A 51,949-nucleotide genomic window follows, 5' to 3' on the forward strand; every position below is an offset into this window, starting at 1 on the left:
AGAGTGGGGTAGAAAATCTTATGGGTGGATGGATCCAACACTAATGATGTGTTATTTAAAAAAAAAAAAAGAAAAGAAAAGAAAGGGAATATAGGGACACATGTGAAAAAATGATAGTGGAGTAGAAAATTTTACAGTGGATGGATCTAACCCTGATGTTGTGTTATTTGTGTATGTATCAGCATGCCGCCCCGCCGTGCACGTGTGGCACCTCGCCGCCTGATCGAGACTATCGGGAGTGATCCAGCCACTTTTCATCCGACTGAGAGAGTCCAGGAGGATGAGGCTGATCAGACAGTACTGGATGGACCAGATCATGGCCAGGAGAGCAGGATGGGAGGTCCGACCCAGGTGATGGAGCTGATCAGAGAGGTTGTTGGGTTAGTCCGACAGCAGAGGGGACCACAGCAGCTATTTCCCTCTGCTAGTTCTTCAGATCAGGGGAGGAGTATAGCAGAGTTCAGGAAGTTAGCTCCTCCGGCCTTCAAGGGAACTACCGATCCCCAAGAGGCCGAATGTTGGATAGATGAGATGGAGAAGGCCTTCAGGGCCATGGGTTGTACTGAGGAGGAGAAGATCAGATTTGCCACCTATATGCTTCAGGACCGGGCTCATCATTGGTGGGAGTCTGTAGAGAGGACCATGATGCAGGATGCAGGATCTGTGACCTGGCCGGGATTCCGCATGGCCTTCTACTCCAAGTATTTCCCTTCCAGTCGTATCAGGGAGCTGGAGAGGGAGTTTCTGAGCCTCTCTCAAGGGAGTATGACTGTGGAGGACTATGAGGCTGAGTTTGATCGGTTGTCCCATTTTGCACCATCTCTTGTCCAAGACCCTAAATCTAGGATGAGTAGATTTGAGGAAGGACTGAGGCCTCGCCTACGTCAGGGTTTAGCTGCTGTTCACTCGACTGATTATGATGACCTAGTTGACAGAGCTAAAAATATGGAGATCATCTGGAAGGAGACACAGGATGCTCAGAAAGGGAAGTCGAAGAGGACCAGGGACTTTGATTCTGACGGTGAGCGGCATCTGCGCCGACCTATGCAGTTCCGTCCAGGAGCAGGGCAGCGAGTTCCATATGGGAGGACTGCATCGGATTGCAGGGGGATATCAGGAGTGTGCTTCAAGTGTGGCCAGACTGGACATAGAGCTGTTGAGTGTCGTCAGACACGACCTGGTATTGGAGCATGTTTCAGGTGTGGTCAGCAGGGCCACCGGATAGCTGAGTGCCCTCAGACTCAGACTTTTTCTGGAGTTTGTTTTGGGTGTGGTCAGCCGGGTCACAGGATTTCCAGTTGTCCTCGTACTAGATCCGCACAGAGGCCACCGACTTCTGTAGCTCCTCAACGACAGACTTCCTTCACTCCAGTACAGGCTACCCAGTCAGCTGTCCCCAGGCAGCAAAGGGGAGGAGGATCTCATACCCAGGGACGAGTTTATGCACTGACCCAGCAGGATGCTCAGGCATCCAACACTGTAGTGACAGGTACACTGTTGGTATCTTCCACTTATGCTTATGTGTTATTTGATTCTGGTGCTACGCATTCTTTTATCTCATCTTCATATGTGCATAAGTGCGATTTACACTACTCTTCCTTAGAGAGGGAATTATGTATTAGTACTCCAGCTGGGGGTACGATGACAGTTAGTCAGATCTGCATTTCCTGTCCAGTACTAGTTGAGGGTAGAGATTTGAGAGCTAATTTGATTGTTATGAATTTACGTGACTTTGATGTAATCCTGGGTATGGATTGGTTGGCTGCATACCACGCTACCATAGACTGTTTTCTGAAGAGGGTGACTTTCCGGATCCCGGGTACTGATGAGTTCAGTTTTATGGGTGATGACTGGGGTGTCTCTTCTCAGGTAGTGTCTGCTATGCAGGGCATAAGATCTCTTAGAAAGGAGTTTCCCATCTTTATGGCCGCAATTGCAGATTCTGAGCAGTCTGAACAGAGAATTGAGGATATACCAGTAGTCAGTGAGTACCCTGATGTCTTTCCTGATGATCTGCCTGGCTTACCTCCTGATAGAGATGTCGAGTTTGCTATTGATATAATCCCTGGTACTGCACCTTTGTCTAAAGCTCCTTATAGAATGGCCCCTGCTGAACTAAAGGAGCTGAAGGACCAATTACAGGAGCTATTGGATCTAGGTTTCATTCGACCTAGTGTCTCTCCTTGGGGTGCTCCAGTATTATTTGTCAGAAATAAAGATGGTAGCATGAGACTGTGTATTGATTACCGGGAAATTAATAAAGTGACTATTAAGAATAGGTACCCTCTACCCCGGATTGATGATTTATTTGACCAGCTTCAGGGTGCTCAGGTATTTTCCAAGATTGATCTTCGATCTGGATATCATCAGCTGAGGATAAAAGAGTCTGACATAGCCAAGACTGCCTTCCGTACCAGGTATGGACACTATGAGTTCCTTGTGATGCCTTTTGGTTTGACTAATGCACCAGCAGCGTTTATGGACCTGATGAACAGAGTATTTAAGCCTTTGCTGGATAAATTTGTCATAATATTTATTGATGATATTCTGATATATTCAAGGAGTCAGGCAGAGCATGAGCATCACTTGAAGATTGTTTTGGAGACTCTGAGGCAGAATCAGTTGTATGGTAAATTAAAGAAATGTGAATTTTGGTTGGACAGGGTGATGTTTTTGGGGCATGTTATCTCTAAGGATGGAATTATGGTTGACCCAAAGAAGATTGAAGCTGTGGTTGATTGGAGCAGACCGAGTAATGTGTCTGAGATTCGCAGCTTCCTTGGACTAGCCGGTTATTACAGAAGGTTTGTGGAGGGCTTCTCTAGTATTGCCGGACCCCTGACTCGACTCACTCGCAAAGGAGTGAAGTTTGAATGGTCGGATCAGTGTGAGAAGAGCTTCAAGGAATTGAAACACCGTCTAGTATCAGCACCTATTCTGACCCTACCAGTCACCGGTACTGATTTTACCATTTACAGTGATGCTTCCAAGAAGGGTTTGGGTTGTGTATTAATGCAGAATGGAAAAGTTATTGCTTATGCCTCCCGACAGCTCAAGCCCTATGAAGAGAATTATCCCACTCATGATCTTGAACTTGCAGCTGTAGTGTTTGCCTTAAAGATCTAGAGACATTATTTGTATGGAGAGACATGCCAGGTATTCACTGATCACAAAAGTCTGAAATATCTCTTCACTCAGAAAGAGCTGAACATGAGACAGAGAAGGTGGCTGGAATTGCTGAAGGATTATGATTTATCTATACATTATCACCCTGGGAAGGCAAATGTGGTAGCAGATGCTCTAAGTAGAAAATCTTCAGAAAATGTTGCAGCCTTGATTACTACTCAGAGAAATATTTTGGAGGATCTGAGGAGGGCAGAAATAGAGGTATATCTGCAGGATACTACCTTGAAGTTGGCAAACTTGCGAGTCCAGCCTACACTCATTGACAGAATTAAGGCAGCGCAAGTGGATGACTCTCGGCTCCAGAAGATCAAGAAAGATGTTGAGTCTGGATCTCAGCCTGATTTTCATATACATGAGGATGGCTCATTGAGGTTCATGGGCAGAGTTTGTATTCTAGATGATCCTAGACTGAAGAAGGAAATTTTGGAGGAGGCTCACAGTACGGGATATACAGTGCATCCTGGTAGTACAAAAATGTATAGGGATCTGAAAGTTGTGTTCTGGTGGAACAATATGAAGAGAGAGATTGCCCAGTTTGTATCTCAATGCTTAACTTGTCAGCAAGTTAAGATTGAGCATCAGAGACCAGCTGGTATGCTTCAGCCCCTGCCGATCCCAGAGTGGAAGTGGGAGCATATTACTATGGATTTTGTGTCAGGGTTACCTCGTACCCTCAGAGGTAATGATTCAGTCTGGGTGATTGTAGACAGATTGACCAAATCAGCACATTTCCTAGCATTTAAGACTGGGATGACACTAGAGAGATTTGCAGAGTTGTACATTGAGCAGATCGTGCGGCTGCATGGAGTTCCAGTATCTATAGTGTCTGACAGAGACTTCCGATTTGTGGCTCATTTCTGGGGCAGTTTGCACAAAGCTTTGGGGACCACTCTTAGCTTCAGTACAGCTTTTCATCCACAGACAGATGGGCAGTCCGAGAGGACCATTCAGATTCTAGAGGATATGCTGAGAGCCTGTTCTATTGATATGAGGGGTTCTTGGGATCATCATTTGTCGTTGGTAGAGTTTGCTTATAATAATAGCTACCAGGCAAGTATTCAGATGGCTCCTTATGAGGCGTTGTATGGTAGGAAGTGTAGATCACCTATCTGTTGGGATGATGTGGGGGAGAGGAAAATTCTGGGTCCAGAAATTATTCAGCAGACAGTGGAGAAGGTTCAGCTGATCAGAGAACGACTTCGGGCAGCTCAGAGCAGACAGAAGAGTTATGCTGATATCAGGAGGCGAGATCTGGAATTCCAAATCGGAGATCATGTTTTTCTCAGAGTGTCCCCTTCTAAAGGGGTAATGCGATTTGGAGTTCGGGGTAAGCTCAGCCCGAGATATGTGGGACCATTCGAGATTCTCGAGAGAGTTGGAGCTGTTGCTTATAAGCTGGCACTTCCACCTGCTTTATCGGGGGTTCATTCTGTTTTCCATGTCTCTATGTTGAGAAGGTATATTGCTGATCCAAGTCATGTGATTGAAGTAGCACCTTTACAGCTCCGTGCAGATCTTTCTTATGTTGAGCAGCCTATCCGTATAGTGGATAGGAAGGACCAAGTTTTGAGGAGGCGCACGATTCCTTATGTAAAGGTGCAGTGGAGCAATCACAGTGAGAGAGAAGCTACTTGGAAGCTGGAGGAGGAGATGAGAGAGAAGTTTCCTGTCTTGTTCTCGGATTGAGGTATGTTTTAATTTCGAGGACGAAATTTTTTTTTAGTTGGTTAGAGTGTGAAGACTCGAATTGGGCCCGTTCTAGGGCCCAACAGACTGAAGTCAGCAAGGGGTGCCGACTTCAGCTGGGTCATCGTGGGGGTGACCACGATGACCACGCCGGCCGAACGGCCAGCGAAATCACCGCACCACCCCCTCTTCCCCTCTCTCCCTCTCTCTCTCTCCCTCTTTCTCTCCTCTGAGAGCCTCATCCGAGCCCTATCCCTCCCCACCCCTCTAAAAATTTAAGCTTTTTCCTCTTCCGCCGGAGCCACTGTCGTCGCCGGAGCCGCCATCGCCGCCGGAGAACCCACTCGTCGAAGACCGGAGGTGAGCAAAACAACATAGATCTATTTTTTTTATGAATTTAAAGGAGAGAAACGATGGGAAATCAGTGGGTTTTACTTCCCCTGTTTTGGGGAATTTTCTTTGTGAGATTCGGCCGGCCGACGGCGGCCGGCCGGGGTCAATCCGGCCGAGATGAGTTCGGCCGGAGGTGGCGAACGGGGGTCGGGCTTCCTAGCCCCGACCTCCCTCTCTTTCTTCCTTTTCTTCTTCTCCTTCTTCTCTTCTTCTTCCCGTCTTTCGCCGCCCGTGAAGGTGGGATGGCCGACGGCGGCTGGCCGAGCGCCGCCGCCGAGGGCCACGGTCGGCCGCCGAGGGCCGACCGGAGCCACCAGCCACCCCCCCTTCTTCCTTTCCCTCTTCTTCTTCTTCTTCTTCTTCTCTTCCTTCTTTCTTCTTCTCTTCTTCTTCTTCTTCTTCTTTATTCGGCCTGGGTGTTTTTCCTCGCTTTGAAATCCGTGCTTTATTTGGAAACCAGATCTTGAACCGGGTTTATATTGTGAACCGGTTCCACCTATTTCATGAATGGATTTTGTTATGGTCTGATCAGACCTGGTTTGGTTTGGGCTAGAGAACTGTTCTTGGGCTGAGTTGGGCCTGATTGGATCTGTGGGCTGGTTTGGATTGGGCCCGAAATCTGATCTGAACCTGTTATCTGGTTTGGTTCAATTGGGCCTAATCTGTGTTGGGCCACAATTGACTTGGGTTTAAAGGGTTCTGATTTTAGAGTCTATGTTTGATCTTAGGGGCCCATTCTTGGATCATGAACTTAGGAGTTTAAGGGTGTGAAAAATTGTTTAAATTATGTTTCTTAGTTAATGAAATAATTAATATTTATGTTTAACCAGGGGTTCGTGAATTTGTGGCAGGAATTTTTAAGCGATCCCAGGTAGGTGACCTATTGCTTTAAAGTAGAATTTTAACATGTATCTTGCATATATGGATGTTATGATTTATTATTGGCATTATGTATTAGAATTAAAATTAAGTATTTAATTTCATAAACTGTTATGTACTTTACTATTGGGAGTATGATCATGACTTGATTTGGAAAGTTGATTATTGATTTTTAAAATCAGCGTGACTATAGTCTAGGCCCCGCCAATGGGATGATACGTTGGCCCTGTCGACTTGTACTGAGGAACTAGTTCCGACACCGCGACCACCGGTGATAGAATAGTGGCGGCACAGGGGTGCGTTTTGCTCTTCAGAGCGGCTCAGTGGAGCGTGAGTTTGGCACCAGGGGGTGCGGCACAGTGGTGCGTTGGCTCAGTGGAGCGGCTCTTCGGAGAGTTGTATTGGCACTTCGGTGTAACCATGCCACTGGGTGATGTGGCCGTAGTCATGCGGTGGAGTTATTTTGAGTCTCGGATCGGGTTTACGGATTGTCGTGTGAATTTTTGGATTCATGAGTTTTAGCTGCTTTTTATATGCATCATGACATGTTATATGACGACTTTATTGCATGATGTTGCCTACTGAGCTGTTAGCTCACTCCTACTATTTACATTTTTTACAGGTGATGATATGTGACTATGGGGATTACGGGGTGGAGTGATCATGATGTAGTTAGCTAGTAGATATTGACTTTTTCTTTTGACTTATGTATATATGGACATTTGAATTGAAAGTTGGAATTTATCTTTGTTTAGCTATTGATGTGGAATCTGATTCATCTGCCTTGCGTGCCTGCGGGGTCCGCCCTGCAGGTGCGCGGCGTCTGCTCGCGCCCCGGGCCCCGGGTTCGGGGCGTGACATATAGATAACCTTAAAAGATTGCAGGATACTAATGATCCTCCTTATGTCCTCTAGAATAGTGTAGAAATCCTCAACATAGATTTCCTGATCAATTAACTAGCTGATAACCATCCAAGAGTCCTTACTAAGAATTATATTGGAGGCCTTTAGTATAATGACTGCATAAACCAAATCCTCCCGGGCTCCCTTCATCTCCACAAGAGGGACCACAATATCATATAGATGGCATTAAGGTTGACAGTATTATCCCGAATCGTTCGATTTGAGATGTATCGAGCCGTATCAAAAGCCATCCGATACGATTCCGACTTTTGGATCAAGAAACCAGCGAGGGAAAGGGAGAGGAAGAAAGAAAGAGAGAAAAATAGAGAGAGAAAGGAGGAAAAGGGAGAGGGAGAAAGGGAGAGAGTGAAAGGGAGATGGTAGCGGAGACTTAAAGAGACAGAGGGAGGGGGAGAGAGAGCTTTCGAAGCCCTCTCTCCTCCTCATTGCCCGAATATAGCCTTTATTGTGAATAGGGATGCAAATGGGTCGGGTCGGGTCGGGTCCTAAGTGACCCCAACCCGACCCGATTTTTTTTTCGGGTCCTAATTTTGGACTTGACCTGACCCGGTTGAAGATCGAGTCGCATCGGGTCAGGTCGGGTCCGGATCAGGTCTGGGTCCGAGTCGGATCGGGTTTGGGTCCGAGTCGGATCGGGTTCGGATCCAAATCGGGTCCATTTTCTTTGTGCTTTTGGGAAAGAATTTAGGCAAATCTAATTTGGTCATACCACAATTATGAGGTGCTGGGTGACCCATAAACTTGAAGGACTTGCAATTGACCTCCAGTCAGAGCAAATGACCCGTGACTTACTAACTAACTCGGTCTACAAGCCAAATTTCATATCACACTTTTTTATCTATATGACTGATTGGACGGAACTTGGTGTCTCGCAACTCCCCTCTCACGAGGGCAAAAAAAATCCCAGACCTTCCAAAATCCAATTCCATTGCAGAAAACTGGCACATGACCCATATTCAGTTCAGTGTTCCCTCACTTTCTCCCTTCAAAACTTAAAAGAAACAAAAACCAAAAAATAGAAGGAAAAAAAATAAAACCAGCTACCGAGACACCAGAGTTATCAACAGTGTAATAGATCGAGAGAGAATCCCGATGGGCCGAGGTTCCTTTGGATTCTATGAACCTATGCTTGTTGCTATCCTTCCACGCTCGAACCTGGCCTACTCCCCTTAGGGCTCTCTCTCTCTCTCTCTCTCTCTCTCTCTCTCTGGGTTCATTTGGATCGGGTCGGATCCATTCGGTAAACCCAGATCTGATACAAAAAATGATTCGGGTTCAATTTTCGGACCCGACCCGGACCCACGGATCCTAAAATTTGGATCGGATCGGGTCTATGCGGGTCGGGTCAGGTCAGAATGCGGGTCGACCCGACCCATTTGTAGCCTTAATTGTGAAACGAAATAGAGGCTTCGGCCCATATAGAGAGTGCCAACTTTTCCTATTACTTTTTTTAAAAAAATAAGTATTTTTGAAGAGATGGGTTAGTTGTCCTTAAAGAAAGAATTTTGATTCAAAAGTAAGTTGTAATACTTTTATTATTTACAAAAGTTTTATATTCTCTCCAGTATAATTTTCCTACAAGTGTTCTGTTGATTTTCAACTGGGTCCAAACTTTTCATGGCCTTGCATGAGGAAAGAGTCTCCGGAAGGCCGCCATGAGCCCATTCCACGGGAGACTGAGGAATCGACTTATAAACGTCGGCTATAGTATTTAATTTTTTTAAAAAAAATTGTTTAAAATTATACCCTTTCTTTTTTCACCTCTATTGTGAAGTTCAGGAACTTGCCGCTCCCCAAAATACTTCTTGTACTGCCAGGCAATTATCAACCCCTTCTGCAGCACAAGAAACCACACTACAAGGCCAATCAACTAGCCACTTTAAAATAAAAATAAAAAAAAGGAGAAAGATCGCAACTTTGTCCTTTGCATCAGGAGAAGAACTGGGAGAGAAGAAAAGACTGTGAGCGGAGAGAATACTGTCGAGGTCCGGGATGCCGGAGGAGATGAAGGCGGCGCCGCTGGGGCCGAGCTTGACGCCGGGAACGGGAGGCGAGGCTGGGGCGGCGGAGGGGGAGGAGGGATTGCGAGAGAAGCTACTGCTGGTTCGTATGGGCCGGGGATTTGGGTCTTTGGCCGTCGCTATGCTTTCTCGGTGGTTTCTTCTTCATGCTTTTGGTCCTTTTTTAACAGAACGGAGTTCACCGTGAGGGCATTGCAGGCAGCGAAACAGATCCCGTAGCTTGCCAGGGCGGGGTGGCATCAGGCTCGTTTTTAGGGAAATAGATCCCGCAGTTTTTTCTTTAAAGAAAAAAAAAAAGAAGAAAAAGTGAAAGTAAAAGAGAATAAATAAGAAAAGGAGAAGGAGAAGCAGGATTTGTACCATTCTTGGAGGGCTTGGAATCTTCAAGGATTCCAGTTCGAGTGGCCATGGCTGCTTTTCCCTAGATCACATGAGAAGTGGTGAGAGTGGAGGGTTTCAGGAGAGGGAAGACATTAGGAGGCGGTGGATTGATGTCGGCGCTAGAGGGAGGAGGAGAGGAGAGAAGATGAGGAGTTTACAAAAACTAGGGCATCAATCGAGAGGGGGCTGAGCGTCGTCGATTTCGAAGCTTTTCCGACGCTTTTTAGAAGCGTCGGTAAAGTTTGATGCTGAACCAAAATTTTCCGACGCTTCTTTCTAGCGTCGGAAAAAAAGCGTCGGAAAATCTTCCTTTTTTTATAGTGTATGAAATTAATTTTGATTTCAACATCAATGGAATTGTTCCCAAGATCAAGCAACTGAAGCGTCGACCAAGTTTAAAATGAAATTGCTAATGGAATGATAAAATTGTTTGGGTGTGGCCATGGAAGTTATCACGGATGACACTCCTGAGAATCCATTGAAAGATATATCCAGGTGGACTAGACCCAAAATGTTTCTAATTCCCACATCAAGCTCTCCTAAGAAGGTGTAGCGGCTCGAATCCAGGACCTCTAGCTGCAATAGATGGAACGGTCTTTTAGGTATAGGACCTTGAAATTAGTTAGGGAAAGGAAATAAGATAAGTTTGCTGCTCCAAACCTTGAAGAGGCAATGGTGAATCCTGGGCTTATGGCTCAAGCCAAGCCGTGGGCGGTGCCCTCCCTCTTCGAGAAACAAGGGCCGCGAGCGGGAGGCCCAGACGTGAAGAGTTGGATCAACTGTATGCTTGGTGGGGCGTTCTTGTAAAGAGGCCGCAAGCATCAATTACTTCTTGTTGGAATCCTTGCGTTGGGACAATTATCTCCTTGATGGAGCCTTGATCTTTAATTACCTTTTTTTTTTAAGGCTTTATAATAAATATAGCTCCTAATGTCTGCAGTTAAATATATCTCTCAATTGAGTAGATACTTCTCAATCAGATCCCAAATAACTGAATTTAAGTGTCTAGCAATATAGAAAACTACCCAGTTCGCTATATTGTTCACATTTCTGTAAATATAGATAGCCTTAAAAGATTGCAGGACGATAATGATCCTCCTTATGTCCTCCAACATAGTATGGAAATCCTCAACATAAATTTGCTGATCAACTAACCAGCTGATAACCATCCAAGAGTCCCTACCAAGAATTACATTGGAGGCAATGACTGCATAAACCAAATCCTCCCAAGCTCCCCTCATCTTCGCAAGAGGGACTACAATATCATATAGATTGCATCAAGGTCGACGGTATTGTCCCGAATAGTCCGAATTGAGGTGTATCGAACTGTATCAAAAGCAGGGCCGGCTCAGGCCTTAGGCGACTGAGGCGGTCGCCTAAGGCCCCCGACCCATGGAAGGCCCCCGACCCATGGAACCACAGCATAGTTTTTTTTTTTTTTTTTTTTTTTTTTTTTTTTTTTTTTTTTTTTTTAAGCCGGGATGGAAGTCTGGAACTCCTTGAGTCCTTGACACCCACCCATGACCCAGCGGACCGTAGCCTTCTGCGGCTCTGCCTTTCCCTTTCCCATCCGTCTCCGGTCTCCGATGGGCGATGGCTAGAGCCTAGAGTGACACTGTGACAGTCGTAGCTGGGCGCTGGGCAGTGGGCGAGGCGACGGCTACCAGAGCACCAGTACCGGGCTGCAACGGGTTATGGGTATTTCCTCCCTCCTTCGGACCTTCTCTCCCCCCTTCTCAGTTCTCCCAAATCCCAATCCCCCGTTCTCCAGTTTTCGGCAGACTCGCACCGTCGCACGCTCGCAGTCGCAGCACCGCTCCATCTGTCCTCGTCGACTCCAACGACTCGTCGTCCTCGGCTCCTCCGAGGCTCCGACCTCCGGCCTCCGGGCTCCGGGCCTCCGGCCTCCTCGCCTCCTCGGCTAGTCGGCTCCTCTCTAAAGTCCACCGTCCTCGGTGGCTCGGTGGCTCGGTCCTCCTCCTCCCATCCTCCGGCTCCAAGAAGGCAGAACCCGCCGGCCGGATCTCCTCTCCAGACTCCAGCTCTTGGACCGCCGGCTGGATCTCCTCTCCTGGCCGACGCCCGACGTCGCCGTCCTCGGCTCCTCACTCCTCAGTCCTCCAACCTTCGGGCTTTAGCCGACGGAAGACCCGGTGAGTGGCTAGCCGCCGGCCGGATCTCCTCTGAGAGGAGACTGAGGAGTCCTCTCCAGATTCCAGCTCTCCTCGTCGTCCTCGGATCCTCCGATCTTCGGGCTCCGCCGCTCCGGCCTCCTCCGCTCCTCGGCACTCGGCAGTCGGCAGCTCGGCTCACTCCAAGCCCACCGTCCACTGTGAGTCTGTGTCTCTGTGAGTCTGTCTCTGTGACACACTGACACTGCGTCACAGTGGACGCCGTCACTGCCCAGCCCACCGTCCTCTGTCAGTCCGTTGGACCGTGAGCATCCAATTTCCCACTGAAATTACTGAATCACTGTCACTGATCCCAATTCCCGGTGAGAATCTAATCCACCGTCCTCCTCTGTTAGCTCCTAAGCTAGTTTACTTTACTAATTAATCTTTTGATCCAATTAATTTTTATTTAGTCATGTTAAATTGATTTTTTTTTGGATCCAAATGTAGGTTGGTTGTGACTTCGGCGGTTTGGCCTCTTCTCGCCGTCGAGTTCGGCACTATTCGGCTTCTTCTCGACACAATTAAGTTCGGCACTACTTGTCGGACCCGAGTTTGTTTTTCTTGACACAATCAAGTTTTTTATATTTTGATTTATTTGTGGTGTTTTTTTAATTGCTTAGTTTGATAATATTATTTATAGATTAAAATGTCTAATAGAAAATATGACTGTGGGTATGAAAAACTCAAAAAAAAAAGAAAAATCGAAAAACTCATTCAATCTCAAAAAGGAGCTCTAGATAGATTTGTTGTTACAAACAAACAAAACACCACATCAAATTCAACTCAGGAATTAGCAACAGAACAGACATCCGAAATGGAGTTAAAAAATGAGATTACTAGTGAAACAATATCTAATGAAGAGCACAATGAAGAATCAGATGGAGATAAGATAAACAAGGAAAAAGATTGTGAAACTAGTTCTATTTCTACAAATTATTATGATCCTGGTCAATGGAAAAATATTGATGCAAAATTTAGAGATCTAATGGTGGAAAGAGGTCCAATTAGAGATTATGATTTTCATTTTCCTAAGGATGAAAATAATAGACACTTCTCTACGATATATTACATTCGTAAGTTACCTAATGGTGAAAAATATGATAGAAGATGGTTAGTGTATTCGAAAGATTTGGATAGAGTATATTATTTTTGTTGTAAATTATTTAATTCAAAGCCTAGCATGAGTCAATTAGTCAATGAAGGAAGTAGAGATTGAAAAAATCTAGGTCTCAAGCTTAAAAGTCATGAAACAACTAATGAACATATCATTAGCATGAATAGGTGGATTGATTTAGAAGTGAGATTGTTAAAAAATAATACAATTGATAAAAGTCTTCAAGAACAAATAAACCAAGAGAAGGATCATTGGAAAAAAGTTCTATTGAGAATTATTGCTGTCGTAAAAAATCTTGCAAAAAATAATTTAGCATTTCGAGGAAAGAATGAAAAGATCTATCAAAGTAATAACGGAAATTTTCTAAGTTTTATTGAAACGATTGCAGAATTTGATCCAGTAATGCAAGAACATATTCGACGCATTCAACATGGTGAAATTCACAATCATTATTTAGGTCATAATATTCAAAATGAATTGATTCAATTATTAGCATCTGAAATTAAAGCTATAATAATTAAAAAGATTAAAGAAGCAAAATACTTTTCTGTAATACTTGATTGCACTCCTGATGCAAGCCATCAGGAACAAATGACCCTAGTTTTAAGATGTACAGATACTTCAACAAGTCCAGTAAAAGTAGAAGAATATTTTTTAGAATTTTTAGAAGTAGATGATACATCTGGAAAGGGTCTTTTTAATGAACTTATAAATATAATAGAAAAACATAAACTTGAGGTTAATGATATAAGAGGACAAGGGTATGACAACGGATCTAATATGAAAGAAAAACATCAAGGTGTACAAAGGAGATTATTAGATATAAATCTTAGAGCGTTTTACACACCATGTGGATGTCATAACTTAAATTTAGTGTTATGTGATATTGCTAACTCATGTCCTAAGGCTATATCTTTTTTTGGAGTGATACAACGAATTTATACCTTATTTTCTTCTTCTACAAAACGATGGAAAATTTTATAAAATAATATATCCACATTAACTCTTAAACCCTTGTCACAAACACGTTGGGAAAGTCGTATTGAAAGTGTCAAAGCAATTAAAAACCAAGCTCCTAAAATAAGAGATGCCTTAGTTCAATTAGCGGAAACTAGTAAAGATCCTAAAACAAAGAGTGAAGCCACATGTTTAGCTACATATGAGATTGAAAATTTTGAATTTTTATTAGGCATGAATATTTGGTACGATATATTGTTTGCTGTTAACTCAGTTAGTAAGATTTTACAATCTGAAGACATGCATATTGATGTTGCTATAGATCAATTAAAAGGTCTTCTTTCTTATTTAAAAAGTTATAGGGGAAATGGATTCATGAATGCTTTGAATTCATCTAAAGAAATTGCAAATGAAATGGAAATAGAACCTATATTTCGTGAAAAACGTGTGATCCGTAGAAAAAAATATTTTGATGAAAATAATGATGATGAGATAACAAGATCAGCTGAAGAATCTTTTAGAATTGATTACTTTTTATATATAGTAGATCAAGCTTTTTCAATTCAAAATAGATTTGAACAATTTACCATATATGAAAATATTTTTGGTTTTTTGTTTAATTTTAGAAAGTTAAAATCTTTGAATGAAGATGATTTGAAAAAGTGTTGTCTTAATCTTGAAAACTTTTTAAAGCATGGTGAATATTCTGATATTGATGGTATTGATCTGTTTTCAGAGTTAAAAATTTTAAAAGAATTTTTACAAACAGAAACTAGTACCCCTATTGATATTTTAAGTTTTATAAAAAAACAGATTCTTTTCCAAATGCATGCATTGCATATAGAATATTATTAACAATACCTGTAACAGTTGCTTCTGCTGAAAGAAGTTTTTCAAAATTAAAATTGATAAAATCTTATTTGCGATCAACTATGTCACAAGAAAGATTAAATGGATTAGCTATATTATCGATTGAAAATAGTATTTTAATGGATCTTGAGTATAAAAGTTTAATTAGTAATTTTGCTTCTCAAAAAGCTAGACGAATTATTTTTAAATAAAAATTTTAAAATATTTTTATATTTATTAAAAAAAATTTATTATTTAAATAATAATAAAAAAGGCCTCTTTTAATGAGTTCGCCTTAGGCCCCCAAATGTATTGGGCTGCCCCTGATCAAAAGCCATCCGAAATGATTCCGACCTTTGGATCGAGAAACCAGGGAGGGAGAGGGAGAGGAAGAAAGAAAGAGAGAAAAATAGAGAGAATAGCAGAAAGCAACAGCAGGCCCAGACAAAAGGCAAAAACCAAAAACTGAAAACAGGTCGGAGGGAATGAGCACAGAAAGCAACAGCAAAAACAAGCGGCTTAGGAAGTAACAGCAGCTACATATTAATGTATGTTTACGTAAGCCTTCATAAGATCTAACTAATATTTGTGGACCATTCTCTATGACTTTAGACCCGGCCAAGTGTCTGCCTCGCTGCAGTCATTTTTTTAACAATATCTCCCGTATGCATTCGTTCTTTGGGCAATTTGCTGGAACATTGTAGCCCAATGTTGATCACTGAAACTAAGCACTCTTGTATCCTGTCTTGTTTAGCGCACCTTTGTTGTATGTCATCGATAATTTCATACTCTTCCTCTCGTATCAACTGCGGATCTACGATGTTCATAATTTGAGTAGGAAAAGCCATCTCAACAAATCGCTGAAGATCTAGACTCTCATTGAAAGCTTCATCAGTGGGTCTCCTTCCCGTAAACATGTCCAAGAGAAGTATTCCATAGCTGTACACATCTCCTTGAGTCGATACTTGGCTTCCCAAACCGTACTCTGATATATGTTTGCACAAAGACAACGGCAAAAACATAGTTAAACATTCAAGATAAATCACTCCACAAACAAAACAAAGAAGTGGATCATTTCTCTATGCCACCGAAAGATTATATTAGAAGCATAAATTCAAATCAAAAGGTAGAAATATGTTGTACTATAATGAATGAACCAGATTAGCCTATCTGTCTTTAGCTGCTCATTATTAGTCTATATTAGCCTACGTAGGAAGAAACTGAGAAGTAGAAACATTTGTGCATGGATTCTCACCTGGAGCGATGTATCCAACCGATCCTTTTATCGCCGCCAAGCTTGTAGATATGGAGAATGAGTTAGTAGATTCAGAGAGAAACTTCGCCAGCCCGAAGTCACTCACACGGGCGGTCATGTCCCCGTCCAGAAGAATGTTGCTTGGCTTGAGATCACAATGCACGATTGGCACTGGGCTGTGATGATGAAGGTAATCCAGTGCAGAAGCCACGTCGATGGCTATGCTCACTCTCTGTTCTAAAATCAAATTCCTCGTCGCGCATTGCTCATTTACTTCCGGATGCAGCCATCGTTCCAAGCTACCATTCTCCATAAATTCAAGAACCAGTGCTTTGAAATCATTACCTCTAAAATCAACACTAGAGCATGCAGTTATGATTTTGACCAGGTTCCGGTGTCGGATTCTTCTCAAGGCCTCACATTCAGCAATGAAACTCCTTGAAGCTCCCTGCTGCTGAAGGTTCAGTATCTTTACGGCAACCATCTTTATATGATCCCAATCCATGACCCCTTTATATACAGAACCGAAACTCCCAACACCAATCAGATTTGCTGAAGAGAACCCATCAGTTGCTCTGACCAATTCGGCATAAGAGACTCTAACATGTTCTGTCCTCATGGCCGCCATGGACGAACATCTCGTTCTTGTCTTTCGAGTCCGGTAAAGTAACACGAAGAAGAGAATCAGAGTCACACCTAGAACTCCACTGGAAACTGCGATGATCACCACCAAAATAGCAGCTTTGTGTTTTTTCCCATGGGGTTGGGTAGAGGGGCAGGGTGGCAGGTGCAGTTCATGGATTCCACCACAGATCTTTCGATTTCCAATAAGTGAAAATGCGCTCATATTTGTGAAGACCCCACCTAGCGGAACCTCGCCTTCAAGGTTGTTGAAAGAGAGATTCAGAAACTGGAGGGAGTGAAACATTTGGAGATATTCTGGTATATGCCCCGACAGTTTGTTGCTTGAGAGGTCCAGAAATTGAAGGCCCTTTAGATTGCCCAACGATGTCGGGATGATCCCCTCAAAAAAATTACCACTCATGTTAAGGTTTACGAGGACCACGCATTTGCCAATGCTATCAGGGATTTCGCCATACAATCTGTTGTCAGAAACATCGAGGATATTGACATTTATCAGGTTGCCAATTTCTGAAGGTAAGAACCCTTGTAATGTGTTGTGTGATACGTCTAAGAGTTCGGATAGAGAAGACAGGCTAAGAATCTCCATGGGTATAGGGCCTGTAAGCTGATTGTAGGAGAGTTCTAAATACTGCAAGTTCTTGCAGTTTCCAAGGTGGGTTGGAATGCTTCCGCTCAATATGTTTGCTCCCAGAGAGAACCACACTACAAGAAAATACATATTCAGCAACTATGATTCTAGTCGCCGAATAACCATATTTAGTCGCCGAAACCTTTTCGCGACTAGCATACCCTTCGTCGCCGAACCCTAGTCACTGAAAGATTTTGGCGACCAATATTGTGTAGTCACCTAAGGTACACCAACAACGACCAATGTTTGGTTGCCGAAGAAAATTTTCAGCGACCAAATCTGTTGTCGCTAATTTCAACGTCGACCAAATAGTTGGTCGTGGAAGGTTTATCTTCCGCTACCAAAAAAATAGTCACTGAATGTCTATCTTCCCCCACCAATAGTTTGATCGCAGAATGTATTGGAATGCATTGGCAACAAACATTTTTTGGTGGCAGAAAGTATTAACCTGTATTTAATTAACAATTCAAATTATAAGCTTAATATTTATTTTTGGGCTCGTTCCAAATCCTGTACAACCAACACAGTCTATCCAATATCCATATTGCACAATACATTTGCTCATCCAAATAGAAATATATACAATGTTCGAGAATCCATAATCATTCATTATAAATATCATTATCTATAAGTCTAAAGTCAAGCATACCTATTAACCATACATCACAATGTTTCATCCATACCATATGTTAAGGTGATAATCATCACCAAACACATCAAAATGTAAATTAAAAATTCCAAAATATCTGATCTTGCTATTCATCCAAACAACCATCATGTAGACAAAAATATTCTTATACCAAAAACTGGATTCTGCTTGTAGACAACTCCACCATGATCATCTGAACAAAAGCTATCCATGTACCAAAAACTAGATTTCACATGCTCAAAACTCCATCATGTATCTGAGAAAGCAAAAACGAAAACACAATCAATAACCACATGTGAAAAATAAGAAACTAAAATTCAAATATAAATTCACAATGACATTTCGCTTAATTTGGTCAAAATCTCTAAATAACCTACGTAATATAAATGAGAATACATACCAACGAGTATTTGTACCACCAGTTGAATACATGGCCCCATCATGATGGATAGATGACTTGTGCGTTTGGATCTTTTCCTTTAAGATCTCTGTCACCAAACTTGTAAGATGTGCAATTTGCTTATGTTCTTCCTCTCGCTCTTTTCTTTCCTCCTCATGCTCTTTCTTCTCCTACTCCAATTGCCTCCGCAGCTCCTCACGCTCCATCTTCATCTCTTCCATCTCAGCTTTAAGTTTCTGCAACTCCCCAACATGATCTTGTGACACACGACTAGGTGTGGAAGAAGATGAAGAGGGCTTCGGCCCAACCCCAAATCCAAGAATGTATCTCTTCCTTTTTCCAAGTGCCTGCTTAGACATCTCCTCTAATGTTAATTGCACACCAGATTGGGAAGATTCTTCTCGCAAGCTCGATATTTTTGACTGTCAATGCAAAGGTAACAACAGAATTAAATGTATATAACCTTGCAAAAGTAGAAACTAATTTAAATAATTATTGAGATTTTAGATACCTACTCCAAAAAACAAACCAAATTCAGTAGTTAAAGATTAGCAACAGCCACATACCAATAAAATGTAGATTACACCAAGTTGTGATTCAAAAGTCAATTGTGTGGGTGTAAAGGAATTATACCATTTGCAGATCACGACCACCAGAAGTGCTTTCCACAAGATGCGGACGGGCACGAACATCATATATGATAGGTCTCTCAAACCAAGGGGTAATTAAATGAGTCCCTTCAGGGTAAACCTGCATATAATCTCTATTTAGATATTGTATCCAAAATTATAAACACAAAGTCCACTACAACCATTCAGTGTCAACCAGGGGATAATAAAATTCACTTATTGATGGTGACTTTTCACTTCTAGGAGAGCAATAAAGATAAATTTTGCAGCTCCACTAAAAAAACAGATACAGACTGAATGATTTTATGGTATATTTATGATGCGATGATATTCAACTGAATGCTCATATAGCACATTTTTTGTGCAAAGCTCATCATGCACAGAAAATTTATCCAATTCATCTCTTTCAAAAATGGTTTTTGATAATTTACAAACAAAGAGGCATATTTAAGAGTGGAAAAGATAAAGCAAGGGTTCACCATTGGAAACCTGAAGCTCTGCACCCATCACAACACGGCCACTGCTCAGTATCTCTCCCTCCTGCCACATCCCACAGTTTTCAATTATCAGGAAGCTGCAATCGACAATATAATGAATCCACCACAACTAAAAAATTCCAAAGAAGAAATCAAATACATCAGAAGAAGAAAAAAAATCAACTATTTCTGCCCAGTCCCCGAGGCAACTGCAGTGAGATTGCAATAAGAACCTCAATCCCCCCAAATTATCAAAATCTTGCCTTATAAACAAACAAATCAAGAACCGAACCAAGATTACCTCAGGTTCGGGAGACAAGGCGTTCTCATCGTGGGCGTAATCCACTATGACCAGCGACCCTCTCCTCATCCTCTGCACATCCACAGGATCGGAAAAAGAAGTCGGTGGCGCCACCGGCGGAGGTGGAGAAGGAGAAGTCAAGGGAAAGGGCGAAGACTGCTGAAACAGACGGAACGGCGGCGGCGTAGGGCTCCGGGCGACAGGGCACTTTAGGGTTTTGTAATCTGCGCCTTCGTCGGGAAAGAGAGGAGATCGAGCACCTAGGGAGGGAGAACAGCTCTCTATGGCAGGATACGAGGACGGGGAGATACCGTTGTTCTTCAATCCGCCATCGGCGTCGGCGCGGCCCCCGGCTCCGGCGTGGGCCTCGGGCTCCTGTTTGTCGTCGTCCTCCTCCTCATCGTTGTACATGGAGAGAAGAGCGATGCCTCCGGCCTCCGCCGCCATGATCGCTGCTTCGAGATCGCGGCGTTTCGACAGGACCTCGTGGTGGTAGACGGAGGGCGGGCGGCAGATGGGCGACAAGAAGAGAGCCGCTGCAAGTTCTGAAAAACGATATGGATGCGCCCTGATCCAAAGAGTGCAAATCTTGGGCCGACCGGTTGAAATTCCTGGGGATCCTGGGCTCGGCCCACTTTCATCTTTTTCCCGCCGTAGAGATTTCTATTGTCATGTTTTTGTTTTTCCCATTAGCAATCAGGACTTCACATGGCTTTTAGATTTCTTGGAAAAAAGAGTATATCTCCAAATCATTTAAATTTAAAATTAGAAAATGGATTTGTTAAAAGATATGGATTTCTTCGAATCAAGAGAGTATGTCCAAACCATTTAAATCTAAAATTAGAAAACGGATTTGTAGTATTCAAAATTAATAATAATTTGTATAGTTGGCAAAGAAAAAGATAGAAAATTGAACATACTATTTGATATTTATTGACAAATATTATTCGTAAAATATTTTTCATAGAATGTTTTATGAAAAACTAAAGGTATTTTACTTCGTAAATTTGATGGACAAAAATCTAATCTCGATTTAGAATATTATATAAACTAGCTTTTGACTTTCTGGTATATCAAATACACATTATAGTTGCATGAATCATAGGTTTGGATCAACTAAAGAACCAAGCTAGATCGAAACTGATGTTTACAAGGAGATCAAAGTATTTAAATCATGCTACTTAGCTTGTATCTAGCTTGTATCTTGTTCAAACTGAAAAAAAACATGGCAAGTTCAATTTATGTTGGCAAAAAAAAGCTGAGAGTACCAATTTAAAACTAATAACTCTGCTAGCGGCTCATTGGATTTGGGACCAAAACCTTTGGCTTTGATATTCTGCATCCAGGTTGGGTTTTGAATTTTCTTCTCTTTTTTTTTGAAGTTAGAAATTAGCATCTTACAGGGGCTAGTACAACATCTTTCGGTTTTACGGAAACCTTCCACTACCAAAAGTTTGGTCACTAAAAAACTCAAACTTTCTGCCCAATTTTTTCATCGAAAAAAGACGCCATTTGTAAAAGTTTTTCTGGACTAAATTTTTTTTAGTTGCTGGAGGTGAACCTTTAAGGACCAAAATTTAGTCGCCAAAAGTTTTACCTCCAGCCCACGCGAAATATTGGACTTGTGCCAACTTGGTATTGCGTTTCTGCGACCAAATATGCATTTAGTCGGTGTAGGACAATTATTCAGTAACTAACAAGAATGTGGGTCGCAGATAGCCTTATTTTCAGCGACCAAACTTTAGTCGCCAAACGTTTTACCTCCACCCCGCCAACTTGATTTTTGATTTTCCGCGACCAAATATGCATTTAGTCGGCGTAGGACAGTTATTCAGTAACTAACAAGAATGTGGGTCGCAGATAGCCTTATTTTCAGCGACCAAACTTTAGTCGCCAAACGTTTTACCTCCACCCCGCCAACTTGGTTTTGATTTTCCGCGACCAAATATGCATTTAGTCGGTGTAGGACAATCATTCAGTAACCAACAAAGATGTTGGTCGCAAATAGCTTTATTTGCAGCGACCACTATTCATTTAGTCGCCAAAAGTGTTCGCTGAAAGTGTATTTTCTTGTAGTGCCAATTCAATCGACTAATGTTTCCCATTGAAGGAGGAATTTGGCCGGAGAAATTGTTGTAAGACATATCCAGTAAATGCAGTGCATTAAGATTTCCAAGAGAGGCAGCAATGTTACCAGTGAGAAGGTTTGCATTCATGTAAAGTACAGCCAGGTTTTTCAGATTCCCTATATCTGAAGGCAGGCTTCCAGATATCTGGTTTTGCGAAAAATCGAGGATCTGGATATCTGTGGAGAGGTTGGAAATGGAATTGGGTAAGACACCAGAGAGGTTATTGTTGGCGATCGCAAGTAATCTCAATTTGCTGCAGTTGGTTAGAGCAGTGAGGAAGCTCCAATCGTCGGCCTCCTTGGCTGCTAGTTGGTTCCCGGAAAGTTCCAGGACCGACAGGTTCTGTAAGGTTCCAAGGTTACGAGGGATTTTTCCATGGAGATTGTTCATTTCGAACTGTATGCTAAGCAGTCCAGAAGCATTGGATAATGAAGAAGGGATAAGTCCGGTGAAGTGATTGCCAATCATCTCCAGATTTAAGAGGTGGGGAAGAGTACTACCTATGTTAGATGGGATGGTCCCTCCGAGACTGTTGAGCCCCACACTCAAGACAAGGATGCTTGAGAGATTGTAGAGACAGGGAGGAATCATGCCTGATAATTGGTTGGCTTCTACATCGAAGACAGCAAGGGAGGGCAGACGGCATAAGGAAGATGGAATGCCCCCCGACAGAGCGTTGCTTTGAAGATTAAAAATGGTGACGGAGGTCAGGTTCGCTACCCAAGGTGGGATGCCGCCCGTAATCATGTTTTGCGACAGGTCGAGGTTGTCCAAAGAGGAGAGGTTGGCCAAAGATGTTGGCATGGCTCCCGTAAGACTATTCGTTTTGAGGACCAAGTCAATGAGCCGAGGAAGTGATCCCAACTCATGGGGCACTTGTCCGCTGAGGAGGTTGTCACCCAAGTGAATCCAACTCAGATGTCTGCAGTTACCAACACTGGATGGAATTTGTCCTTGTAGAGAATTTACGCTTAGGTTGAGAAGTCGCAGTCGATGCAAATGGCCGAGCTCTTGAGGGATGGATCCGTTGAGTTTGTTCTCTTGGAGACTCAGTCTTCTGAGGAAGGTGAGGTTGGCTACGGATGGTGATATGGTTCCGGCAAGGCCAAGGGAGTGTAAGTCCAAAGCAATGACCCTTTCAGGGTGCCGACTACCACAGGTGACGCCTTGCCACCGGCAGAAATGAAGCGACTTGTTGTCCTAAGAGGACAGAGCCCCATATGGATCATCATATATACTGGACCTGAATGAAATGAGAGCCAAGTGGTCGCTTACGCTTTTGTTGTTGTTGCCCGCCAAGGAGGTAGTAGTGCTGGTGGTGACAGCAGGAGATTGGGGATATGAGAGCACGAAAGGACACAAGAGTAGAAGTGTTGCACGCATGAGAGAGGACCACCAAGAGCATTCCCTCTGTGAGTTGGATAGATATCCCATGAGCGCTACTTGGAAGTCGAGAGGAAAACAATGAACAATATAGCTTGGCGGAGGCTTTGGATGACCTTCCAAGAGCATGCAGGCTTTATAGCTAGTCGGATTTCTTGGCTGGGTGATATCTGGAGGAGTCTCCATTTAGTGCCGACTCTTGGGTGGTGGGTCTCAAGAGAAGAAACTAAGGTTTGTTTGGTTGGGTACGTTAGATTATGAGATAATCTGACAATTTCTAAAAATTATTTATCCATAATGTGTGGGAGCTGATAAGCCCTTAAGAGATCGAAGCTGGTTTTCTTTCAAGACTTGTTACCCATTCGTCGAGTATCAACATCAGGCTGACTGGTATTGACTGGAAAGTTGGAGCACCCGAAACAAGCGTGTGGAAGGCGTTTTTTTCATTGTTCCGCCGCTGAACAAGACTCGGTACTTCCCTTCCGGGCCACATCGCAGAAGAATTCCTGAACTACTGTTTGCGGGCGGGCAGCGGTGCAACATGAGTGCAAATCTTAGTTGCCTGGGAAGTGAAGGGATGTTAATCTTCTTGATTAAGATATGCATGTCTTGCACGGAGGACTGCCTCAGTCATAGCAGAAAAGATTGAAGGAAGACTGAAACAAATGGAGAATGATCTAGATGCGGACTTGATCAAGTCTGAGAAGGACATTAGCGTTGTCGTCTTGGACACGCGTCGGAGTCAGATTTGTCATTTTCAACAATTTGACCGGCTGATATTATTATTTTAACGTTCTATACGCTGTGAAACCTCAAAAGGACGCTATCCCCTTCCCTACGTTTCAACGATTTGAGCCGTTGATATCGGTCTCACACAACGACGACTGCCCGCACGAAATTCACACGTGGCAACGGTCTAGAACGTTGAACAGTCAGCTGAACCCACTCGCAAACACCCGGAAATTGTTGCTTTTCATGTGGTGCAACAATACTCGTAATGCTTTCCCAATATGAATTCTGTAAGTGTATTGTGCATTACAGAGTATAGATATTTCTACACTGCTCACAATTAAACCATGATAGGAGGAGTTATTGGAAGCTAGCACTCGATCTCCCTATCAAGATAATTTGCAAGATCCAAATAATACAAGAATTTCTTGTTGGTGCAGCTTTCCAAAAGTCAAAAGCAAATTCAACTTCAATCCTACTAAAGGCTTTTCTATAGGTGAGATTCCCACTAAAAGAGTTCGATCCCCATTGATATCTAGTGGTACTTTCTTCTACAACTCAAATTGCAATGATCATTTTGGGCAAGAATTTCCTGTCCAGTTATATTACACTTAAAACCATTAGACGCATATCTTGCATTTGAGAACTTTAAGTATAAGCCTCTAAGTACGTAGAACAAAGACCCTAGCCTTCTTCTTGTTCTTCTTCTTCCTCCTCCTCCCCTTCTCTTTTTTCTGCGTCTCTATAACCTCTTCTTCCTTCTTCCTCTTTTGTTTTTCCTTCTTCTCCTCTTTCCCTGCAGTTGTGCTGCATCAATATGCCTTGTTATGACAAATGCAAAGCTTCTCTTCTATGTGCCCTACTATGGGACACTCCAAACTATAGTAGATATCATGAAATTTCCTTGGGACCATGACTTCAAAGATTCTTGTAACAGCAGTTCAATTATGTTGGGAGATGATCCACAGGACTGTTTAATATGCTGCAATACTTCCATCCAATATTAAATACTGACGGAATTTTTTGTATATGGAATAAGCATGAAATTTTTACTGTCAAGGACACATATGCTATTCTGATAAATGGGGCCAACTGATCTCCTGTTGCATCTTTTGCTTGGAAAACATATCCTTAGAAATTGGGTTATCCTTAGAAAAACTCCATACAGTTGATAAACTTTGAAACAAAAAATTGTTTGGCCCTTCCATCTTTGTGCTTTGCAAAAAATGATGATGAATTTTTGGATCGTTTGTTTCTTAATTGCCCTTTCTCAGCCAGCATCTGGAAACAGTTTTAATGTTGGCTCAACTTACCCAGTTTACCATGCAAGGTTTTAGCCTATGGACAACTTGGAGACAGCAAATTATCAAGAAAAAGATGGGCGAATTAGTTGGGATACCTGAGGATCCCTGGGCTAGTGTGGAAGGAGAAAATTTGTAGAGAAGCATCCAAATTAGCTTACCTGAGGATCCTAGGGCCACCACTTTACCTAGGGTAGAATACCGATATGTTACTTGATTTGGTGCGACGTGCCTTAACTGTTAAGTAACAATTGGCAGCATGCTAACAAAATTCCTCAGCCACAAGGGGTTAGAACCTTTGGGAGCAAATTTTATAATGGTAAGAACCCATTTAGTAACTTTGTATTCCATCCTCCGGTATCTTCTCTCCTTGATAGTTCATTATTAGAAAGAGGGTAGTCAAGTTCCAGCACTCCCAAAATGCTCCCAATTTTTCTATGATATTGAAAAAATTATACTTTGAAAGTGAGACATGGGAGAGGGCCAGTAGGTTTTTGAAGGAGCTTGTTGGAATTTAGCCATAAAGGTTATTTTCAACTGGGTCCAAACTTTTCATGGCCTTGCATGAGGAAAGAGTCTCCGGAAGACCGCCATGAGCCCATTCCACGAGAGACTGAGGAATTGGAGATGAACCAATTCTGTGAAATTAATTTTGATTTCACCATCAATGGAATTGTTCCCAAGATCAAGCAACTGAAGCGTCGACCAAGATTAGAATGAAATTGGTAATGGAATGATAAAATTGTTTGGGTGTGGCCATGGAAGTTATCAAGGATGACTCCTGAGAATCCATTGAAAGATATATCCAGGTGGACTAGACCCAAAATGTTTCTAATTCCCACATCAAGCTCTCCTGAGAAGGTGTAGCGGCTCGAATCCAGGACCTCTAGCTGCAATAGATGGAACGGTCTTTTAGGTAGAGGACCTTGAAATTAGTTGGGGAAAGGAAATAAGATAAGTTTGCTGCTCCAAACCTTAAGTCGTTCATCTGCGAGTTAACGGACGCTTAAAAGCATCGGCTAATATGAACCGATGCTTGAAACCGTTGGTTTGTGTCGGACTAGGCCGAAGCTTAAAAGCATCGGCTTGTGGTCTTGCCCGATGCTATAAAGCGTCGTTAAAGGCGACACTAAAAACATACATCTCAAATTCCTAGGTAAACAATCTATGATGTATCAGGGGTCGACGGTATCATGATCTCTACGAATAGATGAAGTATCAGCAACCTACAAGAAAAAAATACTTTAGAAATTAAAAATACGAAAGTCATCACGCTCATACAAGAATACATTATAATTACGTAAAATATTCATATAGATTTAGTTATGTACCGAAGGAGCAAATCTCTGCAAAAAAGATAAAATATGGTCAAGCTGATCCTGCAAAGATTGTATCTTCAACTCTTGGCTCTGCTTCAACTCCTCCATATCGGTCCTATAACTCTACCTCATCTCCTCTATCTTTGTCTCATATGACTGCTTTATCTGTGCCATCTCTGTCTTCAAACTACAAACCTCTGCAGTGCTACTACCTTGTCTGGCATCTTGGGTATATCGGCTCACTGCAGACAACTGAGTGGGGGTAACTCCGACACCGTAACCCCTCACACGACCATAACATTCTGGGCCCATCAATTCGGCATAAACTTGAGCCTCGACGCAACTGGCCGCGTCGGATGATGATGACTCCCCGACGCACTCTGAAATAAGAGTTGTAGCTCTTTCCTATATCTCTCTAAAAAAAAACAGTTACATTAATATTTTAAAAGAAGTAAAATTAATAAAAAAATTGTGAACAAATAAAAAATGAATACATACAACTATATCTCTCGACTCATCCCGAATAAAGCTGCCATCTCGGTGGGTGTGGGTCATCTTATAAAACTCTACCTCACTAGGCTCCCTTCCATGCTCTACTATCTACACATACAGAAAGTATATTGACAAACTATATATCATGATACGTGCTATATGTTAGTAGAGTTTCAAATAGTTTCAAAAGAACTTACGAATTCAGTCATTCTTTATGTTTTTTCCATCGTAAAGTTCCACATATTTGGCACGACTCTTGGTTGATATTTTCACTGCGACATAAAATGCAGTCATTCAGACAACTGTATATCTTCTCGTATCCAAGGTTCAACTCTTTTATTAGTTTTTTTGGCTTCATATGAAGATGATGGCAAAGTAACACCTTCCAAAAATGCATCTTTTAATAATTGAAGAAGCATAGTAAAGACTTGCTGGACCACCTATTCAAATATTTCAAATGTAATAAATGCAGAAGAAAAGAGATCTTCGTAAAATTCTTACAACCCGGATACAGTTCTTGATCACAATCTTTTACCAAGTTATCATAACGAGCTGTGTCAATAGAATGTATAGATTCCTCAATATGCATGGACTGATCAATAACTGTACACTCATCTTCTTCTACAGTTTTAATATTATGTCCAAGAGCATCTCTAAGTAAGCCCCTTATATCATCTTCTTTTACAATATTTTGTTCTATGTCACTGGTTCCAAAATTGAAGGTGTGTTCTAGATAGGAGGGTTGGTTACATGAAGGTGTGAACTCTCCATAAAGTACCCATTCAGTATAACCCTTTAGAAAACCATTCCACACCAAATGTTCTCCAACAATTTTTGGATCAAGAGTAGAACCGTTTACACATTTTTGACATGGATATAAAATCTTTCTGTTCATATTAGATTTCTCAAAAGCAAACTTAATGAAATTATGAACTCTATCCAAATATTTAATACTGGATCTCAACTTATTTATCCAACTTTTGTCCATTCTATTAGAATACCGATTGAACTACAATTTATATAAAAATGATAAATAAAATTAGGATATGTGGAAGTACAAAACATATCGGCCAAACAATAAGATAAACAATATTCTTATTGTTTTTGTTCATTTTATTGGATACTTTGGTCAATTTATATTCATCCTTAAACGGCCTAACAGATGTTTTATTACTTTAAAAGCTGCCTCTTGTGGGAATAAATTCAGCTAAAATATGGAGTACAACTTTAACTGATGGACACTCTACTGAATTCTAAAACATAGCATTGATGGAAAGGAGGTACACCAGTGGGACCTCATATCATCCTTGACATATCTTGGCTTAAGAAAAGTCTCCCTATTTTGCAGGCTTATCCTTGACATATCTTGGGCTTATACCTAATGAATGGACATATGTCCCCTCAAAAGCACTGACATACCTCATATTACCACCCACTTTCAGACTCATCATGGATCAGAGACCAAAAAGTAATAAACCTTAAGTTTGAAGTGTATGGCTTCAGCATCTTGGTAATATTCATGAATTATTCTCAATTCTTGTATGTGTATAAAGATGAAGTACCATAGTTTTTTTTTCAAAAAAGCTTTTCTACACTCATTCTAACTTGCTTAGACAAGTTTCATTTATTCCAGGTTGATACTCTCTCCAAAGAGTAAATTTACCTTGCTTAACAGACCCATAATACTAATTTATATTCACTGAAAACTGGTTTATTCATTTAAATTAATATATCGAGATTGTTTTAGTTGTTATCAAATATAGATCTAGACATACCCATAAAAGATAAACCTGATTGTGTCATCAGCTTGGGTTGGCTATTGCACAATAAATACTTATTTTTCAAAAGCCAACTCATAATTGACCTGGTCCCTACAAGACAGGCATCGTGCATGATGCATGTGTGGGTGGGTGTCACATATGTTTATGATTCAATTGACTTGTTTCATGGGAAGAGGTTGTATAACGCGATATGTATAAGTTCTTCACCATGTTATGGGCCTGGCATGTATCCTGTATAATAAGAAATCATATGGCAACAATTTGGAGTTGACTCATAACAAATGTCATTGAAATCTGATTCTTGTTTGATATCGTTGTAGTAGGTCTTCAGTTATATCTGCTTTTCTCAATATTACATTATGTATTGACATGTGATCTGAATCGATTTGACAAGAGCAAAGGATGATAAATTGTCTAGTTCAATATGATGCAACTTGGAAAGCCAGTTACAGGTGACCCTATTTGAAGTCAGATACAGGACTCCCTGGAACTCTTGTTCACAGATTCCATAACCATGGCATTTACAAATGTACACCCCACAAAATGAACATAGCAAGTACAAAATTCAGAATACCATCAGCATGGGCATCAATAGCTATAGATGGGTGTTAAGGACAAATAGAATTCAACAACATAGAGCCACCGTAACCCCTAAACATCCATGACAAATCTCACGAGAAAAACCTTCTCATAGATCAAGCCAAATCATTAATCCACAAGAAATCTAGAGAACTTATCTCACAGAGAGAAAGCACGCGAATATTATAGTACAAACCATCAATCAGATCAAAAAAAAAAATATCGCAGAAATGAACGAAAGTTCGCACGAACCTTGCAGGGTCTCCCCTTGATCACTATATACTTGAATCCGCAGGTCGGTCGGTCGACGCAGGTCTCCGGACAGGAGGGATACCGCTCGATCGAGTCTTGAGGGCTACTCGGACGACGCCGGAGAGGAGGGAGGAGGAGGAGATCCTCGGGCGGAGGCGAAGCTAGAGAATCAGTAAAAAAAGGGAAAAAATACCAACGAACACAAGAACAAGAGGAGGCAGAGAAGGAGGAAAACAAGCGAGAAGGAGGAAGCGGAGGGAGGAGGAGAAAAATACCTCGGGCGGAGGAGGTTGGGATCGGTCGGTCGGCGCCGGAGAGGAGGAAGGAGGAGAGGAGGTTGGAGTCGGACATCCGGCACTGGAGAGGAGGAAGACGGAAGGATAGGGCAGCGCCGGAGACGAGCAAGATGGAATCTAGGGCAGCAGGTCGGTTGGCGCTGGAGAGGAGAAATAAGGGCTCGATCGGGGTTGGGCGCTGGGTTAAGAGGTATCCTCGCCTTCGACGATGCTTATACGCGTCGTCTAAGATCGACGCTTACGTTTGCTAGACCGACGCTTATAACTGTCGTTGTATCTTGGGAAAAACAATGACGCGTAATAGCGTCGTCCTAGGTCCATTCGCATGCTTCCTGGCGTCGTTTTCTCTTGAGGACTATGACGACGCTTTTAAGCATCGTTGATTAAAAGCGTCGAAAAAATTTGGTGCGGAAGACAAATTTGCCGACGCTTTTCCCTAGCATCGGCATTCAAGAGTCGGCTTTGCTGCTTTTTTTTGTAGTGTAATGATCCTCCTTATGTCCTCCAGCATAGGATGGAAATCCTCAATATAAATTTGCTGATCAACTAACCAGCTGATAACCATCCAAGAGTCCCTACCAAGAATTACATTGGAGGCAATGACTGCATAAACCAAATCCTCCCAAGCTCCCCTCATCTCCGCAAAAGGGACTATGACATCATATAGATTGCATCAAGGTCGTTAGTATTGTCCCGAATAGTCCAATTTGAGGTGTATTGAACCGTATCAAAAGCCATCCGAAATGATTCCGGCCTTTGGATCGAGAAACCAGGGAGGGAGAGGGAGAGGAAGAAAGAAATAGAGAAAAATAGAGAGAGAGAGAGAGAGAGAGAGAGAGAGAGAGAGAGAAAGGAGGAGGAAACGAGAGAGGGAGGAAGGGAGGGAGTGAGAAGGAGATGGCGGCGGAGACCGAAAGAGACAGAGAGAGGGGGAGAGAGTGCTTTCAAAGCCCTCTCTTCTCCACAATGCTCGAACATGGCTCTTATTGTGAAACGAAATAGATGCTTCGGCCCATATAGAGATTACCAACTTTTCTTATTATTTTTTTTAAAAATAAATATTTTTGAAGAGAAGGGTTAATTGTCCTTAAAGAGAGAATTTTGCTTCAAAATTAAGTTGCAATATTTTTATTATTTAATAAAGTTTTTGTACTCTCAATAGTATAATTTTCCTGCAAGTATTCTGTTGATATTTGTTCTGAAGTCATGGGCATTGGAAAGTCCTTCTGCATAAGATCATCCGGTTTTACAACCATGGCAAGCATAATTGCGTCACAGTCCAATAGGGATATGCCCACGCCAGTACCACATGCCATTCAGAACACATCACAGAGGTAACTACAAGTCTCCTTTCTTTCTTTCTTCTGTCTTTCTATTTTTTTATTTTATTATGAGTTGGACTCCCACTTAATGACGTAGTCATACTTAATTTCATCTTTCAGTCTCTCATATTTAATAATACGTATGCCTTACTTTATGTAAGGAAATCACCATGATCCGAGCTCTCTTGCGGGTCTTTCTTCTTTGATTTGTCGCTGGGAACGCCGCCGGAAGCTTCGCCGGAATCACAGATATGAGCCTTGATCATCTTCTCCTCTGTTTCTTTGTTCGCCGAAAAAAACTCGACAATAAAAAGGCTCTGATTAATCCTCTATTTTTACATTTGAAAATCCCTATTGATTCTTCCTTTGCCGGCCTCCTTCGCTGCCGGCCCTTGTCGCTGGAGAAGAGGGCTTGTCCCCTTTGATGCTGTCGGCTGTCACTGGAGTCCCACCGTTGGAGAACTCGAAGGAAGGAAGAGAGGGGCCGAAACCCCTGTTTTCGGCCCTTTCTTCCTTTTCTTTTTCGTCGCTGGCCCTTGCTTGCCGCCGTCGGCCACCGAGGTTGGCGGAGCCGCCTCCTGTTGCCGTCGGAGCTGGCCACTATGGCCGCCCCTAGAACCGATCGTGAAGGAAGGAGGAGAAAGATCCCCTGTTTTGAGTAGGAAGAGGAGAGTTTTCTCTCTCCTCTCTCCTTCCTCCTCTCTCTTCTTCTCTCTCTCCTGCCTCCTCTCTCTCTTCCTTTTGGTCATCTAGCCATCGCTTTTCTTTGAATTAACCGGCAAATCACCGGGCCTTCATCCAAAAACAGTGTACTCTACCCGGGCCCTTTTCTTCCTCATTCCGCCAGCCGCCGAGTTTGGCCAAGCTTCACCGCCTTCCGAGATGTCGTTCGAGTGGCCGTCAGTCAAGGAGATCGGCAATGATCAAGCCAAGTTTGATTGGTGCTTTGATAGTCCTTTTCCTCTTTTCTTTCGTTCTTCTTCGTGCCGGTTGACTACCATTGATCTGATTTGGGGGCATGAGGTCGTGCTCTAATAGTATTTAATTTGCTCTAATAGTATTTAATTTGCGCTCCGCTTGATTTCTGAAATGATAATTAAATGTATAATATTTTAATTATATTAAAATAGATACATTTGACCCATCTAATCGAAGTGGAATTATTGAAGCGAAAAAAAGATAACTAACCTAATAAAGTATGTTTTCCAAATTATTTTATAAAATAATTATTAATTGATTAAATATATATATATATATATATATATATATATATATTGTACTTAGTAAAACAGATCAGGTGTATTAATAATCATTTTAAAATTTTGTTATATGTTATGAAATCTGTAAAATATGACTAGCCGACTTATAAAATCTGCTTTATATGTATGTATTCTCAGTATGACTATGATCTGTTCTGTCCCCGCCATTGAAGATTATTCATTGAACCTGTCGACTTGTAATATGTAAGGAACTGGTTTTGACATTGCGCCATCAGTGACTAGAATAGTGGTTTCTGGACACCGTTACCACCTGTGGTTAACAATAGTGGTTTCTGGCACTTTGTGCAACCCATGCCACTGGGTTACATGGTCGCAGCCTATTTATGTTGGAATTATGATATCAGAGTTTTTATAAAAATGCTCAATAAATTTCAAAAGAAAAATATGTTATTTTGGATTTATTTTCCAGTCATTACTTTATATTTTGATTAAATATTTAGGATGCTTTGACCCCACTCTGGAGTATTATGTTGCTTACTGGGCTAATGTAGCTCATTATCATATTTTGTCTGTTTTGAAGATCTAGAGGCTTAATCGTACGAAATTGGGGAGTGCACTAGATTCCGATAATTCCTTCAGTTATTGGCATTTTAAATAGATTAGTTAGAGTATTTGATTTATGTTGACATATGGTATTTTGAAACTTTAGAAGTTTGCTTCGAATAAATTATTCATAAAAAATAAATAAATTTCAAGAATTTGTCATTGTTTCGATATGATTTGCAACCTTGCATGCTTATACGGTCCGCCGTGCAGGTGTGCCGCATCTGCCGCGCTCCAAGCTCGAGGCATAACACTTTATATATACTTATATTAATTTTGTACACAGTTAACACACTTTTTATTATTGAGAAAGATTAAACAAAAGTAATCACGTTAATTAACACTAAACATTTCCATTAATCACAACACATTTTATACTTGCTTGTTTCCTTTTCTCTACCAAGTGGAAGGATTAAAAGATAAAAAGCATCAAAATAAGAGGTAGAAATATACAAATCGCAAGCAAGATGGAGGCAGAAAGTGACCTCTCCCGTGTGTCAAGAAAAAAATGGCTCGCGCAACTATGACAAGACTCATTTCAAATCCAAAGAGAGCCCCCGCAAACAATAGCAGGCCCAAACAAAAGGGAAAAACTAAAAACTGAAAACAGGTCGAAGGGAATGAGCATAGGAAGCAACAGCAAAAACAAGCGGCTTAGGGAAGTAACGGCGGCTACATATTAATGTATGTTTACGTAAGCCTTCATAATAGCTTACTAATATTTGTGGACCATTCTCTATGACTTTAGACCCGGCCAAGTATCTGCCTCGCTGCGGTCATTTTTTTAACAATATCTCCCGTATGCATTCGTTCTTTGGGTAATTTGCTGGAACATTGTAGCCCAATGTTGATCACTGAAATTAAGCACTCTCGTATCCTGTCATTGATAATTTCATACTCTTCCTCTCGTATCAACTGCGGATCTACGATGTTCATAATTTGAGTAGGAAAAGCCATCTCAACAAATCGATGAAGATCTAGGCTCTCATTGAAGGCTTCATCAGTGGGTCTCCTTCCCGTAAACATCTCCAAAAGAAGTATTCCATAACTGTACACATCTCCTTGGGTCGATACTTGGCTTCCCAAACCGTACTCTGATATATGTTTGTACAAAGACAACGGCAAAAACATAATTAAACATTCAAGATAAATCGCTCCACAAACAAAACAAAGAAGTGGATCATTTCTCTATGCCACCGAGAGATTATATTAGAAGCATAAATTCAAATCAGAAGGCAGAAATATGTTGCACTATAATGAATGAACCAGATTAGCCTATCTGTCTTTAGCTGCTCATTAGTAGTCTATATTAGCCTACGTACGTAGGAAGAAACTGAGAAGTAGAAATATTTGTGCATGGATTCTCACCTGGAGCGATGTATCCAACCGATCCTTTTATCGCTGCCAAGCTAGCAGACATGGAGAATGAATTAGTAGATTCAGAGAGAAACTTCGCCAGCCCGAAGTCACTCACACGGGCAGTCATGTCGCCGTCCAGAAGAATGTTGCTCGGCTTGAGATCACAATGCACGATTGGCACCAGGCTGTGATGATGAAGGTAATCCAGTGCAGAAGCCACATCGATGGCTATGCTCACTCTCTGTTCTAAATTCAAATTCCTCATCGGGCATTGCTCATTCACTTCCGGATGCAGCCATCGTTCCAAGCTACCATTCTCCATAAATTCAAGAACCAATGCTTTGAAATCATTACCTCTAAAATCAACACTAGAGCATGCAGTTATGATTTTGACCAGGTTCCGGTGTCGGATGCTTCTCAAGGCCTCACATTCAGCAATGAAACTCCTTGAAGCCCCCTGCTGCTGAAGGTTCAGTATCTTTACAGCAACCATCTTTATATCATCCCAGTCCATGACCCCTTTATATACAGAACCGAAACTCCCAACACCAATCAGATTTGCTGAAGACAACCCATCAGTTGCTCTGACCAACTCGGCGTAAGAGACTCTAACATGTTCTGTTCTCATGGCAGCCATGGATGAACATCTCATTCTTGTCTTTCGAGTCCGGTAAAGTAACACGAAGAAGAGAATCAGAGTCACAACTAGAACTCCACTGGAAACTGCGATGATCACCACCAAGATAGCAGCTTTGTGTTTTTTCCCATGGGGTTGGGTAGAGGGGCAGGGTGGCAGGTGCAGTTCATGGATTCCACCACAGAGCTTTCGATTTCCAATAAGTGAAAATTTGCTCATATTTGTGAAGACACCACCTAGCGGAACCTCGCCCTCAAGGTTGTTGGAAGAGAGATTCAGAAACTGGAGCGAGTGAAACATTTGGAAATACTCTGGTACATGCCCCGACAGGTTGTTGCTCGAGAGGTCCAGAAATTGAAGGCCCTTTAGATTGGCCAATGATTTCGGGATGACCCCCTCAAAAAAATTACCGCCCAGACTAAGGTTTACAAGGACCACGCATTCGCCGATGCTATCAGGGATTTCGCCATACAGTCTGTTCTCGGAAAAATCGAGGTCATTGACATTTATCAGGTTGCCAATTTCTGAAGGTAAGAACCCATGTAATGCGTTGTGTGATATGTGTAGGGCTTCAGATAGGGAAGACAGGCTAAGAATCTCTATGGGTATAGGGCCTGTAAGATGATTGTAGGAGAGTTCTAGTGCCTGCAAGTTCTTGCAGTTTCCAAGGTGGGTTGGAATACTTCCGCTCAGTATGTTTACTCCCAAAGAGAGCCAATTCAATTGACTAATGTTTCCCATTGAAGGAGGAATTTGGCCGGAGAAATTGTTGTAAGACATATCCAGTACATTCAGGGCATTAAGATTTCCAAGAGAGGCAGGAATGTCCCCAGTAAGAAGGTTTGCATTCAAGTAAAGTATACCCAGGTTTTTAAGATTCCCTATACCTGAAGGCAGGCTTCCAGATATCTGGTTATTTGAAAGATCAAGGATCTGGATATCTGTGGAGAGGTTGGAAATGGAATTGGGTAAGACACCAGAGAGGCGGTTGTAGCCGATCACTAGTGCTCTCAATTTGCTGCAGTTGGTTAGAGCAGTAAGGAAGCTCCAATCGTCGGCCACATTGGCTGCTAGTTGGTTCCCAAAAAGTGCCAGGATCGACAGGTTCTGTAAGGTTCCAAGGTTACGAGGGATTTTTCCATGGAGATTGTTTGTTTGGAGCTGTATGCGAAACAGTCCAGAAGCATTGGATAATGAAGAAGGGATAAGTCCGGTGAAGTGATTGCCGGCCATCTCGAGATTTATGAGGTGGGGAAGAGTGCTACCTATGTCAGATGGGATGGTCCCTCCGAGACTGTTGAGCCCCACGCTCAATTGACGGATGCTTGAGAGATTGTAGAGACAGGGAGGAATCATGCCTGATAACTGGTTTTCTTGTACACCGAGGGCAGCAAGAGAGGGAAGACGACATAATGAAGATGGAATGCCCCCCGACAGAGCGTTGCTTTCAAGATTAAAAAAGGTGACGGAGGTCAGGTTCGCTACCCAAGGTGGGATGTCGCCCGTAATCATGTTGTGCGACAAGTCGAGGGAGTCCAAAGAGGAGAGGTTGGCCAAAGATATTGGCATGGCTCCCGTAAGATTATTCGTTTGGAGGACCAAGTCAATGAGCTGATGAAGTGATCCCAACTCATGGGGCACTTGTCCGTTGAGGAGGTTCTTACCTAGGTCAAGCGAAATCAGATGTCTGCAGTTGCCAAGACTGGATGGAATTTGTCCTTCCAGAGAATTCACGCTTAGGTTGAGAAGTCCCAGTTGATGCAAATGGCCGAGCTCTTGAGGAATGGATCCGTCGAGTTTGTTCTCTTGGAGACTCAGTCTTCTGAGGAAGGTGAGGTTGGCTACGAATGGTGATATGGTTCCGGCCAGGCCAAGGGAGGGTAAGTCCAGAGCAATGACCCTCTCAGGGTGCCGACTACCACATGTGATGCCTTGCCACTGGCAGAAATGAAGCGACTTGTTGTCCCAGGAAGACAGAGCCCCATATGGATCATGATATATGTTAGACTTAAATGAAATGAGAGCTGAGTGGTCGCTTACGCTTTTGCTGTTGCTGCCCACGAAGGAGGTTGCAGTTCTGGTGGTGATAGAAGGAGAATGGGGAGATGAGAGCACAAAAGGACACAAGAGTAGAAGAAGAGTTGCAGGCATACGAGACGACCACCAAGAGCATGCCCTCTGTGAGTTGGAGAGATATCCCATGTGCGCTACTTGGAAGTCTGAGAGGAAAACAATGAACAATATAGCTTGGTGGAGGCTTTGGATGACCTTCCAAGAGCATGCATGCAGGCTTTATAGCTAGTGGGATTTCTTGGCCGGGTGATATCTGGAGGAGTCTCCATTTATAGCTACTTGGAAATAATCCTATAAAAAAATATTGTTAAATTTCTAATAATACTTTTGAATAAACAATTCAAAATAATAATATATTTTTTTAGTCTAGTGGGATTGGAAAGCCTTGTATTGATCGGAAAGGTGCAGCCCCCGAAACAAGCGCGCGGAAGGCGTTGCTTTTTTTATTGTTCCGGCGCTGAACAAGACAGGGTACTGGTCTTCCAAGGCACAGCGCGCGAAACTCCTTGGACCACTTTTTCTTTTTTTTATTTTTTTTGAGTGCAACTTGAGTGGAAATCCAGTCTCTTTGGCTAAGGTGTGCTTGTCTTGCCGGAAAGACTACTAAGATGTTCTAGTATTATTAGTCTTCTTCCTATCTTTTCATGGCAGAACGGATAAGAAGAAGACGAATAAATGGACAATGATCCAGATCTGAACTTGATTAAACCTGAGAACGTCTTCGACACGCGCCAAAGATTTTGTTATTTTAACATTATATACGTCAGAAGGACGCCCTATCCCCTTACCAAACATTTCATCAATTTGACCCTCTGATATCGTCCTCACCCAACTTTTACGACTGCCCCAACAAAATCTGGAACCCACTCGCAAACGCCAAAAAAGTAGCACCATCCAGGCACGCACATATGAGTTTCTATGCGAGACTAGCCGGCATAGGAGGTTAAAAGGAAAAAAAAAAGTTTCTATGAACATTAATTTATCCGTAAAATGAGTAGAAACACTTAACCATCTCAAAGATGGATAAACTAATTTTTCATCAGCTAGATAAAATGATCTTATCTCTTGTTCCTAAAATATCTCTTCTTACTCTAATACACTAACAAACTCTAAAGTCTTACTTTCTTGGCAATTTTCTTGTGCGGAATCCAAAAAGTCTTTCATATTTCTTACTTAATATATCTAAGTTTTTATTTTAATCAGTTAGTTTTACGATTTTTTTTCTTCCCAACGATTATGATTATATAATTCTTTTCTTGTTGTTTTTAGTAGAGATTGGATCCTTTCAGTCTTCAGTTTAACAAATTCCATTATTTTTTTTTTGTCATGCCTATGAATCATCTAACTCTCTCAATTTTGCATGGTTCAAAAGTGTAAATTGGACTTCCATCGACAAAGAAGTAGAACCGAGAAGCATAAAAGATATTACACAAAAAAATGAATAAATCTTAGCAACTTAGAAGAATATTGGACATATTCTAAAGCCACTTTCGAATATATAAAAGAATATAGATAAATTATTTTTCTAAGTAAGGCCTGGATGACGGTTCTCTAAAAAATTGTAAATTTCTGGATAGATTTCAAGCCCTCAAAGGACGTGCCTAAGTTGTTTCTTAAAAAAAAAATAAGAAAAAGAAAACTAAAGATAACCATAGCTACTCTTCATAAATTGTAAGGCATGATCAGCGAGGAGATCTTGCACTCCCCCGTAGGTCTCTTAAAGCTCCCATTAATCAAAGTTTACAATTGATCCTTTTCTTCGGAATAATAGTATTTTCATGGTCAAGTCTGCAGAAACCATGAATGGAAAGTCCAACAAAATGCCCCAGACTAGCATGCAACGTTAACCTTTGGATTCATTAACAAGTAAAACCATTTCACTGAAGGATAATACTGAGTCTTAATAGTAGAACACTTTTACTGGAGGATAATGCTGGAAATTTCTCAATTTGATGTTCCCGGATATTGATGTCCCTCAAAGATGCATCACGTGATCTACACATGATCTCTGTACGCGTACATAGGGACTCTTAAATTGCACACATTTTCCACATCTATGCACGAGTAAAGATATGAACCACAATCTCATCAACCACTACAGGAACATGTGTAAGTGCATACTGCTTTGATAGTCAGAATGCGGGTAAAAAAAAAAAACAATTCTTCTAGCAAGAAGACTGAAGAGATCAACAAACAAACCCAACAACAAATCTAAACATGATCAACGGAGGATGTAGTTGCGTTGTAGAAATTTCAGCAAAGCATTGACCTTCAGAGTAGCTCAATCCAAACTACTTGCACAGGTACATATCTAGCATACTTAGATAACAATATATCCGATATAACAAGGTGGAAAACGAGTCCAACCAACAAAAAAAAAAATCAAAAAAAGGGCAAAAAAGAAAAAAAAATCAAACATAAAATTAACCAACCAACAAGACCATACCTTGGATGCATCTACTACCATCAGATACATAAAGATGCAGAACCAATATCCTGAAAGAACATCTAGAAGCACTTCCTGTGAACAATGGCTGGTCCAGATTCATCATATTCTGCCTTGGATATCCACATCTGCGATGCATTCAAAAGGCCAAGCAAATAGAATCATCAGAGGAGAAAGAAAATAGGGCACCAAGGCAGATCCAAAATTGGGGAGAGAGGACAAATGATAATGGTTTACCTGCTGGAATGTGTTTAGAGAAGCCAAGATGGAACCTCCGATCCAGACACTATACTTCCTTTCAGGTGGTGCCACCACCTTGATCTTCATGCTGCTAGGAGCAAGTGCAGTGATCTCTTTGCTCATACGGTCGGCAATTGTAACAACCCAGGACCTCACCCAAAATGGCTAGCTGGAAGATGTTATTTGGATTTTTTGATCTTGTATAAGTACCCAAGATCTACCCAGCGAATAACCGATATGGGACTAAATGTCACGCCCCGAGCCCGGAGCCCAGCAGACGCCGCACGCCCGCACGGCGGGCCACACAGGCGTGCAAGGCATCGGATCATATCAAAACAAATACAGATGTTCAAAACTGACATAATTATTTAAATTGTTCAGAAGCAGTCTTACAAAATTTTAAAATAGCATATGCCAACATAATTCAAATGTTCAAATTAATCTAACTAAAATGCCAATAATCGAAAAAATCATCGGAAAATCTAACGCACTCCCCAATCCCGTGCGATCAAGCCTCTGGATCTAAAAAATAGAGAAAATAAAATAATGAGCTACACTAGCCCAGTAAGCAACAAAATACCCCAAAGTGGGGTCAGAGCATATCAGATCAAAATACAGGATAATGTCTGGAATAAATCATAAATATCATTGTTTTGCTGTTTTCAAAACTTATTATCATTTTTCCGAAAACTCTGATACCAGAATCTCAACATGATAGGCTACGACCACGTAACCCAGTGGCATGGGTTGCACAGAGTGCCAGAAACCACTATTGTTAGTCACCGGTGGCAACGGTGTCCAGAAACCACTATTCTAATCATCGGTGGCGCGGTGTCGAAACCGGTTCCTCACAGATTACAAGTCGACAGGTCCAACGTATAATCCCCATTGGCGGGGCCAGAACAGAAAAGAACAGATCATAGCCATACTGAGAATGCATAAATATAAAAATAGATTTCATAAACTGTACAGTCATATTTCACGAATTTCAGAGCATATAATATGATTTTCAAATAAAATTTAACATGCCAGACCCATTTTACTAAATACAAAACAAATTTCAAAATTTAATCCAGTAATAATTACTTTACCAAATAATTTAGAAAAATGCACTTTGAAGCATTAAGTTACTTACATCTTCTCGCTTAATTCCTACTTTAGGTAGGCGGATCAGGTTCACTTGTTCAAATTTAATTAATCCCTTATTAATTTCAGAGCTAAGCAAAATTCAAAAATAATACTATTGGACACAACACAACAGGGCCCAGAGTTGGTCCATAGTGGGCATGGCCCGATAGGGCCCATATCGGACACGGCCCAATGGGCCCGCATAGACCCGGCCAAATAGGGCCCCCAAAGTTGGTCTCTAATGGATTATTTATGTAATAGTCTTTCTTATAGGGACCAAACATAAATTACAGAATACTCTATTGTGAAATAATATACTGTCAAGGGCTTATCTGCAAAATTCTATTTATTGGCCAAATGGATTCGGATTTCAGATTCTGGGTTTCAAGTTTCGGGTTTCAGGTTTCGGATTTTAGGTCTGAACTGAGTTTCGGATTTCGGGTTCTGGGCTTCGGGTTTCGGGTTTTTTTTTCCTAAGCGGGCCCAAGTTGGGCCCACAGTGAACCGGGCCCACGGTGAACAGGGCCCATGCTTGGCCCTGTTCGGCCCGCAAGGGCCTTCTTCCTCCCCCCCCCCCCCCACGGCAGGGGAAAACCGAGAGGGAGAGCGGAAGAGGAAGGGGGCGGCAGGGTGGCCAGAGGCCACCCCTCGGTCGACGGCCAGCCGGCTGCCATGGCGGCCGGCGGCGTTGGGGTGGCTGACAGGGAAGAAGAGACCGAGAGGGGTCTCGGTTTGGGGTCAAAATAGAGAGGGAAAACATGCTATTTGGTATGGAATCAAGGGCAAAAGAGGAGGGAGGCTCACCGGCGGTCGACAGAGGTGGCAGATCTCGGCCGAGGAAGGCTCGGTCCGGTGTCAAGCGGCGGCGGCGGCGGTGCTTCAAACCGAGAGGATGGATCTCGGAATAGGGGATGGCCGTGAGGAGGATCCGGACGGTACTTGACGCGCTCGCAAAAATGCTTTCGTGAAACTAATCTCCCAAGTGCAGGAGAATCGCACAAGTAGTAAATTCTCGAAAGTCCGAGGTCGAATCCTCAGGGAACGAAATATATATGAGATTATTTAGTATAATTTTAGATTAATTAATTCAATAAATATGTGGATTAAGATGATGTTTTGAAGTTTAGAGAAACTAATTAATAGATTAAGTTCGATAATAAAGAGATGGTTAGGGATCCGGAATCCCCCTTCACAATAATACATTCAAGATATAAACTCTACGGTTTCTGATTTAAAAGTTCAAATGTAGGATAGATCTAATCATGGAATATATTGTTTGAACACACGAACTCAATTTCTAAGCATTCGTCGTACCGGTTATGTCTACGACAAATTAAATAATAAAGTAATCCATGCATCAATAGATATAAACCATTAAAGAACTATCTACAACATATGCAAGCAAGAAACCAAAACATATCAAAAGATCTAAATTGAAAAGAACAATAGTTTAGAGTTTACTCCAAGAAAGTAACAAGTCAAGGGTTCTCCCATGACCCTAGACCAAAGGGATTAGCCGGCCATCAACATGAAAATTCTCCGCCGTTCCTGTTCCCTTTTTTTTTCTTTTTATTTTCGGAAACAGGGCCTCCCCTGTTTCTCTCCTCCTCTGTTTTTTTCTTTGTTTTCAAATGAGAGCCCCCCTTTTCTTCCCAGCCGAGAGGTCCCTCCTATATCTCCCGATGGATCCCCTAATCATGCGGGATGCTGACTCCAGAAGGATCGTGATCACGGGAGCTGGGAACTCGGGAGAGCTGGCTCACGGACGCTGGGAGGTGCTTGCGAACGGCTGGATGAACGCGTGGACGGCTGGATGGTATGAATTCGGAAACTGGCTGCAGGATGAGATTCGGACGAGATGTGCGTTCGTGAGGAGCATCCTAGCCAGCTGCGAGATACCCGGACGCGGATCACCGGGATGCGGACGCTGGGAAGCTTCGCAATCTCGGAAGGAATCTGAGGATGCTGAAATGTGGAGATGCTTGGGATCGGTTGATATGCCTGGGAGCTGAACCGTGGACGGCTGGATCGCATGGGATGAGACTTGGATGATGCCTCGCAAGATGCTGGAAAAGGATGGATGAGGCTGTGGATGCGGGATCTTCGCGGGATGCACGCGGACGTTGGGAGCTGATCACAGAAGTTGGGATCTCGGGAGAGCTGGAACGAGGACGCTCGGTGGTAGCTTGGGAGATCTGAACCGTGGATGGCTCGCGGAAGAACGCGTGTGACCTTTGGTGGGAGCTGAGATGCAGATCTGGAAGACGCCCGGATGCTAGCTGATCAAAGATGCGGAAATCGCGGGATGCTGGGGCTCGGGAGATTCGCAAACGGATGCGGAATGGACTGGGAGAAGTTGGATCGCACGCGGACGGATCGCTGTTGTTGGCTGCACACGGACGCTTGGAGAAGCTGGATGCGGAAGATTAGATCACGCATGCTGGGACGCGACGCATGCTGGGACGCGATGCCTGAGATGCAGGTGGACGGCTGGTGATGTGATGTGAACGTAGACGGTGAAGATGGAAAACAACTAATGCTGGCGCTTGGGATGCATCGCGGAATATGGAAAGTTGCTCGGGTGCGCGGAAGAAGAATCATGGACTCTGTTCTGCAGTTAGGAAGATGCATTGTTTTAAGATGAATTTATATGAAATAATGATAAAAATTATAATAAGTGCTAAGGATAAAATATTTAATCATGCAAATGTTAACACCTATTATTTATCATTATTTTGCTAGCATTAGGCTAAGTTAATTGGTACTTAGATCGAACTTTTGTGCTCTCATCACACCCCCAACTAGCTTATTGCTAGTCTCTAGCAATTCAGAGTAAACAATAATATGAGAGTACAAAAAGTGTTGGTTGATCCTTTGATGTTTTATTAGAACTAATTGCATAAAATTAAGATAAGTACTCACTTTCGTAGGAATCACGATTGCATTTTGCACGTGCAACAAGCCGTTAAACCCCTAGGTTACCCTAGTGGACGAGTGTTGTCTCGTGAGGGTTTTCAGGGATGCTACCCACAAACATCATGAATGATATGACATGAGATTCTAATAGAAATATGAAATATATCTTAAGCTAATACACATGTAATTAATTGATATATATTTTCAAGCATGGCAACTGTCAAAGCAAGGAAATATAAAAGTGTAGTGTGCATCAAATCGCATGACTTTCTCAGAATACTAATACCTCCACCACAACAGGGCACCGCCTGAGTTTTAGGGGCACTACTCAAGTTCAAAAGTGTTTTCTACAATTTGTTAGAAACTGATCCATCAAATTTTCAAAATATCACATGTTGTCTAAATTTATCAAGAATGGTTTGCATATAAAGAAAGAGCTATCAATCCCAACTAAACAACCCAGGTACACGGAGGTCCAATACAATGGAGTCAAACCAGCCATTACCACATGTCACTAGGTTCAGCCTAACCAACTCATTCATGCTTATTTTTATTTCATTTTTTTTTTCAATACACATGACAACTATAGCTATCCAACCCCATTAGGCTCTAGTAAGGTCCATGTAGCGAGGTTTCAGTCAATGACCCCCGATCCAGTTGGCTCAAGACATTAGGTGAAACACCCCTCGGACTTAATTACTCGAACCAGACTACGCCACAAGGCCAGACTTGTCATCATAAGTTTTTTTTTTTTGAATAATAATTATGCAAGAAAAGAGATGGTAGACTGAACATATAAATATTTTTATTATATATGTGACTGCATCGTGACTATAGGTCAACCAAGGTCGGATCATAAGGCACCTAAGTAATCTAGTCGGGATATTCAACCTCTATCTTTATGTGAAAACCAAATCCTGAACCTTATGGTACGAACAAGGATACTCATACTTCTTTTACGGATAAGGCTAACAAAAATGCAGTTAACAAATATGAACTCCTGAGGCCTTCCTATTGTCATTAAGTACACGTGTGGGGATCTAATAATAGGTCTCTGATCAGTCATAGTATGCATGTGTTCCTTGCCTTAATAGTTGCACAAACTTAATATGAAAATGCATGTGCATTTGCTCAGAAAAGAAAGTAATAGAATAAATCAAATGCAAAAATAAGTTTTTTTTTTTTTTGGCAAAATAGTTCCCTCCCCCCAACTTAAACATTGCATTGTCCTCAATGTAAAAGATGCAAGAAAACTATATATGAGAGACAATAGAGAAAATAATATTGGAGAGAAGAAGAATACCTTGAGCTGTTGATATCCAGAAAAGAAGACCTACAAAATAAGAAGAAAACTAAAAATAAAAGAAAAAAATTCTAACTAATATACACATACCTTTGTCATCAAGCTTAGTCATAAGAAGGCTCCCCCAAGGAAAATGAGTCATCTTCATTTGCAAAATTCTCAAGAAAAGGTTTTAATCTGTGTCCATTTACCTTAAAAATTTTGCCATCCCGTGGATTCTCAATTTCAATTGCCCCGTGTGGAAAAATAGTTTTTACAATGAAAGGACCTGTCCATCTTGATCGTAACTTTTCAGGAAACAGATGTAAGCGAGAGTCATAACAAAGAACTTTTTGTGCAGGTTCAAAAGATTTTCTTAGAATTGATTTATCATGCCTAATTTTCATTCGTTCTTTACAAAGTCTAGCATTGTCATACGCATCCCAACGAATTTCATTCAACTCACTTAATTGTAATTTTCTAGCGAAACCAGCATCTGATAGTTCAAAGTTTAATTTTTTAATGGCCCAATACGATTTATGCTCTATTTCAACAAGTAGATGACATGCTTTTCCATAAACTAGCCGATACGGGGACATACCAAGAATAGTTTTATAAGCAGTACGGTAAGCCCACAATGCGTTAGAAAGTTTTAAAGACCAGTCTTTGCGTGATGGATTCACCGTTTTCTCTAAAATTCGTTTAATCTCCCGATTGGCTAACTCTACTTGGCCACTAGTCTGCGGGTGATAAGGAGTTGCAATTCTATGAGTGATACCGTACTTTCGTAATAGGATCTCAAAAGGTTTGTTACAGAAATGTTTTCCCCCATCACTAATTATAACCTTGGGCATCCCAAATCTAGAAAATATGTTTTCTTTAAGAAATTTTAAAACTGGTTTGTGGTCATTTGTTCGACAAGGCACAGCTTCTATCCATTTGGACACATACTCAACACCAACTAAAATGTACTCATATCCAAAAGATGGTGGGAATGGGCCCATAAAATCGATGCCCCACATGTCAAAAATTTCAATAGCAGTAATGGGCTGAAGAGGCATCATTTGCCTACGAGTTAGACTCCCAATACGTTGACATTGGTCACATGTCCTGCAGAACTCGTGGGCATCTTTAAATAGTGTAGGCCAATAAAAACCACATTGCAACACCTTAGCTGCCGTTTTCTTGGATGCAAAGTGTCCTCCACAAGCACTGGCATGACAAAAAGAGAGTACACTTTGTATCTCATGATCGGGAATACATCTTCTAAAGATTTGATCATTGCAATACTTGAACAAATAAGGGGCATCATAATAATAACTCCTTACTTCACGCAAGAAATTATTCTTATCATTCGATCCCCAATGCTCCGGCATCCGGTTCGTGACAAGAAAGTTTACAATATCAGCATACCATGGCATAGTAGAAAGTGCAAACAACTGTTCTTCAGGGAACGAGTCCTTGATGGGCAACTGTGGTACCAAATCATGAACAACTAGCCGTGATAGATGGTCAGCAACCACATTCTCTACTTCCTTTTTATCTTTGATAGTGATGTCAAATTCTTGAAGTAGAAGTATCTATCATATTAAGCATAGTTTGGCCTCTTTCTTATCCAGTAAATATTTTAGCGTTGCATGGTCCGTGAAGATAACAATAGGAGCACCAAGGATATAAGAGCGAAATTTATCTAATGCAAATACTACTGCAAGCAATTCCTTCTCGGTGGTGATGTAATTTATTTGAGCATCGTTTAAGGTTTTGCTTGCATAGTAAATGACATATGGCTTATTATCCTTGCGTTGTCCTAGGACAGCTCCTATCGCATAGTCGCTAGCATCGCACATGATCTCAAAAGGTAATGACCAATCGGGTGGTTGCACGATGGGTGCAGTGCTAAGCATAGACTTCAATTTTTCGAATGCCTCTTGACAGGTTTCAGTCCAATTGAACGGTGTATCAAAGGATAAGAGGTTACATAATGGTCGAGCTATGACACTAAAGTCCTTGATGAACCTCCTATAAAATCCTGCGTGACCCAAAAATGATCTAACATCTCTAACCGTCTTGGGTGCAGGTAGCTTAGCGATTAAGTCAATCTTGGCTCTATCAACTTCCATGCCCTTCGATGAAACAATATGTCCTAGGACAATTCTCTTTGGCACCATGAAGTGGCATTTCTCCCAATTTAGTATCAGATTCTTTTTCATGCATCGAGCTAAGACTGCTTGTAAATGTAATAAACAATCATCAAAAGAATCGCCAAAAATAGAGAAATCATCCATAAACACTTCTAAAAATTTCTCGTTCATTTCTTCAAAAATGCTGAGCATACACCTTTGGAATGTTGCAGGTGCATTACACAACCCGAATGGCATCCGACGGAAAGCGAATGTGCCAAAAGGACAAGTGAAGGTAGTCTTCTCTTGATCCTCAGGTGAAATTTCGATTCGGTAGTACCCGGAATAGCCATCGAGAAAACAATAAAATTTGTGTCCTGCAACTCTTTCCAAAACTTGGTCTAGGAAGGGTAGAGGAAAGTGATCCTTCCTAGTGACCAAATTCAATTTCGGTAGTCACCACACATGCGCCAACTCGTCGGAACACGAGTTGGAACTAGTTCACCCTGCTCATTTTTGACTACCGTCAGACCCGACTTCTTAGGAACGACTTGAGTAGGACTTACCCACTTGCTGTCGGAAATTGGGTAAATAATACCCACGTCAAGCAACTTGAGGACTTCTGCTTTAACCACATCTCTCATCGTAGGATTCAACCTGCGTTGCATTTGCCTTGTGGTTTTGGCATTGTCCTCCAAATATATCCGGTGCGTGCAAATTGAAGGGCTAATCCCCTTCAAGTCGGCAATAGACCACCCTAAAGCTCCCTTATGATTCTTTAGAACACCTAGTAATTTTTTTTCTTGAGCATGATCAAGATCAGATGAGATGATTATAGAAAAAGTATCTTCGGGTCCAAGAAAGGCATACTTAAGTTCCTTCGGTAAAGGTTTCAACTCGAGCTTAGGTGTTTGTTCATGGGATGGTACTATCTTTGTTTCTCGAGGTGGCAACTGTTCAAATTCCTCTATTCTCGGTCTCCACCCATTGACCATCATAACATCCGAATTATCTAAACCAGGTGGGACCACATCATTAGCAGTACCTTCAGAACACCAATCTATTAAACCATTATCGGCCGATTCAGTAAATGTTTCTTTTAACAAATATTCTTCTGTAATGGTTTCAACCCATTCAACTTCTTTACTTTCTTCATGATCACTGGGTTGTTTACCTATACTAAAGACGTTCAGTTTCAAGGTCATATTGCTAAAAGAAAGCTTCATGACACCATTCCTACAATTGATCAATGCATTAGAAGTTGCAAGAAATGGACGTCCTAAAATGACCGGAATCTGAATTGGTGAATTGGAAGCCGGATGTGTGTCCAGTACGATAAAGTCAATAGGAAAATAGAACTTGTCCACTTGGACCAACACATCTTCGATAATCCCTCTAGGAACCTTCACTGACCTGTCAGCTAATTGTAAGGTGACAGTTGTTGGCTTCAACTCACCCAAACCGAGTTGCTCATATACCGTATATGGCAACAAGTTTACACTCGCTCCCAAGTCTAGCAATGCTCGCTCAATCCTAAAATTGCTAATGATTCACGAGATAGTTGGGCAACCTGTATCCTTATATTTAGGGAGAATGTTATGCTGTAAAATCGCACTTACATTTTCAGCCAAAAATGCCTTCTTCTTGACATTTAATCGTCGCTTGACAGTGCACAAATTCTTCAAAAATTTTGCATATGAAGGCACTTGTTTGATTGCATCAAGAAGAGGTATATTAATTTTTACTTGCTTAAAAAGCTCAAGAATTTCAGAGTTTGGTTCAAGCTTTTGCAAGGGCTTTAGTCTTTGTGAAAATGGTGCAGGAAAAGGACATTTGATTTTTTCAGTAGATGTTGGTGCTTCGGTTTCTTCGGTATCCTTTTCTTTTGTCTTGGGAGGGTCAGAATCAGGTATGGCTTGAGTTTGTTCTGGGATTGGTCGGTCAATAACCTTACCACTTCGCAAAGTTATTATACTCTTCGCTTGTTCTTTATGTGAAGTTGAAGATGATGCATTGCTACCACCGTAGACTTGAGGGTTGGGTTGTGGTTGAGCTGGAAGCTTACCCTTCTCTTGAGAACTTGAAGCAGTGGTCAGTGTTGTCAGTTGATTTCTTATTTCATCATTGATTTTAGCTTGACCTTGCATGAAAGATTGCAAAGTTTCTTCGAGACTGGATTTTTGAGGGGGTGCGTGTGCATAATGAGGTTGCGGAGGTGGAGGAGTTGGGTTATATACTTGTTGAGGTTGGTCATTCCTCCACCTGAAATTTGGATGGTTCTTCCATCCAGGGTTGTAAGTACCCGAAAAAGGATTATTGAAAGTTTTTTGATAGGTATTCATAACATTGGCCTGATCGTGCAAGACTTCTTTGAATGCGGATATTGTAGGGCAATCAGTGGTGAGATGGCCAGGCATCTCACAAATCCTACAACACTTGCTGTTATGTTCTACGGTCTTGACGGGTTCAATCCTTCTAAGTTCAATTTCCTCTACCTTCCTAGTAAGGGCTGCCATTTTAGCCTGAATATCATCCTGAGTACTAAGATTGTAAAGGCCCCCCTGTCCAACGCTAGTAGGCTTAGGTAAAGATTTATTCACTCTATCCCCTGTATCCCATAATTGTGCAGTCTCTGCGAGAGAATCTAAACAGTCCCATGCCTCATCGGGTTGCTTTTCCAAAAATAGATCATTGCACATAGTCTCTATAAATTGTTTTAACTGTGGAGACAACCCTTCGTAAAAGAAACTAATGGTTCTCCACGTTTCAAATCCATGATGAGGACAAGAGAGAAGCAAATCTTTAAATCTCTCCCAGCATTCATAAAATGTTTCATGGTCTTTTTGTTAGAAATTGCTAATATGCCTTTTCAAAAAGTTAGTCCTTTGTGCGGGAAAGAATTTTTTCAGGAATTCTCTTTGCATATCATGCCATGTTCCTAGCGATCTAGGTCTCAAGGAGTTCAGCCATGTTTTGGCTTTATCCTTTAAGAAAAAAGGAAACAAGGTCAATTTAAGGACGTCTTCCGATACATTTGGCACTCTAAATGTGATGCTAATTTTCTCAAAATCCTTAAGATGAAGATAAGGGTTCTCGGATTCCATCCTATGATACTTGGGCAGCAATTGAATTACTCCTGGTTTGATTTCCAAGTGTCCTACATTTTCAGGAATAATCATGCATGAAGGTTGACTAGTCCTAGTGGGATGTAAGTATTGTCGAAGTGTCATAACTGGGGGTCTACCTTCATCACCATGGTGACTTCCTACATCATCAGAAAATTTGCCATCTCACAAGGTGTGAGATACTACGAAGGAATTTCAAGGATGTGTCCTAAGGGATGATCTAAAGTTGTACGACTTAATCGACCGGTGTCGTCCCTATTCCACTTTAGCATGCAAAATATTTTTCTTTCTTTTTTTTTAATAAATAAATATAAGTACCAACTAAAGATACCCTAAAACGACATCCAAAAATAAAAATCTATTCACAATCAAACATGCAACAAAATATTACACCTCAATTTCTAATGTTTTTCTTAAATTTCTAGATAGCTCCTAACTGGTTTGAAGAGGGCACCTAAGCCTCCAATCCGGTCTAATGAACCGAGTTGACCAGGTAAGCTCCCAGGTAAGTGGAGGGGTCACGATGCGTTCGCAAAGGTCCCACTTAAAACCCACTTGCCTCGAACAGATGAACTGTCTCCCTTATAGGGACAAAGCTTGCCTAGACATCAACTAAGCCACAGAGCGAAATTGGTGCAACTTTCGGTGGTCTTCGTCCTATTGAGCTCGAATGTCCTTAGGGGCCAACGTCTCGTTGATTTTAGTTAAGCTTAGGATATTTATACACTGGGGTGATTTTTGGGCTAAGGACGAGTGATGAAATCCCGACCTTATCTTTTTAAACGGGTTCAGCCCTTAGAATATTTTATACTGATGCCTTATACTATATGCAACAATCAAGAGATTTTTTTTTTAATATTTTATGACATGACATTAAATTTCATTGAATAGGTGATCAAGCAAATTATTTTTTTAAAAAAAATTTATGAGTTGAAGTTTGAAATTTGAATTCTGAAATTTGAAATTTGAAATTTGAAATTTTAGGTTTTTTCTCCTTTTTTTTTAATTTTTGAATAATCACCCTCGATCTGTTCTTAAAGTTTTTTTTTTTTTAATTTTCAATTAGCAACAAGGGTTAATGAGATATGATAACAATAAAATTCTGATTCTAAAACAATTAAATGCAGAAAATTCAAAACAAAAAGTAGCAAGGTTTCGTATTAATCTAATGGTCTTAAAAGTTTCGGAATGTCAATCAGACCGTTCAGATGAAAGAAACACATGTCCTGCACCTGACAACCAAATTTGAGTTCAATCAGATATCAGAGTTTGATGCAGACTGTGCAGGTTATTAAAAAAAACAGCAGTAAAGATTTTTTTTTTCCGAAAGAAAAAGACTTACTACTAAAGTACTAATTAAATCTAAAGTTATACTAATAACTCAGCCATTCCCCGGCAACGGCACCAAAAACTTGACGCGCTTGCAAAAATGCTTTCGCGAAACTAATCTCCCAAGTGCAGGAGAATCGCACAAGTAGTAAATTCTCGGAAGTCCGAGGTCGAATCCTCAGGGAACGAAATATATATGAGATTATTTAGTATAATTTTAGATTAATTAATTCAATAAATATGTGGATTAAGATGATGTTTTGAAGTTTAGAGAAACTAATTAATAGATTAAGTTCGATAATAAAGAGATGGTTAGGGATCCGGAATCCCCCTTGACAATA

The 51,949-nt window shown here is 41.6% G+C and overlaps 5 protein-coding genes, 1 long non-coding RNA gene and 1 pseudogene across 7 annotated transcripts; 2 read left to right on the forward strand and 5 right to left on the reverse strand.

Annotated features, from left to right (window-relative positions):
- The first annotated feature begins 12,358 nt into the window (after positions 1-12,358).
- On the forward strand, positions 12,359-14,175 carry LOC120104314. Its single transcript, XM_039115236.1, has one exon. It carries the CDS (start codon positions 12,918-12,920, stop codon positions 13,740-13,742), a length of 825 nt encoding a protein of 274 aa, XP_038971164.1. The 5' UTR covers positions 12,359-12,917; the 3' UTR covers positions 13,743-14,175.
- Positions 14,176-15,090: 915 nt separating this feature from the next.
- LOC120104352 (probable LRR receptor-like serine/threonine-protein kinase At3g47570) lies at positions 15,091-17,050 on the reverse strand. Its single transcript, XM_039115275.1, has one exon. The coding sequence runs from the start codon at positions 17,048-17,050 to the stop codon at positions 15,770-15,772; it is 1,281 nt and encodes a 426-aa protein (XP_038971203.1). The 3' UTR covers positions 15,091-15,769.
- Positions 17,051-17,679: 629 nt separating this feature from the next.
- LOC103708713 lies at positions 17,680-20,098 on the reverse strand. Of its 2 annotated transcripts, XM_039114823.1 has the most exons (5): positions 19,548-20,098; positions 19,250-19,310; positions 18,775-18,891; positions 18,142-18,563; positions 17,680-17,997 (listed from the first exon to the last, which is right to left on the reverse strand). In XM_039114823.1, the coding sequence occupies exons 1-3, from the start codon at positions 19,992-19,994 to the stop codon at positions 18,881-18,883; spliced, it is 519 nt and encodes a 172-aa protein (XP_038970751.1). In that variant the 5' UTR covers positions 19,995-20,098; the 3' UTR covers positions 17,680-17,997; positions 18,142-18,563; positions 18,775-18,880. The 2 variants fall into 2 exon arrangements, with proteins under 2 accessions (XP_038970751.1, XP_038970750.1); XM_039114822.1 differs by having other exon boundaries at positions 18,142-18,891.
- A 1,479-nt stretch (positions 20,099-21,577) lies between these two features.
- LOC120104353 (receptor kinase-like protein Xa21) lies at positions 21,578-22,480 on the reverse strand. Its single transcript, XM_039115276.1, has one exon. The coding sequence runs from the start codon at positions 22,478-22,480 to the stop codon at positions 21,578-21,580; it is 903 nt and encodes a 300-aa protein (XP_038971204.1).
- Positions 22,481-33,547: 11,067 nt separating this feature from the next.
- LOC103699752 (probable LRR receptor-like serine/threonine-protein kinase At3g47570) lies at positions 33,548-37,507 on the reverse strand. The gene is made up of 2 exons (XM_008781756.4): positions 34,322-37,507; positions 33,548-34,047 (listed from the first exon to the last, which is right to left on the reverse strand). Exons 1-2 carry the CDS (start codon positions 37,149-37,151, stop codon positions 33,698-33,700), a joined length of 3,180 nt encoding a protein of 1,059 aa, XP_008779978.2. The 5' UTR covers positions 37,152-37,507; the 3' UTR covers positions 33,548-33,697.
- A 1,757-nt stretch (positions 37,508-39,264) lies between these two features.
- Positions 39,265-39,862, reverse strand: LOC120104315. The gene is made up of 2 exons (XR_005506764.1): positions 39,706-39,862; positions 39,265-39,596 (listed from the first exon to the last, which is right to left on the reverse strand). It is a non-coding gene; the product is annotated as an uncharacterized LOC120104315 (long non-coding RNA).
- A 10,061-nt stretch (positions 39,863-49,923) lies between these two features.
- On the forward strand, positions 49,924-50,023 carry LOC120104360 (annotated as a pseudogene).
- The last annotated feature ends 1,926 nt before the right edge of the window (positions 50,024-51,949 follow it).

Source organism: Phoenix dactylifera, chromosome 17 (genome assembly GCF_009389715.1).
Source record: "Phoenix dactylifera cultivar Barhee BC4 chromosome 17, palm_55x_up_171113_PBpolish2nd_filt_p, whole genome shotgun sequence".
Taxonomy (NCBI): domain Eukaryota; kingdom Viridiplantae; phylum Streptophyta; class Magnoliopsida; order Arecales; family Arecaceae; genus Phoenix; species Phoenix dactylifera.

Bases quoted from the DNA above. Each gene is read 5' to 3' on its own strand.
- LOC103699752 (XM_008781756.4), bottom strand. From the start codon at position 37,151: ATGGGATATCTCTCCAACTCACAGAGGGCATGCTCTTGGTGGTCGTCT. The intron at 34,048-34,321 runs GTGAGAATCCAT...AACATATATCAG, and splicing joins GGTTGGATACATCGCTCCAG to AGTACGGTTTGGGAAGCCAA.
- LOC120104352 (XM_039115275.1), bottom strand. From the start codon at position 17,050: ATGGAGATTCTTAGCCTGTCTTCTCTATCCGAACTCTTAGACGTATCA.
- LOC120104314 (XM_039115236.1), top strand. From the start codon at position 12,918: ATGAATAGGTGGATTGATTTAGAAGTGAGATTGTTAAAAAATAATACA.
- LOC120104353 (XM_039115276.1), bottom strand. From the start codon at position 22,480: ATGCCAACATCTTTGGCCAACCTCTCCTCTTTGGACAACCTCGACCTG.
- LOC103708713 (XM_039114823.1), bottom strand. From the start codon at position 19,994: ATGGCGGCGGAGGCCGGAGGCATCGCTCTTCTCTCCATGTACAACGAT. The intron at 19,311-19,547 runs GTAATCTTGGTT...GGGATGTGGCAG, and splicing joins CCTTGTCTCCCGAACCTGAG to GAGGGAGAGATACTGAGCAG.